General features: G+C 31.9%; 7 protein-coding genes and 1 non-coding gene across 10 annotated transcripts; 3 read left to right on the forward strand and 5 right to left on the reverse strand.

Annotated features, from left to right (window-relative positions):
* The first annotated feature begins 768 nt into the window (after positions 1-768).
* On the forward strand, positions 769-3,164 carry LOC118051164 (uncharacterized). 2 transcript variants are annotated; one of them, XR_012168627.1, is made up of 4 exons: positions 769-1,005; positions 1,099-1,175; positions 1,614-1,675; positions 2,698-3,164. XR_012168627.1 is itself a non-coding variant. In XM_073406157.1 (3 exons), exons 1-2 carry the CDS (start codon positions 916-918, stop codon positions 1,156-1,158), a joined length of 150 nt encoding a protein of 49 aa, XP_073262258.1. In that variant the 5' UTR covers positions 774-915; the 3' UTR covers positions 1,159-1,175; positions 2,698-3,164. The 2 variants fall into 2 exon arrangements, 1 of the variants encoding a protein (XP_073262258.1); XM_073406157.1 differs by lacking the exon at positions 1,614-1,675 and having other exon boundaries at positions 774-1,005.
* Positions 3,165-10,099: 6,935 nt separating this feature from the next.
* LOC118051162 (protein ENHANCED DISEASE RESISTANCE 2-like) lies at positions 10,100-11,293 on the forward strand. Its single transcript, XM_035061732.2, has one exon. It carries the CDS (start codon positions 10,117-10,119, stop codon positions 11,092-11,094), a length of 978 nt encoding a protein of 325 aa, XP_034917623.1. The 5' UTR covers positions 10,100-10,116; the 3' UTR covers positions 11,095-11,293.
* A 5,949-nt stretch (positions 11,294-17,242) lies between these two features.
* Positions 17,243-18,241, reverse strand: LOC118051294 (uncharacterized). Its single transcript, XM_035061921.2, has 4 exons — positions 18,057-18,241; positions 17,809-17,954; positions 17,568-17,636; positions 17,243-17,489 (listed from the first exon to the last, which is right to left on the reverse strand). Exons 1-4 carry the CDS (start codon positions 18,108-18,110, stop codon positions 17,414-17,416), a joined length of 345 nt encoding a protein of 114 aa, XP_034917812.2. The 5' UTR covers positions 18,111-18,241; the 3' UTR covers positions 17,243-17,413.
* Positions 18,242-20,069: 1,828 nt separating this feature from the next.
* On the reverse strand, positions 20,070-22,570 carry LOC118051161 (aspartyl protease AED1-like). The gene is made up of 3 exons (XM_035061731.2): positions 22,344-22,570; positions 21,783-22,211; positions 20,070-21,109 (listed from the first exon to the last, which is right to left on the reverse strand). The coding sequence occupies exons 1-3, from the start codon at positions 22,531-22,533 to the stop codon at positions 20,301-20,303; spliced, it is 1,428 nt and encodes a 475-aa protein (XP_034917622.1). The 5' UTR covers positions 22,534-22,570; the 3' UTR covers positions 20,070-20,300.
* Positions 22,571-29,285: 6,715 nt separating this feature from the next.
* LOC118051160 (aspartyl protease family protein At5g10770) lies at positions 29,286-31,292 on the reverse strand. The gene is made up of 3 exons (XM_035061730.2): positions 31,057-31,292; positions 30,428-30,844; positions 29,286-30,266 (listed from the first exon to the last, which is right to left on the reverse strand). The coding sequence occupies exons 1-3, from the start codon at positions 31,232-31,234 to the stop codon at positions 29,446-29,448; spliced, it is 1,416 nt and encodes a 471-aa protein (XP_034917621.1). The 5' UTR covers positions 31,235-31,292; the 3' UTR covers positions 29,286-29,445.
* A 6,289-nt stretch (positions 31,293-37,581) lies between these two features.
* Positions 37,582-40,942, reverse strand: LOC118051159 (aspartyl protease family protein At5g10770). Of its 2 annotated transcripts, none has more exons than XM_073406162.1 (3): positions 40,744-40,942; positions 39,311-39,733; positions 37,582-38,774 (listed from the first exon to the last, which is right to left on the reverse strand). In XM_073406162.1, exons 1-3 carry the CDS (start codon positions 40,907-40,909, stop codon positions 37,963-37,965), a joined length of 1,401 nt encoding a protein of 466 aa, XP_073262263.1. In that variant the 5' UTR covers positions 40,910-40,942; the 3' UTR covers positions 37,582-37,962. The 2 variants fall into 2 exon arrangements, with proteins under 2 accessions (XP_073262263.1, XP_034917620.1); XM_035061729.2 differs by having other exon boundaries at positions 37,584-38,777.
* Positions 40,943-52,203: 11,261 nt separating this feature from the next.
* On the forward strand, positions 52,204-52,310 carry LOC118051300 (small nucleolar RNA R71). The gene has a single exon (XR_004688012.1). It is a non-coding gene; the product is annotated as a small nucleolar RNA R71 (small nucleolar RNA).
* Positions 52,311-60,335: 8,025 nt separating this feature from the next.
* LOC118051158 (aspartyl protease family protein At5g10770) lies at positions 60,336-63,945 on the reverse strand. Its single transcript, XM_035061728.2, has 3 exons — positions 63,733-63,945; positions 62,326-62,748; positions 60,336-61,516 (listed from the first exon to the last, which is right to left on the reverse strand). Exons 1-3 carry the CDS (start codon positions 63,896-63,898, stop codon positions 60,696-60,698), a joined length of 1,410 nt encoding a protein of 469 aa, XP_034917619.2. The 5' UTR covers positions 63,899-63,945; the 3' UTR covers positions 60,336-60,695.
* Between the last annotated feature and the right edge of the window lie 7,386 nt (positions 63,946-71,331).

Raw genomic sequence — 71,331 nt, forward strand, 5'->3', positions numbered from 1 at the left:
GGAATCATTCGACCGTCATACAACCGCACCTCCTTTCTCCTTTAACTTATTTATTAATTAATTTTGAGGGTTATAATTTTAATTTTTTAATAAATGCATAAATTTTTATCTTATAATTTTTAAAACATTTAAATTTTTTTATATATGGACTTAAAAATATCAGAATTTATTTTATGATTTTATAATTAATGCATGAAGATCTAGTTCATTTTTAACTTTAAAAATCTATTTTTTAAAATTTGATTTAAGAAAATAAAAAATCTACTTCGAGTCAAGTATCTTATAAATTTGTCAAGTATAAAAAGTCTATAATATGATTCAAACCAATTGAATACACTATTTTAAAGACATGGTAAGTTGATTTGTGACCTAAGATATAAGTTAGGTTGACTTTCAATAAAAATAAAAGGAAAATTGACCTGGCATGATATACGTCCAAGTCAGCATGTGAAAAACTCAGTTAAAATTTATTGAAATTTTTTTCTAATTAATATTTTTTAAAATAATGTTATTTTTTTATGAAATAAAAAAAAATAATCTAAATTAATCCATTTGATTTGTAACCCAAGCCTTACCCAGGTCAACCTGAATTGGGTTTAAACAGTATGATCGAATACAAAAGCAAATGATAAATTTAGATATCGTGAATTGAAAACGAATGGAACAAAATCCAACTGGGTTATTGGGCCCCCCTCTCTTTTTCCAGGCCCTAATAATATCCGTTTCAATAACATCTGGGCTATTTACAAAACCAAATAGGGCCCAACCCAATCACTCCATCAACCAACAGAAACCCCGTCCTCATCCTCACAGTTCTCTTCTCCAAGCTTCCTCGATCAACCCCTTCAAAACCCAGCTGCTGCTGCCATCAAGATCTTCTTTTGTCTTCTTCAAACGCTCACTCTCCTTCAATAAATGGCGAAAGACACAATGCCACGCCCATGGTTTCTCGATTTAGTACCTCTCATGGTTGTTCTCCTCGCCGTAGCCCATGTTCTTGCTTTGGTAACTAACTAACACTCTCTCTGTCACTTAAATTTCTTTCTATGGTGGCTTGATCTCTGGTTATTTTTAATGGGGTGTGATTTTTTTTGTTAGGCTTATTGGATTTACAGATTAGCCACTGAGAAACAGCCCCAGAGAAATAAGAGACATTGAGGAGGTTTAAAAACAAGGTTAGTAACTTGTTGCTAATTATGAGATTGGAGGTTAGTTTACTCAGGGTTACTGGTTTTGTTAATTTCTTGGTTTTAGAATCCTTGAGACTCTTTTTGTTAGGTGATGGTTACCTGTTTAGGGCTAATTTCTTTACTTTATGCCTTAGATTATAAAAATGGATTCGGGTATCGTTATTGTCTTGTTCCTTGTTTGTTGTCTACTGGGATTTGGATTTGCAATGTGGAAATGATGTGTCGCTACGTGTGAAAGTGAACATGTGTTTGCTGGCCTGGGCCGATGTGTGATGTTAAATTCTGATTTGTATGGAGAAGCTGGATTTTTTTTGGTCAGTCTGAATTCACAATGGAAAACACATTTTTGTGCTTGTTTTATGGTGATGAATAACTAAAAATACATTCATTGTATGTTTAATGGTTTAAACTTTCGATTTGCAGAAATGTGGTGTGGGTTCTTGTTTATGACATGTATTTGAATATATGTTAGTTGTTGTCTAAAGGTATGTTCTTTTTTAAATTGGTTATTTTGGAAATGAATTCTTGTGCTTTTCTTTTTCTATTTGCTGTAAATTTTTTTAAAAAAGTTGTTATTGGAGGTTGATATTAGCAACCAACAATTATTTTTCCTATTAAAGAGATGCCAGATTGCTATGATGTTTGCAAATAATGGTAAAATAGCATACTCTTATTTAAAACAGTGATGAATTTTCGCTGTTTTAATTCAGAACTGAATGCAAGCCAAACTGGTAGGAAAGTTGAGTTTTGGTTTCCTGTAGCCACTTTTTATCAGGCAATCCACTGTGGGTAAGTTGGAGTTCGTATATATTTTCTAGAAGAATACACAACTACTAGGTGCTTAGGTTGGTTTTCAATTGGAATGTCAACCAATGAGGCATATGGATGTGTCAAATGTACCTCCAAATGTAAGTCTGATGGTGCTTATCAATGGATGCAGAATCAGTGGTGTTCGGCAAAATTGATGTTTCCAAATGTAAAATTTTTTTATGGCAAGAATGAGTGTTTAAGTTTGTGATGAGATAATTCGTTTGGATATCATATATGGGTAGACATGAGTGGAATGTGATATTTTTTACCCAAACATGGGACTCGCTGACTTGCAAACTTCCATCATTTAGAGTCCTAGCCATGGCTGTAGAAGATCATAGACAGAACATGCTTGTTTGGTTTGATTTACTTGTGTACTTTGGAGACAGGAGAGCTGTTTTCAAAAGTGGATGTGGGTAATGTACTGATTAACCTCATGATAATCAGTGGCCCTTGTTGCTGGACCCTCGTTTGCCAGTCAGTTCTGTGACTGCTACAAGGTCTTGTGAGGAAAACCATTACAGTAAAGGATTAATAAATTCTACTTTGAACCTGTGCAAAAGTCTTTTTGCTGGTCTTATAATTTTGGTGCTAGATATCACTAACTTCTTTCTTTGGAATGGAAATGAGTTTCTGGTTTTTGCCCCTCATATGCATCCATTTTAAAGGGGCTAACCATTTTTATATTTTTTTGCAGGTATTTGTTTTTAAAATGCAGGATACGATTTCTTCCAACATCAAATACAAGCTCGTGATGGGCTGCATTTGGCTACCACATAGACTTTGTGTTTTTGTATATCGAAAGGGCTACATAGTCCTTGACTTTAGGGTTGGTACTTCATATAACATTGTTGAGTGCCCAGATTTTGGTTTTGATGTTATAACCATCAGATTCCTTGATAACTGTTTGCGTGATGTTGAATCATGCATGCCCTATTGCTTACCTTTGTTTGAGTACATGGTCATCTTTATTGATACAGGTACTCAAGTCCTGCTGTTAACTGAACAAATAGTTAAATTTGAAGTCTTCAGCTGTTGTAAAGAGAGATTTCTGCATGTTCATTGCGTAGCAACCGTTATCTATTATTCCAGCATGAATTAAATGTGAATGTGTTTTCACAGTGATCATCTATTAATTGATTTATTATGAGATTTTTTATTGATTGTCTACGGTTTTTTTCCCCATCTCATTGTAAGTTCATTTGATTAGTTTTGAAAGTGATTGGAATTCAATCGGTTGGTGTAAGGTGCTCTATTATTGCTCAATTTAAACCTTAACAGCTATCAGAGTTCAGTCATCAAATCTATCATCTATCTTACCTTCCTTTTTTCGTTTTCTTTTTTGTTGCTCAAATCAATTTCGTTGTGGACAGGCATAGTTTATTAACATGTTGAATTGAGTTTGTTTTATGAATGGATTGAATTCCATTGATTTCTGTTAAATAGAATTCAATTCACAGTATTAGCTCATGTTTTGGACCTTATCAAAATGAATTCACACCATTTTGCGGGTTATGGATCATGGTTTGCTCTCATACCCCAATGAAGAAGACGACTCAAGGGTGGTCCACGATTTCAGCTGTAAAAACGGAGGCATTAGGCAGGCAACTAAGAAGTCCCATCTTTGCATTGTGTGCTGCTTTGATGTTCACAAAGCTAGGTATTAGGGAAATAAATCCATCGAGGCTGAAAAAGATCAACAATGGCTGCTTCCCAAGTCGAGTCTCCATGCCCTTTTTAGGTAGATTTCCTTCAACAATTAAGCACTGGACTGGCTTTATCAAGGCGGCCATCGGTTTTTTCAGTAAACAAGAACGCAATGGGGTGTGATTCTCTCTTTTCCTTGTACTCGCTGTCACGATAATTCGAAAAGGATTAGGTGCCTTGTCTTTTAAAACAGCACTGACAACCTGTTTATGCTTCCTCGGAGCTGGTTCACGTGGCAATAAGATTCATTACAGCATGTAGATCATCAGTTTTATAAATAATTCGATTAATTTGCTTAGTGAAAGGGAAGAAGAGATTACTTTTCTCATAAGCTTAGTGATGAGTGAGTCACCCGCAAGCGTAGGTGGCCTTATTTTTGCCACAAGATCAGTCGATTATAATCCTCAATGGGTGGCTAGGTTTAAACCTTAGTTGTTTTATTTTACTGAATGCAGGAGGACCATGCACTAAAGTAATGCTAGGAACCGAAAGTAAGATTCCTTCATTAAAATCAAGAAAGAAGGAAAAACTCAGCTTAAAGAAGAAGAAAAATTAAACTACAAAGAAATAGAGCCTCTTTAGTATAAATATATTTTTTATATTTTTAATGTGGGTGTTCGGATCAGCTTACGTGTATCTCGACTAATTCCACGGGTCCTGAAATTAACGACCATATAAGCCTTTAATAGTCCTAAGGTTTGTAAGATTCGAACTGATAATTTCTATAAAACAAACTTAAAACCTGATTAGTTGAGATATATCCCTCAAAATTCTTTTAGGTAGAAACTTAACCCTAAAGGCAGTTAGTAATATACTATAGCTTACTTCCTCTAGAGGCATGCTTGCCTTCCTCTATGAACATTTATAACACGCCCCAGATCATAATGAATTGAATCATCAATGTAATATTATTGGTAAGGTGCATGTCAACACTTGCTACCGAACCTTACAAAATCACGAGAAAACTTCACACAAAAATAGATTTTTTCTGGGTTATGTAAAAACTAGTCTCTTGTTGGAGCAGAGGATTTTCAATGCTTTAATAATGGTGCGAGGAGAAAATAATGTATAGAAAAAATAAAAAGAATCATGGCGAATATGAATTTGTAGTGTATATTTTGAATGGCCGTACGTGTGTAGTGCTGACTTTGTATACTCAAAGACGGGATTGTTTGTGTCCTGGCTGTGAATGATCTGGCTTTGTATGGCCTCGTTAGCATTTCCTTCTCCTCACCCAACCCTTCAATTTTCCTAGTGGATAATGAGACAAATCATCGGCGAAAATCTTGGTTATGCTCTCGTTTGTCAATGCTATGGCTATGCATAAGAAAAAATAATATATGTCATATTTTTAGTGAAAATTCTAAACGTGGATGGTGTCTGGGAGCAAAGATAATAATTTTTTTTAAAAATATTTTTTATTTAAAAATATATTAAAATAATGTTTTTTAAAATTTTATATATATATATATATATATATATATATATAATATTCCCTTAACCATCTTAGGGAAGAAGACAAGCATTAAAAGAAGATATAAAATGTGCAGGGATGGGTGCCCAAGACACCTACCTAACTACGTTGTTCTTTTTAAGATCGGCACATGGTGCCTTAAAGTCAAGCCATGTTAATTAATAATAATCTTTTGTTTCTCGAATTTTGTGATTCTATGCATGCTTTACACTCTGCTCTGCTGACCTGTATAATTTATGAATGTACTTTTACCTAAATAATGCAAAAAAAAAAAAAAAAAAAAAAAAAACCAATGCGTTTTTTCCAACACCAATTCGTTATTAAACATTTGATTTGAACGTTTGGAAATGTAGTAGTTATACTCGTATTTTTTAAAAAAATATTTTTATTAAAAATTAATTATTTTTTAATTTTAAAAAATTATTTTAATGTGCTAATCTTAAAATAATTTTTTAAAAAATAAATAAAAATATTATTTTTAATATATTTAAGTACAAAAAATATTTTTAAAAATAATGTAATTATATATCCAAACAGATATTTACTATTAAGTTTATGTTAAATATTACATAAACTAAACAAAAACATAGCCATCATGTCTTATGATGTAATATTTATTTTTTTAACAATTATGTATTTTGGGATCGATCAGAAAGGGAGAAAGAGGGTTCAGATCTTAACGTGGATTATAGAGATAGATTTCTTAAACTAAATAATGATTTTTGTCAATCGGGGTTTTGGGCAAGCAGTGAGCAGTAATTCCACGTGTTGGCACAAACTTCCATGGTGACTCTGTTTGGGTCAAAGATGAGTGACGCTAATAAGTTCTTCGTTAATGCCCTCTGACTCCATATTGTACCACGTGTCGCTATCTTGAACGCTAATATCGATGAAAGAGTGCTGGTACTTCATCAAAGTTAACGTCCCATTTTCAACGCGTCTCTCTCATTTCTTAAAACCTCTTAGCTTTTGTTGAATACACAATTGCCCTTATTTTCTTCTTCTTTTCAAGATTCGGGGGCTTACTTTTCGACTCAATCTGATTTAATGAGTTTATCTTAGATTCAGCTAATTCAAAACTAAAATCAGATTGAATTGAAGAAAAACTAGAGAATAAAAAATTTAATGTGATTCAGTTGATCTAATAAAATTTAATTATAATTTGTTCATTTTTATTTAATTTTTTTAACTAAAATGATGTCATTTTGATTTTTTTTTTTTTAAATTGACTCGTTTAAAACCCGGGACCTGAGCCTTTGACCGGATCAAGTCTAAAAACTATATCTTGCATTATCGAATCAATTGAGTTACTTATCAATTACATTTAATTAAATTAATGTTTTTTTTTAATGTAGATTAATTTTTGGATAATGAGTTTTCTAAATTTACATTCCAAGTTAGAAATGATATAATAATTATATTTGGAGGGTCTATTTGAAATTGTGATTGATATTATTTTTTAAAATATTTTTTATTTAAAAACATATTAAAATAATATATTTTTTATTTTTTTTCACACTAGCATATCACTACAACCCAAAAACATTAAAAAAAAAATTAAAAAAAAAAAATACAGTTGAATTGCCATACTAAACACTACCAAGACATTGTAGAAAAGAAGTTTATTTATATACAAAATATTCCAATCCAAAAATTAAAAAGAAATAAAGCAAACCTACTTGATTTGCATAGATATTTCGGACTTCTAAAAGCATATACGTGTTAAAAGGCTATTAATGTTTAATTAACTCATTCATTAAAAAAAAAATTAATCTTTTACAATCTTCTTACAATCTTCTGGTTGCTATTAGCGGTTTTTTTTTATATGTTTAACAATTTTAACATGAGAGGTTAAAATCATAAAAAAATATATTTTAAAAAACATTAACTTCACAAAATTTTAGTTGAAAATAAACTCCAACCACATTATTAATCTGGAAAAACATGATTAAAAAATGAATTTCACAAATTTTTAGTTAAAAGTAAACTCCAACCACATTATTAATCCGGAAAATTCTGATTAAAAAAATTAATTTTATATTTTTTTATTTAGCTGAAATCAATTCCTGAAATTTAAGTCAAAGATCATAATATAGGATTAACCTAATTACTAATTATCACTTAAGCCAACCCTCCAAGGACTATCGTTGCCTTCTTGAAGTTTAAGGCTAATTGAATAAAAAAAGGATATGATAATTAATTAAAAAGATAAAGGAACAGGAGTGGGACGCCAGGCTGTTCTTTGATATGCATTGATGCTGATTTATATCCCTTTCGGCACTGATTATCTTAAATATTCAAATTCTTTGAATTTTCCATTCCCATTTTTTGTTCTTAAAGCAAAACACAAAAGAAACTATCGTATGCACAAACGTGGGAAGATAATAATATTCATGTTTCCTAGTTTATTGAATTTATTTTCCAGGTAAAAATAAAATAATTGAAGGTGGTAATTAATCATATTCAAAACGTTAATAATATACTTTTCAACTTCAATCAACATTATAAATGTGAATCTAATATTATAGGTAACTCGAAACTAGAAATCAATTTAGAATCTAGCTTGAATCGAGTTTAAAAAAATAAATAAAAAAATTAACTGTTAAAACTTAAAAAACTCAAATCCTAATGAATTTACTCAAAAAAATTGAGATTTAAAATATGATTTAAATTAAAATCAAATAAGATATTGATCTAAACACATTTGATCTATTTCAAATCTAATTACATAAATAATTAATAAAAAATAATGTCATTTTAATAAAAACAATAGATTTACCCGAGTCAGACTAATTATAAGTGTTTTTTAAAAATAATATTTGCAAAAAAAATATATTATTTTTAAAAAGAAAATGTTTTTTTTTTTTAAAAAAAAAAAAGCATATCTTAATGAGTTGTGCTACTAGAAACAACACAATCCAATCTATTCCCAACTCAAAAGCTTTTTTTTAAAAAAAAAAAAAAAAGAAATATAACACGTTTTTTCTAAAATCTTTAATTTTTCATTAAAATTAATAATTTACCAAATAAATATTATCCCAAATTTCATTCCTATATATCCTTCCTAAATAAAATTATCTCCTCATACGTTAATAATGTACCAAATAAAAATATCTCTTTTATCTATTTTTAACATTAATATTTATCTATTTTTAACCGATTATTTACTAGAAAAACATAAACCCAAATCACATCCTTACCTTTTTCTAAACAAAATTATTTTCTTATACATTAATGATATACCAGATAAAGAAATTGATTTATCCATTTTATTCTCGATATTCATCTTTTTTTAATCAATTCTATATGAGGAAAATTTCAAAAAACTTTTAATTAACTGATTCAGTAACATGATTTATTCCTGGACTTTATTTATAATTATTAATTAACCTACTAAGTTAAAATATCTTATTAAATTTTTAATTAACTACAACTAACCTATTAAAGAATCCTATTGAATTTTAATTTAACTATAATTAACTATAATAATTAATAATTAACCTAATAGGTTAAATAACCCTATTAAAATTTTAAGAAATTATCATTGAAACTAAAATCAAGTCAATAAAATATATATTTCAATTTCTAGATGATAAGTACTATTTTAAATTTTAAATTAAACTTAAAAATAGAAAAAAAAAAAAAGTCTTAAAAAATTATTGATTGCACTATTTTTAACCACACAGCTCATTAAATATACTATTTTAGAAAAATACTCTTTAAATATACTATATATAAAAAAGCATCTTATGATCTTACCTTGCAATTCTGACGATGAAATTGAAAACACAGAAATAATTCATGGTTGTCAGTAGTCAGTGAATCATATGTCAGCAAATTGAATTACTTTTCGAAATCTGATGATAATGAGTGCTTTGTCGATATATGATTCATCAACAGAGATGCAGTGTTTCTGGCAAGGAGTCATTTAATTAATTAATTAGTTATTATTATTTTTTTTTTTTTGAGGGAGGGAATCTCGCTAGAACCCAAGTGTGATAAAACAATAGCACAATTAAAATGATCTGGCATGCAAGGACACATCACAAGTATGGGTTAATGATGCATTTGGTCCTTTAACTCTTACTTTTTTTTATTATGGTCCTTTCACTATTTCTTAACCTAACATCATCTCCTTACTTTGTCTTTTTTTAACATGTGGCCCATTTCATCATCAAGGTCCATTTCACTAAAAATAATGTTAAAATTACAATAATGAATTTAATTGAAGAAAAAATAAAAACTCTTCTAGGATGCTCTTCACGTGCATAAATTCTCTGATTAATGATCACATTTGAATTTTACTTTAGATTCCCCCCCAAAACATATTCAATTCCTCTCACACTATATAGGCTTGGAAAAAAAAAAAACTAGCTAGAGACTTTCTTCTTCTTCTTCTTCTAGATAGCTAATATTTAAAATTGAAAATAAACTTTATATTTCAAATAAATCAGTAAATACATATAAATACAATATAAAAGTACTAAACAAGCATAAACATGAGTATTACAATTATTTTTTTGAATCCAAAACCCATATTTTGTCTTGTAGGTAACAATGCTAAATATGTTTTTTTTTTTTTTTTTGTGATAATTTTCACTATTAGTTAAAAAAAGTTGTAGAATAACATACTTTTTATAAAATTATAGAAATAAATTTTCACCTGTGTTATTATTATTTTTTCTTTCTAATAAGCACAAATCCCCATTAGTTAGGTTAATGGGAGGATCATACAGTAAAAATAAATAGAGAGGAGACAAAATCATGACAAGAAAGTTTAGAGGATCAAAGTAACAGAAAATTACAACTAAAGTGACCAAATAATATATAACTTCAACAATAATGGCTCATCATGTAACTTTCCACATACCCAGTGTCATTTCTCAATCCCACCACCCACCATAATAGCCCCACTCATCCTTACACTTCACTCTCATGCCAAAAAAGAGTCCCAGCACAGAGAGAAGAATTCCTACGGAGAGAGATAGGGGGTGGGAGAGAGAGATAGCCTTGAAAAACATCATGCACCCAACCAAACAGAAACACCGGAGCTCCGGTACGGAATCAACAACCTCCAGATCATCATCAACGCCCGGATGGATCACCGAATCGATCAACGGTGGATCACTTCGCCACGTGGACTTACACACTGGTGTTAACGGATGGGCGTCACCGCCAGGTGATCTTTTCTCTCTCCGTTCACAAAATTACTTCATCAAAAAACAGAAATCCCCCTCCGGCGACTACCTACTCTTACCCGCGGGTATGGACTGGCTCAAATCGAGCACAAAACTCGACAACGTACTCGCTCGTCCAGATAATCGCGTGGCAAACGCCTTAAAAAAAGCACAATCCCAAAATAAGTCCCTCAAGTCCTTCATTTTTGCTATCAACCTTCAAGTCCCCGGTAAAGAACAACACAGCGCCGTTTTCTACTTCGCATCGGAAGATCCTCTACCGTCCGATTCCCTCCTATATAGATTCATCAACGGCGATGATGCATTTCGGAATCAACGGTTCAAGATCGTGAACCGGATTGAAAAGGGTCCATGGGTGGTGAAAAAAACGGTAGGAAATTACAGCGCGTGTTTATTAGGTAAAGCGTTAAATATTAATTACCATAGGGGTGGGAATTATTTCGAGATTGATGTTGATGTTGGCAGCTCGAAAATTGCTGCGGCAATTTTGCATCTCGCATTGCGGTACACGGCGAGTGTCACCATCGATATGGGGTTTGTCGTGGAGGCGCAGACGGAGGAGGAGTTGCCGGAGAGGTTGATTGGGGCAATTAGGGTTTGTCAGATGGAAATGTCGACGGCGCGTGTCGTTGATTCCCCGTCTACGGGTTTGGCGCGTGGGTCGGGTTTTGCTAAGGTGGAGCATCATTTGTCTGGCGATGAAGAGGAGGATTGAAGGGCTGGAGATAGCTGGTATTTCTTTTTTTATTATTTAGTTTCGGGATTTGGGTTTTTTTATCCCTTACAATGGGGATTGGTGGTTGTTGTAGATAATAATAATAATAAAAAATGGTTGAAAATAACAATGTTGGGATTTATATTTTAAAAAAATCCAAAATATAAATAACCAAAAACGATGTCGGTTTCTTCTCTCCTCCACGTGACTTTTTATGCTTAATTTCTTTCTATATTGAGAAATTCAATGCAGCAATAAAAAAAATGAATTGAAGCTGCCATGTGGTTATCAATTTATAATTTAGTCGATTCGTTCAGGATTTTGTATTTAATTAATTATATTTCTTTTGAAATTACATAAATGACATTGTTTTAAAATTAATCTAAAAAATCATGGGTTAATTTAGTTGGCCGTGTTACATATTACGATAAAACAATAGGCCAACCATGTGCAGCATGTGGCTGGCCACGATAAGCTTTAAAGGGTGTTTACAGTAATGGTCTATATTATTTTTTGAAAGTTTTTTTTAATATTAGAATATAAAAATAGTTAAAACCAACTGAATGGGAGGGTTATTTTGCAAGAGTACGTTGCCTTGGAGTAATGTGGTTGTCATGGTTAGGTGTGGCGTGGATTTATTAAGAGTAGTGTGGTTAGAGACTTAGAGTAGCTGTTGTGGTTATTTTTTATGATAAAATATATTAAAATAATATTTTTTATTTTTTTAAAAATTATTTTAAAAATTATTCTATTAAAAAAATTTAAAAAAAATTTTAAAAATTAATTTTAAATAAAAAATATTTAAATTTTTTAAAAAATACACGTCGGTCACATTTCCAAATACTCTCTTGGTGCCTTCGTGATGTCATGCTTTGAATATCTGTTGGGGACATTATGCACTGTGTAGATTTTTGTGGTAAGTGTCAATTTGTCCAGATGGGAAATGGGATCGTTGTCAACATTTTCGCCTCCTTTAGGGATTCCGATTTAAAATGATGATTAAATTTTTTTTTTTTTTAAATATTTATTATTATTTTTTAATATTTTCAAGTTGTTTTAATATAATATATATTTTTTAAAAATATATTATTTTAAATATATTTCTAAATAAAAAAAATCTTAAATAATAATAGTTATTAAACTCTTTAACATGCTAAGAAAAAAAAAATCTGAATGGATATAAGTTTCGGAATATTGTCTAATTCTAACATCTATTATTAATATTTGGTCATTCTATACCAATAGAGATCCTTGATTCAAGCCCAGTTCATGTCCTTGTGATGAAATGTTTTGTGTTGTTTTTTTTTTTTTCTCCTTTTGAGCTAAGTATGCACTTGATTATTAATGCCTGTTATTATTATCTATAAGAGACAAGTGGAAAAAAAATAACAAAGCTTAAGGGCTAATAATTCAATATATAATGAAAGTGAAAAAAAAATTTAAACAAAATCAAAATCGGACTAATATTCTAAACCAGTGGCCCGAATCATAAGACCGGGATTACTTTATAGAAAGGCATACATAAAAAAATCATGAAATAAAATTTCTAATCATAAAAAAATTAAAAAACAAAATAAATAACAATAGAACAATGAAGGTTAAATCTGATATAAAAACTGAATGAAAGAAAGTAATTAGAGATTAAATTGAAAAAAATAAATTAAAAAAGAATAAAAAATAACAATAAAAGAATAAAAACCAAAATTAAATAAAATAAAACAATAAGGGATGAAATTAAAAATAATAATCAATAAAGGGTAAAAATAAAAATAAAAAGAGCAATAAAAAAATGAGGATCATATTGGATACAAAATTAAATGAAATAAAATTCATATGAAAGAAATTGAAAAAAAAATAAACTTAAAAAAACATTAAAAATAAAATAAATAGTAACAAAAAAAAATAAGAGTTAAAATTGATAGAAATAGAAACTCGAGCCCAACTACACCTCTTTTGTGCACATGCAGTTGACCAACACGAAGAGGATGACACACAACGCAAAATGTCATCGTGTATTACTGATTTTGGTAACCAAAAGGTCCTTCACGCACCTTTCGAAGAGCACGGGATTCATCACACACTAACATGTGTGCTGCACGAGTTAACATTTATTTTATAATAATATTTAATATTTTAAAATTACTAAACAATCCCTAAATTAAAAAAATAACACAAAAACCATAATAAAATAACCTTGGAACCATGTTTGTATGTGTATTAAAGGCACTTATGTAACTTCATTGTTCTAAAAAAAAAAAAAAAAAAGAAAAAAACCTCCTTGCGCAAGTTTAATAGGTTTTTTTTGCATTTCTAAATCACCAGTAAAGATTTTCCTTGAACGGACAATTTTGCATTGTGACCAGAATAAGTAACATGTAATAAATCACCAGTAAAGATTTTCCATTCTTAGCTCAATTTCTTGTCGAGTTAAAAAAAATATTTCTTTATACCTTGTTATCCTTGAACGGACAAAAAGTTCAACTTTACTCGGCGAAGTCTTCCCATTCCTCTCTAGCTCAATTTCTTATTGATTTTAAAAATATTTCTTTTGCCTTTACACCTTGTTATCCATGAATGGACAAGGAGAGTCCATCTTTACATGCTTACCTAATTGTTTTTTTTTTTAAGCCCATGAGTGAATCAAGAATCTATATTTTATTCGGACTGTGTCACTAAGCTATAACTTGTCTCATGGTTAATTGGTTACAAAATTATCCGTATGTAATTGAAGTGAAATAAAGAATTTAGTAACGGGTACCTCAACTAGTTATATATTAAATTTTTTTTTGATAACCATGAATTTAAGTTCTCTCGTAGCCACTAGAGGTTTATATGATAGTTAACTTCATGATTTATAAAATTAGTCAAGATGCGCGCAAACTGATCCAGACATCCATATTAATGAAAAAAAAATGAATTTAGTTTTAGAGCACAAATATTATTTCTATGATACATGGAATTATTTGAAAATAAAAATCTTTTTAAAATCTAAGTATTTAGAGCTTCTAAATGGTTATCTAGTGGTTAAAAAAGTATACTTATTAATTCTTTTTTTTATTATTATTTAAATTCAAACCTTGAAGTAAGCTTTCTGAAAGATTTATTAAGAAAATACAGTTCTAAGATGGCCCGAAAAAATAATTTAATCTTCAATTGATTAGAAAATACTTCTACAAGTGGAGAATAAAATCTTTTTACTTTCCTATTTCTTTCTATATTCTTCTCTGCTTTTCCTACTGTCCTCAGATAGAGTTGGATCAGCCGCCCACCTTCACAAACCAATCAAGAACTTTGGGTTGGCAATTACAAAAAGAAAAGCTCAAAACGTTTATAATGAACACGAGTGCAGACATGATTTTGAGCATGGCTACCTCCATAGCCAAAGATCATGAAAAATAAAAAAGAAAGATCGTCTTTCTTCATTTGATTTGATTTGATTTGATTGTACAAACTCCTTTCAACTGCCATGAGTAATTGTTTGGCCGTTTTCTCTCATTGTGGGGGTTAAATAACCGAATAAAGTGACTATTTTCCTTTCCTTTTTTTAATATTAAAATTAAGATTATGATATGTTGAGTTGATTTGAATTTTATAGCTCTTTTATAGTTATATTTTTAAAATTATTTTTTTATTTTAATATAATCTAATTAACTTAAATGGAATGCTTTGGGAATTGGGACAGAATTGGATCCTTCAAGAAACAGGCAGGCTGGCATTGACAACACTTAATCTTGACAATTGAAAGCTTGAAGGGACAAAAAACATGACGCAGGCAAGTCTTTTTTAGCAATTATGACAAATGTTTTCATGACTGTCGAATTGTCCCCAACTTTTACGGGCAGCTTGTAGTAGGGGTGGATTGCATCATTTCTTTCTTTTTGCTTTTGGGCTAGGCTTACGTCTTCAACTTTGTTTTCTTGGCTACGAATCAAATTAATTTTTTTTTAAAGGTTAAAAAAAATATTTAGTTATTGTTAATATTATTTTTAATAATTTTTTTTTAATTATATGGGATTGATTTGAAATAAGTTGATTAATTTAAAAGGTTAAAATATAATCCAGATTAATCTGCTAAACTTGTAACCTAAGTTATTATAAAATCAAATAACTTAATAATAAACAAATTAAAATAAATTATAATATCTAATTTTCAATCAAATTAGTATTGAAAGATAAGATTAAAAAAGATATAAAAAATATTTGATATGTCAAACAAAGTTAACATGTTAAACTCATAACTAGAAGTCATTAGATGAGAATAATCTCATAAAAAAAACAAAGCCTAATTTTTAATAATCAATCCAATATTAAAGGTTGAAATTAAAAAAAAATCAATTGAAAAAAAATAAATTTTAATCAACTAAGTTAATTCGTTAAATTCGTATTTCCGGTCATGAAATAGAGATAATCTTATAAAAAAATAAATTAAAAAAAATTATGAAGCTTAATACTTAATAAATTACATATTAAATAATAAAATTAAAAAAATAATTAAAAAAGAAAACAAAACACTAATTCCTATTGTTTTATGAGTAACAGTACAATAAAAACCCATTCTCTTTTAATTTATTTTTCTTTTCCTTTATTTTTGTCAATGTTTTCTAATCCTTGGGCGCTTATTGTCTTCGGCTTGCTTTATCATGTATGTCGGCTGGAACCTCATTCGTAGTACCAAATGATACCATTGCATTTTTATTTTTATTTTTAAATTTGAATATTGTCTTAAGATTTTGAATTAGGTTGTACAGGATATCATCAAGCCACCCATGTTGACCGTATCAACTTGCAACTAACTAGGAGATATGCACAAATCCTCCTATAATTAAGCAATAAGCTTTTTTATCTTTTATCCTTGAGTGATACAACAAATTATTAGCTTTGAGTAATATATATATTTTTATTTATTTAATTAATATAAATATTCAGTTAACTTGAACATATCTCAATTAATTTCATGAATCTTAAAATTAATAATTATATAAATTTTCAGTGAATCTGATATTTATAGGATACGAATTAGTGATCTTTAAAGATCAAATTCAGGATTTAACCAATTAAGTTATACTCTTTAAGATTTATATATTTATAATTTTTTACATTAGTTAAGGATAAAAGATAAGTAGCTATTTTGAATTCTTGTTGCTGGATTATAAGACGATTTGTGCGTATCTGCTGATAATGAGTTAAAATAATGAACTTATTTTGAGTGAGATATAAAATAATAAAGAGTTAAATTGTTTTTATTTTCTAAAATAATCATTCGGTTATGATAACATTACACAGGAGAATTCTAATTCTTTTATAGCCTATTTCAGCCCTTTACTGTCCTTCATGTGAATTACATGGATCGATCGAAGTCATTACTAAAAAGTAACTAACAAATATTTTAAGCTTAAAACCACGACGAGGAAAGCCCTCCTCTGTTCAAGAACTTATTGCCATACAGATAAACACTCACTCTCTTCTTCACTCTTCTTATATGAATTTGCTTCATTTTTCCGAATAATTTTAGCTACAACTACGTACACAGTTTTTTATTGATGACTATTAATTTATTTAATTAGATGTTTGTATAATTTTTTTAATTTATGTTTTAAATATTTTTTATATAAAACATATACCAAAATAATATGTATATATACATATATATATTTTAAATACAACCGGTGGTGAAGTGAGAGTCACATATCTCGCTAGTATCATGTATCATACATCACATGATAGATTATTTTGTCGAGTTTGATGGAGCTTCCTTTAAGAGCCAAGTCCATGAGAGCTACTTATAGGCTTGATTTGGCTTTTATAAGCAAGAAAAATCAATGTTGTCGTCCTCAATCCTATTCCACACAGTAACGGAGACAAGTCACCTTGACTTGCATTTCTTAAGGTCAGTCTTCCATGCATAATGTCTGGCTGTGATCGTCCATATTAGCTTTATACCATATTGTCGTTTCTTTGTTTTGCTTCCTTTGTGTACATAAAAGAAAATAAAATTGTGACTGTGATTCTGGGAATTGTTTTCTTATGAACAACACAAAGATCATCACACGTTTCTAAACAAGTGTAAGCAGTTACTGTGTGCTTGATTCTAGCAAGTTTTTATTTATAGAGCAAGCATGAAGTAGGCTCTAGAAAGAACCCCAGTATCTTGGCAAACATATATATATTACGATAGCTAGGAGATTATGCGATCCAGTACAAGCCATTACAGAAAAATTAAAATAAATCAGCAAGCTAAAAGACTCTAGCAGCTGACATTATTCTCCCCTTCTACTCCACTCGGAAGATAGATCGATGACGTTAGTGTTTCGTCTTCACGTTAATCTGAGGCTTCACTGTGCACGTCCATACTTACTTTGAGCATAGTGATTCCATTGTCACAACCAAATGCAAATCTAACAGATAAAAAAAAAAAAAGTTAAATCAAGGAATTAACTTGGTGCCGTGAAAACATAATTAATGACAAAACTTACTGGCATGACCCTTGCTTGCCTCCAACAGCCCAAACTCTTTGAAGTCCATAATCCAATGTGAGTAGGGGTCTGTAATTTAATAAGAAACATTTAAAAGTTTTAGCAGAATTAAATGTGCAAGGAGTTACAATTCCATAGCGCTACATTACATTCTTCTTGTAAGTATGGCATCATGGAAACTTAAAGAACTACAGTTATGTTTACTTATAATCTGGGAACAACTGCTCGAACGGGAATTTACCGGTTTTCTGGACCCCATAGTCGGATTGTATTATCCTCAGAAGTAGTAATTATGCTGTGAAGCTGTGGATGAACACAACATGAAGTGACGTTTTGGGTATGATCTTCTAATGTTCCGACACATCTCTTTGTTTCATAGTCCCACTCCTGATTGCATTTTACAAGAAAGGCATGCGAGATATGAACCACAGATTAACAGATTCAATTTACAGCATGGTTGGAAAAAAAAGAGACTGCTGGTTGGCTAACCTTGACAGTAAAATCATCAGAGCCACTTATTAAACGTAGTTTGTCCTCCGTCATGAAGAAATCAAGACAATTTAAGCCTTTAGAATGGCCATTTAGCGTAGCAACAGGAGCTGGAGAACTAAGATTCCAAATCTGCAAAAACAACGTTTTAAGAAATCAGAAGAACTTTTAAAACAGAGATTAGCGTGAAAAATTAAGCCCACAAATACCTTCACGGTGGCATCGAGTGATATTACTTCAATAAATATAATTTCAATTCAAATTAATTTAAAAATAAATTAACTTGAAATTATATAATTTAAATTTTAAACACAAGTAAAATTATGAGAGTTGAGTTAAAGATAACCTGGATGACTAGTAAAAATATAGTTCGACTAAAAAAATTTAAGAATTTTTTTTTAAAATGTTAAGATGATAATATATTAGATGGACCTGGATCATGAGATCATAAAACGATCTAAGTCTATTTAGGTTAACTCGTAAAATTGGCTAAGGTTATGAGACTAAGACAATTTTATAGAAAACAAACTAAAATAAATGATAAAGTTTAATTTATAATCAACTAAATATTGAAGATGTTTAATTATGAAACTGAAAAAAAAATCAATTAAAAAATATATAAAAAACTCAAATTAACTGGATTAACCCGTCAAATCCGTGATATGTGTTATGAGATTGAGATAACCACATAAAAAAAAAATCACAAGAAATCATGAAGTCCAATCTCCAATAAATTAGGCGTTGAAGGATGAAATTAGAGCACTGATTTGTTTTCGAAAAAGGAAAAAAAAAACACTCTTGGGCCAAAACAAAACCGACACTTTTTGGCTGAAATTTGGCTGGCATTACTAGTACAAGCCGAGATTTTGATCAAGATGAAATTTATTCTGTTATGTTTTTTAAACTAAAACAAGATATATTAGTCATTTCGGCTGGAACAAAACAAAATTGACAACCTTCATTTTAATATATTCTTATTTAGAGGAATCATTAGTCATGTAACCGGTGCTCCGCATCGGGGAATAAGTTTTTTCAGCCAAAAACTGAAAATGACCATGTCCTTAATGTTTTTTTGAGAAAAAACCAAATAATAAATTAAAAAGGCCATGCACGTATCTAACTAAATAAATCGTTAACCTGTGCCTTGTTATAGGCCGTAATTTTGTTTTATTAGAAAAATGAGAGCACATGTTTTTTTTAAAGTCTTTTCTTTCAAAAAATCATAACCATAAATCGAGAAGCTCACCATTACTTGGGTTAATTGCTATGTGTTGGGTAGGCAAAAATTATCTCGAACGTAAAAAAAAATTTCATATGATGAAAGCATTTTAAAGAATTCAATGAAAATTTAAGACTCGGGTCATCAAGTTGATTGAGTTAAACAATTTCAAGTAACTTCTTAAAAATATAAGGAATAGATTTCTTCAATATAATCGAAAGATATATATAAAAAGATAACAAAACAAAAAGCATTTAGCAAATCTAGCAGCTAGGGTCAACAAATAAAACACATGACTTAAAACATGAAATTGAAATGACTCTATAATTAGAAAAGTGAAAACAATACCGGCAAAACAAAGATTTGAAAAAAAAAGTGTTTTAAAGAAAGATCAAAGCTAAAAAAATATTAATTAACTCGAGCTAGTCTTTTAGATCTATGACAATCAAACACATTACCATTAAAAGCAAACATGAAAAAACAAAGAAACAAGATTCTTAATAAAAAAAAATTAAGGGACGAAATTAAAAAAAAATACAAAAAAAATAACAATTAAAAAAAGTTATGACTAAATTCAACATAAAAATTAAATGTTTAGGGAAAATTTAATGAAAGTAAATGTTTAGGGATGTAATTTTAAAAAATTATTTAAGAAAATTATTTAAAAAATATCGATTAAAAAATTAGGATTAAATTTGAGATAAATATTAAAAAAAAATAAATGTTTAGGGATGTAATTAGCAAAAAACAAAGAGATTACGAAGAATCTAATGGCTAGCTATTAGACACTGGTGTGAAGAGATTTAGTTAAAACATTACTGGGAAATCATACCATGACGAGGCATGCCCGCCCTCTCTGATCAAGAGTTTATTTCCATACAAATACATGCAAACTTTCTCTGCTATACACCTATATATTCTCTAGTTTGTTTCTGCTCATCTTATGTTGATGGTTCTTATTATATGAAATTTTACAATGACCACCACGATGACGTACTCGGGATTCATTTTTCTTAATTTCTTAGCTAACAACCTTTAGGAGCAAATCCAACCATTCCCTTAGCAACATCATAGATCACCTCGTATGTCTTTTGCTGATAATTTCCAAAAATTGCAAAATCTGAATCACTCCCAGTGTCCGCAAATGCCAAGCACACCTCTTTCAAACCATTCACAGGGATCAGGATCCCCGAAACATCGATTTCCACTTCAACTCCACCTTCGAAGAAAATACTAATACCAGGTATCGTAGGAGTGCCATTGCCAATATTGCTGAAGTCATAGCATGGCTGGAAGCCGGATGTTCCATTTGTCAAAGTATAATTTGCCATCATTTCTCGAAAAGCTGAGGCAAGAGCCGAGTATGTCGGGGATGGAAGAAATGTGAAGGTTGTGCCGGAATCGATGAGTGTCCGAGAAATCGAACCATTTATTGGTAGTTTGCGGCCACCAACACTAATTCCAACAGTGTTTAGGCCGTACAACCGTTTGAATTTTGGAGAAATTGGAGTGAATTTTGCAGCCTGAGAGACTTCGACACCGAAACTGAGGTAACCAGTTGAGCTTGGAGATGCTGGTAAGCAATAAGAGAAGAGGTTTTTGTATTTGTTGGTAGTTTGTGATGGTAAGGCTATGGGGGAGCGGCCTAGTCCTAGCAAACCGGTTGTACCATTGAATGTGCCGTCATTCTGTTCTCCACAACCGAACAGGAAGTTTTCGAACACGTCTGAAGATGCAATGGTTAGTGTTTCTGTGGCAAGAAATCCGACGGTGTAGCCACTCCCGTATTGGATTCCATAAATGCATGTATTGGAATTGCAACCGTGGGCCGCTTCTGCATGAAAGGTAAACATACGCTTGAAATAGAGTACAATTTTTTTTTAATTTTTTTTCTTTGAGACTGAACAAGTATATCATTACTATTCCCCCCAAGAGAAATAAAATACATCCGTGGGCCAATGTTTTAGATCATTGGGTTGGTAAAATGGTTCTCAAAACTGTTGTTATACTCGGTCAATGTTTTAGATCATTGGGCCACGAGCTAGCCTGTCATGTCAATGGTTTAACGTAACGGGTCAGTAATGTTAATATATCTATTAATTGTCAAAATTATCAAAAGTGCATTCATAGCACACTAGTAATATATAGTGTATGTGAAGAGCGTGAAAGTCAGCAATTACTTGTGTTTTTCAACATTTTAACTTTGCAAACATGGCATATATAAAATCAAAACCAAATTGTATCACTGATGTCATGTTTTGGCAAAAGCTTTTTGTTGCTGAAAGAGAGACAAGGTTGAAATACGTTTTGACCTTCAAGTTCAATCAACTTCTTTAACAGTCTAATTTCAAACCCAGGCTAAGTTTGAAGTCAATTAACCCCTTAGGTTGACAACACTGGTTTTTAGGATTATTATTTGACCAGCAATAGAACACATCGATGTTCCCCATCCCGGTGTAAATTTAAATTCTTAAATCTAGAATATGTGAAAAGAATACGATAATTACCCTCAGCAATTAACTTGCAAAATTCCGAGGAACACGAAACGTTTTTGTATGAAGTTGATGTAGTTGGATCGAACTTCGGTTGATCTTGCGGAAAACAGCCCCCCAAGCATGGCTCGCATTGAGTCCATGTAAGGTCACTGCCAGTATCAAATAAGAGGGTGAAATCCTTTTTTGGTGTGCCAAGGCCCACGGTGACAACATATGCACCTCCAATCGGTACTATAGATGCCGGAATTGTAGTCTGCATCTCCTTAAAAACACCACTGCTTGGGTTCCTGGAAAGCCAAACTTGAAATGATTTCACTCGAAGTTGGTCCTGAAGGAGGAATTCGGCTGTTGAGGGAACGTTGATTGTTTCTGGAGCTCCGGTCACTGGAATGCATGGTCCATACCTGTTCACAACTTTTAGGGATGCAGCTCTGTTGAGAACTGAAACACATCACTAAAATTGATAAGAACACTCAAAAGTCTCGAAAATGTAAGGGTAAAATTATTAGTTAGACATAAATTCTATGTGTACTCAAACATAAAGGAAGATATTAGATAAAACAAGATTCTGACCTCTGGGGGATTGGCTGCAGACATTCGATGGCAGAAGAGAATTGACTTTTATGGTACGAAAGTATTTTTTTGTAGTCTCTTTTCCTTCAACGGTAAGCCCTTTCTTCAGAGAGCATAAAGGGCATAGGAGAACAAGAAAAACATAGAGGATAAAGGTAAGTGAGATGGGAGAAAGGGTAGTACTGGCCATGAGAAAGATGTCCCTCACCTAATTATGTTCTCACAAATACCACCACACTATTTTCTTTGCTTAGCCCCAATGGCCTTATATAGGCTAAAATGGACGATCACAGCCAGAGATTATGGAAGACCAGTTAATTAAATCGTTTGGGAATGGAAACAAATAAAAAATTAGCCTAGAAACATGAATACAATGTTTAAAATTTTATAAGGTATTTACATAGAGACAATAACTTAAAGATGCAATTAAGTCTACTAAACTTCTAAAACAATAAAAAGAAAAGACAAAAGAAAAGGAATAAGTTTGTTTTGTACATCTTTTTATATGTGTCGTAACAAGTTAATTTATATAGACTTGAGATATCATAATGAAATATTACGATTGTTAATAAAATAATTATATTTTAAATTAAATTAAATAATTATTATTTAGTTTTATCCTAACAATTACAAATATTAAAATAAATTATAAAAATTAAAAGAAATAAACTAAAATAATAATTTCACTAATATATTAAGTTTCAAGGGTCAGGTGTCAAGTATTATCCTTTGATATTATAAATATCTATTTAAATAGTATCATAAAGCTCACTAGAAAAGCTTGTTCATCATAAATTTCACTAAAATTTACTATATAATAAAAACCTACACCGACAAACTTTTAGAAAAAAAATATATTTTTTTTCTATATAAGATAAGAATATTTTTCTCATGGCGGGGAGAGAGAGCGCCTTATCTCCACGGGTGGCCTTATGTCACTGAGTAATGAAAGCAGCGGGATGAATGGACGACTTCAGAGCATCCCTGGAAGTGAGGCAAGCCAGGATCCTCTCCAGCTAGTCTTTCACTCCAAGGAATGCGGATAATATTAAAGAAAAAGAGGCACGTAAGTCCTGAGAAGCATTCTATTCGAATATAAACCTTTAAATCGGCCAAGATTGAAGAAAGAGTAGAGTAATTAAGCTAAACTCGGTTATAAATTCTTCTGTATTCACTTGCAAACTACACCAACAAGACCAACCTTAAGAAAAGCAAGTCAAGGTGAATTGTCTCGATCCCTTATTGTGGAATACGATTGAGGAAGACATTGTTGACTTTTCTTGCTTATAATTAATCCATCTTGTTAAAGCCAAAGCAAGACTATAATCTAACATGTGATATATGATATTTTTCTTCGCCCTGTGGAATTCTTCATTCACAATCATAAAATCACACGTTATCTCGTTCGGTTTGTCACTCAATATCTCTGCTCCACTAACTAGTTCTCACATATCCTTTTCGAGAGACTTAATCTTCGAGCTTTCATCGGAGGGATTGCATGGTCATAAAAAAACTTTTTTTCTAGCCAATCAACCGCTAATACATGCAAATATATCGATTTCCCCCCCTCAATATTAATTGTTGCGGAAAAAATATTGTGTGGAGACGAGGTCTGCCTTATCTTTCACTTGTGTTGATCGAATTAAGGTCCCTAGGTCGACATTTGTTTTATTATTGGAAGAAAAGTCGAATTATACATGAAAGATTTGAAATTTTGTTAGGCAAGACAAGGCATTTCTCAATCATCATTTGACCATACAAGTTTCATCAATTCCAGCTGCCATATTGCCTTGAGGGATACGGTGATCTGGGTTTGGATACCATCGAATGTGAAACTAAATTTTGAAGGAATTAATGGCATGGTAATGGCGTCGTAATTTCATAATATTAGAGCATAAATATTGCCTCCACGGAAACGATGGTTTGGATTTGCCTTGTTGGATAGATGAATTCGAATTGGGATCACACAATTTAATTTGATCCTACATTATGAAGGAATTAATGGCATGACAATGGCATTGTGATTTCATAATATTAAAACATAAATATTGTTATTGCATTTGACATTACATGCTCTATCAAATTTTCTGTATCTCGATCTCTTAATTTTAAATTGTATTTTAAATAAGTTCATAAAAGTTAAGTTCATAAAACAGACAAGAAAGACAAGAATAACTATAAAAGTCGATGTATAACCCTTAATGAAGATGAAATAACACTGGAGTACATTGCTCTCATAAATGTACTGTAAGCAAAACAAAAGAAGCTCAAACTATTTTGAAAAAAAAAACAAAAAAAAAGAAAGAAAAGAAAAAATAATTTAAGAATGAAATACCAAAGTTATAGAATATTTAATTCATTTGTAGCATGCAGAGGGAATTAGTAAATGATTAGCCCTAGTAAAAAAATATTATGCCCAAAATATTATGTAAAACAATTTAATTGCATATCCTTGAAGGAAGTTTCAATTATAATTGGAAACATTTTGATTTTTGTTCCATGATTTACAAGTCATGAAAATATGAAATAGTAAGGCAAAAATAGACTTTTAAAGTGCCTTGAATTTCCTTAGATTTCTTACATCGTTTTTTTCTTTGCGATTTCAAGTCGCGAATACTTGAAATATTAAAGGAAAAGTGAGCTTTTAAACACACTGAATTTTCTTGGATTTCTATCTTAGCTGTCTCTTAATTCACTGGTTATAAATTTAGTTTGAATCAAACACAAATTTTAAGAGATCTGCATTGGTTCTTCCTGGCACTCTATGGATATATCTAAAGGTTGGATCCATATTAGCCAAGCATTCTTTCTTTTAGAATTTGAGCCCCGATTTGTTCATCGTAGCAAAATTAGCCTAGGAAAACTGATAGAATTAGAAAACACCAACACCATAGATATTATAAGACAAACCAAACACAAAGCAGCTTATCTTAAGTAAGGCGTACTACGGGTGCTAAAACTTTTCTTTTACGCAACCAGCCTTTTGCCTTAGAATCTTTAAGGACCAGTTAGAGTTCCTAGTAACCATAATACTAGGTGGCGACTTCCTTTTTCATGAAACACAGACCCTGACATGATCCCCGCTTCGGGAAAGGTCTCCGCGGTGTTGTGCCCTCGCGAGGGTACGATACTTTCATTGATCATCTAGATTGTTTTTGGACCTACTAAGTCAACTAGATTACTTAGAGTTAACTCCTATGTTGATTAATTTTAAATTTGGTTAGACAGTAAGTCAGGTCGAATAGTTTCAAGGTTGACCCGCTAGGTCATGTTTAAAAACAAAGATAAATAGTCCCTTTTAAAAAAAAAAATTTCTATATTCCAATTATGTTTCTTTCAATTGAATCCTTTTTGTGTTTTTTTTTTTTTTTATGAATTCTATTATTTACTATTTGGTTGATTTTGAATTGTATTCATAATTTATTTCAGTTTCTTTTTTATGAGATTATCAAAGTATTAAACAAACATCTCAACATTTGGTTGATATCTATGTTACTATGGTTTACCATCAAGTTATTACCGAATCTATTAAAATTTTAAAATCTAAAATACTTATTTAAAACCTAGAAGAAATTTATAATGATCAAAAACATATTTCTCACTTTACCTTCTCCTTCCCTTCTTTCTCCAAACTCATGTTGGAGAAGCTCAATATTATTGCTATGTTTTAGGGTCCAACCACCACCGAGTGTTTTGAAGATTCAAAGCTTCAGTTCTTAAGACTTTTAAAAAAGTGTTCAAGCTATATTTTTCTGAGGGTCTATTCTTTATATGGAGATGAGGTGTGGTGGCCAAAATTATATTTAAAGGTTGTAGAAATGATTTGGATTGTGATGTTGTTTCAAAATCCAAGATATTTAAGAATATTGTTTTTTGGGTGGTTGGATAACGAGTTTAATAAACTGTTGTTAGTATTTGATCCATTCTCTACATCTAAGAAAGGTGACAATATACATATAAAATAGTTCATTTTGGGTGGATGTAAGGATCTTTAAATACTTAAGTTAATATATTTATAGAGAGATCACAATAAATCATTAAATCTCAAGAACTAGATTGTTTGTTTTTGTTTTGGTATGTATTAAATACCCTTTTAAAGTAAAAAGGTCTTCTTTGTAAATAATAAGAACCATATGTTAAGAATATAAAAATTATGAATATTTTACCTTGATGGTTCATGAGGTATATTTATACCACATGAAGCTTGTTATTTTGCTTGAATAAAAGGTTTAAATTGTAAAGAGTCATTTTATCATTGTAACATTAACGAGGGACATATATTCTTTATATATGTATTAATAAAAAATAAAATATTGCTTATATATATATTAATAAAAGATAAATATTTTTTATACATTTATTAATGAAATAAAAATATGATAGGCCATAAGAGATTATTGTACATATAGAGGTGTAGGTGGCCATAATTTTCATCCAAAAATATTTTTTGTTCAACTTAAATAAAAATAAGTTCAATTCCTAAATAATCATAATAATAAAACTAAACTAAATATTATATAAAAATTATGGGACCAAGTAAGATTTAAAGTAGAGAGGAGAGAAAAAGAAATAGGTTTATCACAATAATTGGAGTAGAAGAGAGAAATTAGAAAAGAAAAAAAAAAGAGAGATCTTGGAGATACCCGAGATTTCCAATTATAACACCCCTTATTTCTCCAAAATGAATAAGTCCCTTGCGTTATATGCAATGAGTTGAAAAATACCCAACTCCATAGAGAAAGGAAAGGATGCATGAAGTCCCCTAACATTTTGGATCAAAACTAAAAAACCTGGGTTTAGTAAAAAATACTAAGGAGTTTGGGTTGGGCCAGGCCACAAGCCTGGGCACAAACAATAACTAAGATTGGTGTTAGGCCTTGACGTCTAGTTCTGAAAACACGCTAGGCCAGTGGACCTAGCGCCTCCTTGGGCCCTATCCACGAGCCTAGGTCTAAAACTGTTTTTCAATCCCTTCTGAGCCTAAACCATCATAAAAATGAGCTCAAGCAAAAAAAAAAAAAAAAAATTGTTGAAAAATACTGATAAATCCTGATCATCACGTGTTTTGGTGTGATAGCATGGCAGGAAATTAGAGGAGATAGAGCAAGAGAATGTTCATCGATGGTAGGAAGGTTATTTAAGTATAGAGTTCACTTGAGTCTCTGTATCACAAAATTACATGATTAAGTCCTTGATTTTGGATTAAATCCTTCCCCTTCACTCCGTTATCTCAAACTCGAAAGTCAGGAAAAAGAAAAGAAAAGAAATTCATTTAAATTTGTTTGAAAAAGAATCATATATAGATAATTTGATGAGAGGAAACTTCCTTATGACGCTACTGTCAAAGCCACCAGACTTTTAAAATTATATTGGAAAATCCGAATAAAGCAATGCTTATTTTTTAAAAAAACAATAATTAAATTTTGGACATCTCAACATTCTGTTAACAAAATAAAGATGGAGGACTGAGTTGTTAACATATAGAAACCCACGAGAACTATTTAACAATTTCTCACACCTCATGGACTAATTAATTTATTTCAATAAACTACAAGGACTAACTTATAATTAATTCTTAATTTCAATGGGCTGAAATTGAATGCTATAGGATCCACTAAAAGCTGGCTGGGTGGCATTGAATAATGTAATAATGTGACCGTGCTAACAATCCTCACCGTCCAAAACTTGAGTTTTAATTATAGTTTTAAAACCCGGACCGGCTCGGCGGGTCGACTCGGGCATGGGACCGGTCCGGGTGAAGACCAAAACCCGCTTGGGAATTGGCCCGGCCAGACCCGGTCGACCCGGGACCCGGCAAGACCCGGTCCCAAACCCGTTGACTTTTTTTTTTTTTTTTGCTAAAACGACATCGTTTTGATTTTTTTTTAAAAAATAAAAAATAAAATTTGACCCGGCGACCCGGTCAAGACCCGGTGACCCGGTCAAAACCCAGAACCCGGGCCTTGGATCGAGCCGACCACCGGGCCGGGTCTTAAAACTATGGTTTTAACCCTTCAATATAATTGAGTGCACATGGCAAACAAAATGCAAGCAAATCCAAAGAGAATCCCTAAATTGCCAAAATAAAATAAAATAAATCACAATGTATAAGTGATAGCTTGGTGTTTGATAATGTGATGTAGGGTGTTTTTTTTAAAATATTTTTTTAATGAAAAATATATTAAAATAATTTTTTAACATTTAGAATATCAAAACTATTTAATTTTTTTTAAATATCAATTTAATATTTTTCTAAACAAAAAATAATTAAAAAAACAACTTATAACATAAAAACAAACCATCTCTTGTAATTAACCCAAATCCTTTCTATGACCAAAAGTTGATTATATGTATTAAGATTTTTTCAGATAAAAAATAATTTAAGAAGCAACTTATAACATAAAAACAAACCATCTCTAGTAATTGACCCAAATCCGTTTGAGAACTAAAAGTTGATTGTATGTATGAGGATTTTACTGATGGAATTTTGCCAAAAATGGTGCTTCAGAAATAGAGTTTGTTTGTTAATAACTTAATCATGTACAAGGATTCCTACTTTTTTCAGTTAATAGGGATGGGTCGATGTCAAGGTAATAATATCATTGGCCTCTCTTCCCACTTGTCATCTGTCAGCATCCTCGACTTTTCTTTACACTCAAAAACTTTATCCGAACCTTTCTAGCAAAGAACGTTCTCATCTAAACCTATCATTGGCTCAGACAATCACCCAATGAAGTGTTTTACATAGTTTCCGTGTCCATTAGCATACATTTTTTTTTTTTTAACATTACATTATCAAAATAATTTAAAATAAAAAATATAAAAATTAATTTTTTAAAAAAATATTTTAAAAAACGCAGCCTCTTAATCTCGAATAAATTCTATCTTAACAAACACACAAACAAAAGTTTTTTTTTTTTTCTGTAATGCTTTCTCTAAATATAATTAAGTATATATTTGTTGAGAATATATATATAAAAGCCCCAATGGATACAAGTTATATAAGATGCCTTCAATATTTTGGGAAAAAGAAAGGCCATACAATGCAAAGCACAAAGATAGTGAGTAATAGCTCTAGATTCACTTTTCTCAATAATTTGAGCTAACAACCTTTAGGAGCAAATCCAACCATTCCCTTAGCAACATCATAGACCACCTCGTATGTCTTCTGTTGAACATTTCCAAAAATTGCTAACTCTTTGTCATTACCATTATCTATGAATGCTAAACACACCTCTTCCAGACCATTCACAGAGATCAAGATCCCCGAATCATCAATATCCACTTCAACCCCACCTTCGAAGAAGATACTAATCTGAGGTATTGTAATATTGTCGTTGGCATGCTTACTGAGATCATAGCATGGATGGAAATCGGATGTTCCATTTGTCAAAGTATAGTTTGTCATCATTTCTTGAAAAGCCGAGCTGAGAGCAGAGTGTGCTGTGGATGGCAGAAATGTCAGTGTTGTGCCAGAGTCAATTATCGTTCCAGTGGTCCTAAAAACTGATGGATCTATTGCTAGTTTGCGACCTCCAACACTAATTCCAGAAACGTCTAGGCCGTACAATTCCGGAATTTTTGAGGTTATTGGAGTGAATTTTGCAGCTTGTGAGACTCCACCACCGAAGCTGAGGTGACCAGTGGAGCTTGAAGATGCTGGTAAGCAATAAGAGAAGAGGTTTTTGTATGTTGAGGAAGTTTGTGATGGTAAGGCTATAGGGGAGCGGCCTAGTCCTAGCAAACCGGCTGTACGAGAGAATGTGCCGCCATTCCTTTGACCACAACCGATCACAAAGTTTTCGAACACGTCCGAGGGCGTAATGGTTAGCGTTTCTGTGGCAAGAAATCCGACAGTGTAACCACTCCCGTATTTGACTCCATAAAGGCATGTATTTGAGGAAGTGCAATCCTGGGCGCTTTCTGCAGGGATGTTAAACACATGCTTGAAAATGAACCATATCCAAATAATGATTTAAAAATATATTGTCACCTCTAATTAAACCATATCTTTAACAATCACCTGGTTGCGGATTAATTTGATTGTTAAATCTAGAATTTGTTAAAGCAATAATACTGATTACCTTTAGCAATTGACTTGCACGGTTCCGAGGAACACGAAAGGTTTTTGTAAGAGGTTGATTTGGTAGGATCGAACTTCTCCTCATTCTGTGGAAAGCAACCCCCTAAACATGGCTCGCATTGGGTCCAAGTAAGGTCACTTCCAGTATCAAATAAGAGTGAGAAATCTTTTTTTGGTGTGCCAAGACCTACGGTGACAGCATATGCGCCTCCAAAGTGAGTGGTTGGAACTGTAGTCTTCATCTCATCAAAAGCACCAGTAGTGCTTGAGTTCATGGAAAGCTTCGCTCGAATTGATTTCACTCGGAGTTGGTCTTGACGGAGGATTTCGGCTGCCGAGGGAAATGTTTTCGGATCTCCAGTCACCGTGCATGGACCATACCTGCTTACCACTTTTAGGGACGAAGCTTTGTTGAGAACTGAAATACAGCATTGAAATTGATTAAGAAATGTAAAAATAAATAAATAAATAAACACTGATTTAAGTTTCAACTCTCAAATGTAGTACACCACTGGGACTAAATGGCAAGACAGACAGACACACACACACACAATTAGTTAAGAAATAAATCGTAATATGTAAAACACAATATTAAAAGACAATACAGAAAATCCTAAATCATGATATAACCTTTGTTAGAATGGTCGCAGACACTTGAAGGCAAAAGAGAATTGACATTAACATTGCGAAAGCAACTTTTTGTGGTCTCATTTGCGGCAACGGTTTGCCCTTTCTTCAGAGAGCATAAAGGGCAAAGAAGAAAAAGAAAAACATAGGGGAGAAAGGCAAGAGAGATGGGAGTAGCCATGAGAAACAAATACTTTACTTTGTTGTCACAGATTATGAACCCACATCGTTTTCTTGGCTAGCCTCACCGGCCTTATATAAGCTAAATAATACGGTTCAATCACAGCCGCGCGGGTTATGGAAGACGTACAGACCTTAAAAACCCAAGTCAAAGTAATTTGTCTCATCGAGGGAGACAATTCCAGCTAAGCAAAGTTTTTATTCTTCTTTATTAGCATGTTTTTGGTAGTGCATTAAAGCTTGTTTTTTAAAATATATATTTTTTAAAATTATATTAAATTAATATATTTTTTTATGATTTTAATATATCAATGTTAAAAAAAAATTATTTTTATAAATTTCAATAAAAAAATATTTTTAAAAAGTAATTTCCACCGTTACCTAACAAACATACTAATCAACTTTAGAAAAAGGCAAAAACAAGACGATATTCTTAATAGCTCTTATGGACTTGGTATTCCATTCCATCCAATTAGGAAGCTCCATCGAAATGAACAAAATAACTAGGATATTTTTCTTTTGCATTAAAATTAATTTGTGGGTCATTCATTAACTTACAAATTTAAGATAAGAATAAAGGAAGCATTGATTGCAACAAACCATATTTAAAGGGTTTTTTTTAGTTATTCAGAGGTTTCACTATTATATATTTATTATACCTTAAACCTTAATGATAGATATATGAATAATATAACACGTATCTGTATAGGAAATAATACAGGTATGATAGAAATATTATAGTTATATTTTTGTGTGTTGTAATTTCCATCATTATATATATATATATATATATATATATATATATATATATATATATATATATGTTGGCTAATCAATAGATTAAGCTTTCTAATTGTTCTTCATTATAAAAATATCTTTCCATGAACAGGATAGATAAAAATGTAAATATGCTTTGACTCATGAAATTAATTAGGGTTTTTTTTAATGATAAGTAAAGTTTGGGGTTGGCTTTTCTCATGCTAAACAATTCATTTGTAACCGGGTTTGAAGTAAATCATCCATGTTTAAATTGGTACATTCATAATAAATTCTTTTTTTCACATATATTTATTAAACTTGGACCGGCATGAGACTCGATGGCTGAACTACTTCGGGTTTGTTAAAAGACCAGTCGGTGCAACGGCAAAATCCGGTTGACTTAGGGGAACCCAAACAAGATTTTTTTTTTCAAATGTGATTTTTCTTCTATACCTTTTTTTTTCATATTTTTTTAGTTGGTTATGAATACTTTTTAAAGATTACTACATAAATATTAGAAAAATATTTTATTTTTTCAATGTGATATTTGAAACCCTTTAAAGTTTTTTAATATATGATTTTAATTCCTTTCATATATATACTTTATATTCACAAGAAAAAAGTTATATTTTTTCAATATGAGATAAAAAAATTTTTTTTTTGGTTTAAGTACTTCAACTTAAGAGGATAACATAATATATTTTCATTGTGGGATTTCAAACCTTTTAATATATAACTCTATGTTCTCAAGAAAAAAAAAAATTCAATGCGGGATTTGAAGCCTTTCTGTATATGTATTTTATGTTCATAAGAAAAAAATTATGTTTTTTCAATATGAAATTTGAAACCTTTTAGTATATATACTAGCTCTATATTTTCAAGAAAAAAATTATTTTTTTAATGTGGGATTTAAAGCTTTTTCGTAATTATATTCTATGTTTATATATATATATATATATATATATATTTTTAATTTAAAAAAAAAACAAAAAAAAAAAGGAAACTTCCTCTCCCATATCATTGTCTATTTTTCATATGATACAAAATAAGAGATGACCACTTGGCTAGCTGCTCCTCCTTTTTTCTCCACCTTTTGGAAATATTCTCACTTCATTCTCAACCACAAATTACACGTTACCGCGTTTAGTCTGTCGGCTTGGAGCTTTCAAACAACGAGGGATTGCATGTGCAGTGAGTGAGTGATTTGCATGTTCCCTATCCAATCAACGGCAAAACACGCCAATAAATGAAGTCTTTTTCCACAATATTAATTTTTACGGGGAAAAATTGACGGGGACAAGGTTTTTTTTTTATAAAAAAATTAAATTATTTTTAAAGTTTCATTTAACAATATTTTTTTATATAATATGATGAAAAATTCAAATCTTCTTATATTCACTCAAATTAATTAAAATAATTAAATAAAAAAATATTAATAATTTATAAGTTTGTACTAGAAAATAATATAAAATTATTCCTAGCAATAACCTCATATAACTTCTTAGAATTAAGATAGCTTTCACTTTAGTTCGTCAACTCAAATTTAAGATTCGATCGATTTCACGAAAGACTAAGACTTTCAAAGTCAAGAAAAGACATTTGTCAATTACCATTGATCATACAAGTTCTAGTAATTCTAGAAGCCCTATAATTCCTTGAAGGATACGAAAATATGGATTTTCCGTGAGAGATCAATAAACGGGATTCGGACACCATTGAATGCTAGGAAATACTGGTCTCTGTGTCCACACTTTGTCATGGGATCAAATTTTTTTTTTTTATACAAAAAATAATATTTAGGAATTGAAATGAGATAAAAAAAAAACATTAAAAATTAGTCCTAATGAACATTTAACAATGCTAATTATGCCTAGGTCAAGAAAGGACATCTCACCAAATCTGCAATCTAGATTATATGATTAAAATAACCTGTAAAAAAATAAAAAAATTATAATATTTTTTTAATATATAAATTTTTAAAACTTATGATTCGAGTTATTAGATTCAAAACACCAAAATCTAGAAAAATTATGATGTTCAATTTCCAGTAAATTAAATATTAAAGAATAAAAGTAAATTAAATATTGAATGATAAAATTATATATATGAAAAAATCAATCACACATTTTTTTAAAAAATAACAATTCAAAAAATAATAATTGTCGCACGTCAATTGCGCGGTGATTGGCCGACGATTTTTTCATTGTTTACTTGATTGGTTCTTTGAAAGTCGTCACCTAATATTTGATTGAGGGTTACTAGAAAATCCAAATTTATTGGTCATCGTTAGAATTGAGGGTTAGAGACTAGTTATGGCTAGAGAATTTTAGCACCCGTAGCACACCCTACACCTTACTTGAAATAAACTGCTATGCGGTTTGATATGATTTGAAATATTAATCAAATTATTAAGGCTTTAATAAATCAATTATTAAATCCCAAAATAAATATAGAAACATATTCTACATTTTCAAGAGAAATACAATATAATTTTATTTATCCTTAAGATATTTAACATATTCAAATTAAACACTTAATTCATTTATCTTTTTTATTTTTATAATTCAATAACATAAATAAAAATACAAACACACACACACATTTGTTTTTATTATAATTTTCTCATGCACCATCTTTTACATGTTACAAATAACAAGAATTAAAAATAAATCAAATAAAAGTATCTAAAAACACCTATCAACGTCTGAAAATTACAAAAGAAAGCCTCGGGAACAGTGATGGAAGGTTTCTGGGCATGAAACAGTGGCGGCGCGTTTTCTCCACGCATCATTACTGTTATTACTATTAATAATTAATAGCTATTATTACTGTTATTACAAAAGAAAATTATTATTATTACTGTTATCATTATTAATAATTAATAGCATCATTATTATTATTATTATTATTATTATTATTATTATTATTAAATCAAAGAATGATGATGATCAAAAAAGTAATCACACTATAGTGATAAATAAAAAAACATGAGGGGGACTAGAGTAAAACCTTCATGCCTCTTAGTATATTTGTTATCTTTTATAGAGTCATTAAGTGACTCAAATACACAGTAGAATTTTATTTAAAATTATAATACACACACATGTAATAATTAGGAGTTGAGAGTTTTACTGCTTGAAAAATCTATCATTGTTGGAAGGATAACCAAGAACTATTACTAGTATACGAGTCTTGGTTGAAACTTTCATGGTTTTTCATTCAAATATTATTGTTCCAAATTTTATGAATTCAAATTTTATATTAGTGATTTTATTTGATTGTGAAATGTGTAAGGTCCTTAATTACCACTAGGCAGCGTAATAGTTTATGTCATGTATTATAACATATATTTATAAATAATGAAAAGCTTCTCTATGCATCATGTTGCTTAAGTTCTAGCAGGGTTATCGACATCTATTGTTGTTCTTGGCAGATGATTTGGGAGAAGTTGTGGTTGATGTCAACTACTTGAATGTTGAAGACACAGTTCCTCAGTAACAGTTCCTCGTAATGCTGAAGTCCTGCTCAAGGCAGCCTCATCACAGCTTGCTGTCTTTTATAACACTGTCAGATACCATAAGGTGTTCTCACTCCCATCATTCTTCTTTCTCGAATAACATTCTCAGATCCTCTTGCTTTCCAGCCATCACTTGTAATTCTCTTTTATTCATCTTCTTTTCTGGGTTTAGACATCGATTTTTCTTGAATATTGTGATAAAAATAATAGAACGTAAGAGTTCTGGCATGGAAAATAATAACCTAAGAAGACTGTTTCGGAGACTTGTACTTTATACATGTCAACTACAAGTCTTTCACCGATCCGTTGATTGCGCAGTGATTCCATTCGGAAAGGATCCAATCCAAAAGTATATCAGCAGAAACCGGCGGTGGTTCGGTTTTCGTTTTTCATCTTAACATGCATATCATCACATATAAAAACAATTATTATACTTAAACTAAAGTGTACGTAGATGTCGTCATGTCGGTTCAGGATTATGTTTGGTCAATTTTTTTTCTCTCTTTTTTTTTTATTTTGGTCAATTTTTATTTTTTATTTTTTTAATTTCACCCCTCAATGAACTACAACATGCCCTTTGATTTTTCTATTGCTCTCATATGACTTCTTATTTCTTCAATTCTTCATTTTAAAGAGCCAAATCGACTCCTAATTATAATCTTCTTTAATAATTAAGCCCCTTAATTGATTTTCTAAATTGGATATTCATTTTAAAATCATCTTTGAAATTCAAATTTCTTTCAATTTTAGTCAAATTAAATTAAATTAAACCATTTTTCTTTCAATTTATTTTCAATTCAATCCTTAATTATGACCCAAAAATTCTCAAACTTTATTTTTGCTTGAGATACTCAACTATTGGTCTAATTTTAACTCGAGCTATGTATTGTTTTTTAGATTTTATATATTTTTTTAATGATTTTATGATTTATTTCTATCACAAAAAAACTAAATAAAAAATGACAAGAATAAAAAAAATGACTAAATTTACTAAAAACTTATATATATTTTTTCTAATTTTCAAAAATATAAACAAAAAAAAGGTTTAAAAATTAAGTTATTAAAGTAGATAGAAGGTACTTAGTTGTAAAAATATTTAAGAGTATATTCAAATAAAAATATATTATTTTTAAGGATCAATCATTTATCTTTAAGATTTTATAGGTTATTTCTTAATGCAAACAAAATAAATGTAATCAGCCTCTTAGAATTCCAACAACATCATCTTATTTAATTAAACTTCTAAAAAAGGTCCACCAACTTACGGAAATATTACTCAAAATACATTTACAATAACAAAATCTAAGCTCCAAATTAGAAGAACAATAAATGAAAAAATAGAGTTTTAAGACCAAAGGAAGATAATTTGAAAAATTAATTTCTGTATTTGAATCAAAGGTACACCAAATAACTTTATAAAAAATTATCTTGTTTAATTTATCATTGTATAGAATACCAAACACTAAATATGTTACTTTATTAGTGTATTTAGAAACTTTGAATCAATATATTAATCACGGGAGGCCCCTCAACTGATAAAAAGACATCATAATGATGTTCTCATATGAACAGGCTGCCTAAGTGTGTGTTTGTTTTATAGGTTGAGGTTGAGTTTGGGTGTGAGACCCACTAAAAAAACTATAAAAAACAAGAAAAAATAGCTTTTGTGGTTGAGTTTTGTGCATAATTAGATTGTACCCAACCACAACCTCAACCATAAAAGCTAAAACAAACATACCCAAATAACGAAGACTATCTGATCGGGCAGACCCTCGCTGATTATCTAGTGAAAACTCCTTCAAGTGGCTAACGAAGACTAGAAACATAGATTTGTCAAGATACAGGATATCATAGGACAAAACATGAAACGCTTGCTAATGTTTTTTTTTTTTTTCTATTTAAAATATCCCAGCAAGATTCTACGCTGTCTGATCGGGTTGTAGCTAGGTGGCCATGTTTCTGCTAGCAAAATGATAATGAGATTTGAGACAATATCCAACTTGATGTAATATAAAGCTAATATGAGCTATTATTCTTACCCACGATAGGATTTCACTTCTAAAATATCCTCTGGAATTGTAATAACCTCATTTCACCACAAGAAGGTTGTTATTGTTGATAAAGTAGTTATAAATTCCACATAATTTTTTAGCTTAAAGCACTCATACTAGCTTCAACCCTGTGAAGCATCTCCTACCGCTCCCTTTGGGCTAGAATATACACTTTTTTGTGCTTCTTGCATGTACAAAGCAAAGGAACAAAGAATTGAATCCCAGTCCCTTTGTAGAGAGCTTATTGCATATGTTGTATGTAAAGTTTCTTAAGTTACTACACACACCTTTTAATTATTTTTTCCTATATATTTCATTTCAGCTCGCATCCACATATAAGCTGATCTTACACTCCTTTATTTGTAATGGAGCTGCAATTGGTCATGGTTCTTGTTTGTCATTTCAGCTACAACCACCAGGGGCAAATCCAACCCTTCCTTTTGCACCATCATAGACCACTTGATAAGTCCTTTGCTGAACATTTCCAAAAACTGATATATCATCATTTCCTGCGAAAGCTAGGCAAACCCTCTTCAAACCGTTCACTGGATACAAAATCCCTGACACATCAATATCCATCTCGACTCCGCCTTTGAAGGTCACACCAACCTTGGGTATCCTTACCGTGTCATATTTACTAAAATCATAGCACGTATCGAAAATAGAATACCCACTTGTCGAAGGATAAGCTGTCATCAAATTTTGAAATGCTGAGCTGAGCTCGGAGTATGCTGTCGAAGGCAGTCTCGTGATGACCGTGCCAGAGTCAATAACGGTTCCAGCTGAAAAAGCCGATTCATCTATTGATAGCTTGCGCCCTCCAACACTTAGCCCGGTTATGTCCAGGCCGTAAAATGGCGTCGAGTCAAAGTCTGCAGACAAAGGAGTGAATTTCACAGACTTGGAGACTTCTCCACCAAGACTGAGGTAACCTTTGGAGCTGGAGGATGCCGGTAGGCAATAAGCGAAGAGCTTTTTGTATTCTTTAGCAGTTTGTGATGGTAAGGCTAACTTGGACCGACCAAGTCCCAGCAAACCGGCTGCTTGTCCAAATAGGCCATCGTTTTGTTGCCCGCACCCAAATAAGAAGTTCTCGAACACATTTGATGATGAAAGGGTTAATGTTTCTGCAGCAAAAAATCCGATTGAGTAGGAGCCGTCTCCATATTGCACTTTGTAACGGCATGTCGAAGAAGAACAACTTTGGCGCCTACCTTCTGCATAGTAGAAGGAGCATAGATTTAATCTGTATCTTATTGTTAACACCCTGCTATAAAATGAAAAATTAGGATTGAATCTCGTTCAAATGTACAAGGAGCATAGATTTAAAAGAAGAAAAGATTTTCGTTATGTAATCGAAGATGATAAAACACATCAATTAATTTATTGTTTATATGTTAGTCATATAATTAAGAAAATTTCTACGATATAAAATTGAGTTTCAGGGGAAATCTTTGAGAATTATACAAATATTTTGAGAAAAATGCATTATAAATACATTTTGTAGTCAAGCCTTCATTATTATTCGTAGTTAGTGGATAATTTTTTTTATTTTTTATTTTTATCTTGAATGGCAAATAAGGTAGGTTTTGACATTGGATATCACAACATTTATAAGAAATTCCGCCAGCATTTGGCGCATATATATGCGCTAAAGAATCCAATGCGACGAAAAACTTAGGAATCATTTGATATCATTGACGGTTTCATGCTTTACTATTGAGTTACTTTTCCTACGAGAATTTCTTACCTGACGCGACTAACTTGCACAACGCCGAGGAACACGAAATGTTCTTGTATGAAGTAGACTTGCTCGGATCTAACCTTGGCTCCTTCTGTTTGTAGCAAGAGTTCACGCATGGCTCACATTGAGTCCAAGTGATATCGCTGCCGGTGTCGAATATGAGGGTAAATTCTTGTTTCGGTGTGCCGAGACCCACAGTAACAACATAATCACCAGCACCGATAGATGCACCAGACTGGACCGGCAATGTAGCCTGCTTCTCCGGGAACATGCCACGGCTTGAGAGCCTAGCATGAATTGAATCCACTCGATATTGGTCTCGAAGGAGGATTTCCATGTTAGAAGGAGCTTCTGCTCCTTTCTCTTGATTCACTATACCAATGCATGGGCCATGCCTGTGCACCACCTCCAGGGATAAACTGTTTGAAACTGAAATGCATAAACCTCGAATTAGTGTGATTACCTGAGGTGGTCTTAATTAGGTGTTGAACCATCCATGAATTCATTTTATTGAAAAGAATTTCAAAGTTTTAGATATAGAACAGGGCGGGGCTGGGCAGAGCTAAGAAATTGAGATTGGAGAGAGTCCAAGAATATATTGACATGCTAAACTTCTATAAAATAAATATTAAATTTCAAAGATTATTTTAAACTTTAAGGGACTGTGACCCCCACTTGCACCCCTCATTCTGCCCCAGATTATTTGACTACAAAAAGAGAGAGTTTATACTAAAAAGTCTTACTAACAATAACAACATGTAATATAATGATTTATTTATCTGACAAGTAAATTATTTATAAAACATCATTCGTGACTCGCCATATCAGCTAGTAAGATATCATGCATGACTTTTGTATTTGTTTAGAGGGTTCTTATGAAATAAAATAAAAAGGATAAAGCTTTTGGAGTGATTTTTTTAAGAGGGATTGTACTTAAACAAACAAACGACAAGTAGACATGATTTTCAATTGTTCTTTTTATCTTTTTAAAGTAAGAATATGTTCGGTTATGCAATGTATAGTGCTTTTAAAAATATGTTTTCAATTGAAAATGTATTAAAATGATATTTTATTTTTATTTTTGACAACAGAATATTAAAATCATTAAAACATTTATAAAAATATAAATTTAATGTATTTTCAGATAAAAACACTATAAAAACAAGTTAAATTACATTATCAAATAAAATCTAAGCTGACAAATCAAAGTAGGAATTTAGATATTCATGTCGTATTATTCAAAGAATTATTTTGTATGTGTATCTGTTAAAAAATAATATTGATCATAATTTCATTTAATAAGTTAAACTATTAAATTAAAAACATCGAATCTAAATAAAGAATTGTGATTTAACCAACATAGGATATTCAACCAAGTTGAATATATGTATAATTAATAAACACGAATCAAGATAAGATTGCTCGAATGGTGATTAAACCTTTAGAAGAAGAGTGGTTGCAGGCAGTTGTTGGCAGAAGAGAATTGACTTTAACAACATGAAGATAGCTTTTCGTAGCCTCATTTTCTTCAACAGCATAGCCCTTTTCCAAAGAGAATAGAAGAAGAAAAACATTCAGAAGAGAGATGGAAATTGGGGTGGCCATTGGAAACAAAGTAGCTCTTCTCGGACTCGGACGTAGTTGTGTTGCACAGCTCATAGGCTCGTCGGGGCCGCCCTTATATACTATAAAAGCATTTAATATTTAAATAAAATGTAACGCAATAAATCAAGTCTCGGCCAATGATAACTTTTCTAGCTTAATTGGCCTTTGATTTGAAACCACTAATTAAAGCATTTAATATTTAAATACTATGATTAAACAAAAAGATTTCAGTACCAAAAAAGGAAGCTTCATTCATGTATATATGAAATTGCGGGTGCGAAGTTGACTGAATAATAAGAAGCGATCAGAGGTTATTTTAAAGTCTTGGCCAAGAATTGGCTAAGCTGAAAATTTTAATTTGAAAAGGTCAGGTGGTTGATTGAAAAAACATCCAAATTTTGAGGTTGCAATTATAATTTACCTAAGGATTTTGAACGAATTTTCTGGAAAATAACCTCCGACATATATAGGAATATATTTATATTCCTATATTTCAAAAAAAAAAAAAAAAAAACAGAAATGATTCTCATAAATTCTTAATTTGAAAGCATTCTTATAAGTGTTCACACTAATTTTAGCTAAATTAAATATGTATGCAAATAACCATTAGTTAATGAAATAATAAATAAAACTTTCTGTACATTATATAATTAATTAAATAAATTAAAAGAGTAAATTTTGAATTAAAGATAACTAATAAAATAAATGAAGGATGTGAATGAAAAAAAATTCAACATAATTCACTATTCATAATCTAAACATCGTTTCATGATTTACCAAGCGTAAATTTTGTGAAATCAAACAACAATTATTAAATTAAAAGCAAAATAATTTAATAAAAAATAGAATACAAATGGAAAAAAAAGAAAAGATGATTCACCGTTCATATAATCACTAAGTATATTCACCTCAAATCTTTTAATGTTTTTTTTTAATATATCACAAAAATCCTTCAAATGAATAATTAGAATGGAGTACTTTGTAAAAAGATGAGTTCAAGATGTCCATAATTTTGGGTAATGGCAATATTGTAAAAGAAAAATACATTTATAAAACCCAAGTGCGCCTCTAGCATCCCATTTCAGTGGATGAAGACGAGTACTTTTTATTAATTACTATAAGATCTCGCCTTCAGAGAAGTTTCTTCACTTTGTCCAATAACCTAAACAAAGATAAAAGAAAATAATTTCGAGCACTCTTAATGGGAAAATACTGTTCTTTTCACGTACGTTGTAAATCCACTATCCCCCACTAACTAATACTAGAATCTATATCTTAAATAGCTATTTTATAATTAATATTATTTATTTTTATATTTTTAAAATTATTTTTAGATTATTTTGATATGTTAATGTTGAAAATAATTTTTTAAAAAATAAAAAAAATAATATTTTAATACATTTTCATGTGAAAAACACTTTAAAAAACAACTATTATTACATTTTCAAACATCCCATAATAAAATCATCATAGCAGCACCAAGGAAATCAAAGATGAAGACTCTCCAAGTGATGAAAGCAAACAAAATTAAGATTATTAGCAAAGTGCTAATTGACCCAAGTCAATGATAAGGTAGATATCCACTTATTCTTGAGGTGGGAGACTTGAGTTCGATGGTAAAGGGAAAGCATGATTTTAGATGTTGAAATTTGAAGACATTCTATATATTTAATGAGGCACCCATGACTTCCATTGGAAATGTGAAGCACAAATCCACTAAACTTGAAACTCTTTAAACTCCAAGCACAATATGCACATGTATATGTTTTTGGCAAACCCAAGTTCTAAACCAAATATTTACTTTTAAAATTTGAAACAATAGCTACTTAATTTAAAATTAAAGCCGTTCTTATTAATAATATTCTCAAAATCTTAATCACTTAAATAGAAAATGTTTAGAGAGAGAGAGAGACATAGATTACACTCATAGCCAAATTATCCAAATACCATATAAATTAAGTTATTGTTTTTTTTTTTTTTCAAAATTTCAAAGAATCTAGCTAGTAGTTCTTAAAAGCGATATAAATATGGTATGGTTGATGATCTCCATGTAGCGCTGACTTAAGATGAATGAGGGCCTTGAGGGAAATTATAAATGGGATGTTTTAAAATATTTAAAAAATATTTTTTTATTATTTTTTATGTATAATTAATCTTCATTTTGTACTTGAAATCTTTTATTAAGGTAAGACAATTTTCATTTGATAAAGTAATAAATATACCTTATTTATTCTTGAAATCTTTTATTAAGTAAAATCTTTGAGCCATTATTTGAGTGACCCATAATGTAATTCAATATTGTCTCAAGTGACCATTAGTTTAATCTGACTTTGCTACAAAAAAAAATCATCATTGTGATTTATAAAAGAGCATAGCAGGTTATGATCTTGTTCATGAAAGCTTATTGTTTGATGGCTGTGAAACCATTCTTTCTAATTAACTTATATATATATATATATATATTAAATAAATTGAATGAGTAAAATAAATTTACTAAAATTTTATTAATTACTTGATATAAATAGCAAACGAAACTTAACAAATCTATGCTCTTGAATGACTAAAGAAAATGGAGTAGAAAACGCATGAAGGTAAAGAATAAAGAAGAGGCAATTTAATGGAATAACTTCACACATGTTTTCATTTACATTATGCATGTATAAATACATAATTGAGGAGCTTATTAAGCCTGAAGTTTTGCTATTCTGTAACTAACTGCAAGCTATACATAATTCAATTTAAACGTAAGGATTTGATTTCGGCGAGTGAGGATTTTGTGGAGGAACTGATGCTGTTGAAAGAGTGATTTCTGGGAGAGTGATTGCTTTCCTTATATGCCTCCGCAAGATGGAGGTACCATCAATAACTCCAGTCTTGGATCTTAAGACTTGAAAACGATTACGTGGAAGAGGTTTCGTAAGCAAGTCTGCAAGCTGATCTAAAGTGTGAACATGATTGACAGTAATGCGACCTTTTTGGACAAGATCACGAACAAAAAAAAGATTAATGTCGATGTGTTTCATTCGAGTGTGCTGCACTGGATTTAGGCTAAAATGAGTTGCATCAATGTTATCGCAAAAAACCTAAGGAGGATTTTTAAGATGTAAACCAAGTTCTGTGATTAAGGAGTGAAGCCAGACTGTTTCAGAGGTTGCAACTGCTAAGGCATGAAATTCAGCTTCTGTAGAAGAACGCGATACAACTCTTTGTTTGCGTGCAGACCAAGAAACAAGATTAGAACCTAGAAAAGTGATAAAAGTAGTGGTGGGGATCCTTGTATCAGTGTTAGCAGCCCAGTCCGCATTAACAAAGGTTTGTAGATTTAAGGGGTTGCTCTGTTGAATAAGAATCTCATGAAACATTGTATGCTTGAAATACCTGAGAATTCATTTTGCTGCAATCTAGTGGCATTCTATTGGTTTGTGTATGAACTAGGAAAGGCGATTTACTGCAAATGCAATGTCAGGTCTAGTCAGACCAAGATAATGCATAGCCCCAATAACTTTTTGATAATTTGTGCTGTCTGTAGGAGTTGAACCATCCGATAAAGTTAATGGAGTGATGGTGGACAGTAGAGTGTGAATGTCTTTGGCCATATCCATAGATGTTTTAGAGAGTAAATCTCGGATGTATTTGTGTTGTGAAAGGAAAAGGCCCTTGGCTGTAGGGATGACTTCAATGCCAAGAAAGAAATGGAGATGTCCCATGTCTTTGACAGAGAAGGTATGGCTGAGTTTGTTGATGATAACATCTACAAATATGAAGACGTTGCCTGTGATAATAATGTCATCAACATACACAAGATAATAGCAAAGAACACTGTTAGAGACATATATGAATAAAGATGTGTCCGTAGCTGAGTGAACAAAGCCAAATTGCAGTAGAGCATCCCGAAAAGCTTTATACCACTAGCAAGGTGCCTGTTTCAAGCCAGAAATACTTTTCTTTAGTTTACAAACATAGTCAGGCTTGGAAATATCTCTTAAGTCGAGAGGTTGATGCATGAACACTGTTTCTTCAAGATTGCCATGAAGAAAGGCATTATTTATGTCAAGCTGCCTAAGAGACCAACCATTCATGACAGCAATGGAGAGAATTAAATGAATTGTAGTTGGTTTGACAACTGGGCTGAATGTCTGGGAATAATCAAGGCCTGGTCTTTGGTGGAAGCCTTTGGCAGCCAGACGAGCTTTGTATCTGCTGATGGTTTCATCATGATTTCATTTTGTTCGAAAGACAAATTTGCAGCGTATAAGATTTTGATTGGCTGCAGGGGGGACAAGGTCCCAAGTAGCATGATTGAGTAATGTAGTAGTTTCTTCTGACATGACATTGCGCCAAAGTGGATTTTTAAGTGCTTGACTAACACATGTGGGCTCAGTGTAGTCAGGTAATGGATGTGTTGTGGTGTTGTGAAGCTGCTTGGGTACAAAGATGTTGTTCATAGATCGAGTGGTCATATTATGTCGTCTTTGAGAAACAACTAGAGCTGGAAGATTTACTTGAACGGTGGAGACTATAGTGTCCGAATTGGATGTAGGGAGAGAGAGCTCTTCTTGATGGACAGTAGAGACTGGTGTAAGGAGGGCTTGGTTGGTTGGGGGAACAAGTTGTAGTAGTGGAGCAGATACAGTAGGAGCAGCAAGTAAGGAAGACTTGGAGGTGGACTAGTTGATGATGTTCTGTAGGGGAAATGTGTTTTCATCAAACGTAACATGTCGTGAGATATACAATCTTTATGTAGGCAAGTGGAAGCAAAGACATGCACTTTGTGTATTGGAATAACCAAGAAACACACATGGAACAGACTTGGGTTGGAGTTTATGTGTCTGGTAGGGTTTCAGCCATGGAAAACATAAGCAACCAAATGTTTTGAGTTTGAGATAATTGGGAGCTGCTACGAATAAGGTTTGAAAGGGAGATTTATGATGAAGAATAGGAGAGGGCAATCGGTTGATTAGATAGGTTGCTATAGCAAAAGTATAGGATCAGAAATAGGAAGGGAGGTTGGCGTGACTGAGAAGTGTGGTGCCTGTTTCTATAATGTGTCTATGACGACGCTCTGAAACTCCATTTTGGTGAGGGTGTGTGGGGCTGTGGTGTAATGGATGATGTTGTGGAGTGTAAGAAATGGTTGTAGAGTGACAAATTCTCCACCATTATCGGAGTAAAGACTTTTGATATTAGCATTGAACCAATTGAGTATCATTTTATGAAATTAAGAAAAAATGATTTTAACATCTGATTTGTTTCGAAGGGGAAAGAACCAGACATATTTTGTGAAGTGATCAATAAAGATCACATAGTATTTATGACCTTAAATGCTAATTTGTGGTGATGGTCCCCAAACATCGGTATATATTAAATCAAAAGGGGCAAAGCTAGTGAGACCATGTTTATGAAAAGGCAGGCGATGAGATTTATTAATAGAACAAGAATCACAAAAATGAGATGTAGATGAATTGCTCAAAACAGGAAGAGAGAATGATGAGATCATTTTGTCAACAACTTTGGAGGAAGGATGGTCTAGGCGTTGATGCTAGCCAGTTATTGATGTGCATTCATGAACTAGTGCAATGAGAGTGGAGGCATGGGGATAAGGTAGAGGATAAACACCATTCTCACAGGGTCCTTGAAGAAGAGTCTCTCTAGTCTATTGATCCTTGACAAAAAAACAAGAAGGATGAAATTCAAGGAACACATTGTTATGTTTGGTAAAATGATGGATGACATTACCAAAAGATTGATGTCTTCTCCCAAGTGCAGGAGTGTCGAAGTAATAAATAACCCGGCAAGACCGGGGTCGAACCATAGAGAGGTTAATTGTATAAATTATAAATAACAAGACAACAACAACATCAACAATAATAATAATAATAATAATAATAATAATAATAATAATAATAATAATACTCAGTACGTGACGTTGTTATACCTGAGAATGATCTAAAAGATCGGGTCACAGGTTTCCAACCTATATACTGAGTTTATGAAAAGATAAAAAAAGATATATTATATAATATAAACAGAATGTAAATAATCATAGTAATAATAATAATAATAGTAATAATAGTACTAATAATAATACTAGTAGTAGTAGTAAGTAGTAGTAGTAGTATTAATAATAAAAGAAGAAGATGAAGAAATTAATGAGAACTTTGAGATGAAAGATTAATGTAAGGATTAAACAATGATAAAAACAAATGTCAAGGTTAGAGGATCCACCAATGGTATTTCAAACAAGTATGGTATAAACTCTTATTACTCAATTTGAAAACCACACACGGAGGAGGTTCCAATAGGATGATTTGTCATTAATAGCTCATTATAAATTATTAACATGATCATATTAATTATCTTAATTACATAACACCAAACTTTTAAATATTGTCAGGAATTCATGATGCTAACTTACGGTTGGGTTATGAGAGTGCCAAGCATTTGCTGTACCAAGTGTTATACAACACAAATCTAGATTAACCATTTAACAAGCAAGGTATTAAGAATTAGTAAGATAAAAAGATAAGACATGTTAATATTAAACATTAAGGTCCATGTTGAGTTTACACCATACTTATTCTTACACCATTAGTGTTACCTTTTCACCTTGACATAATAAACTTAGCTAAACATAATGAAGAAGAGAAACATAAATAAACAAAACAAGAACATAAAGAAAATACAAGTTAACTAAGTAAAGGAAAGGAAATGAAAAGCATAAACAAGATATTAATGAAAGCAAAACTTAAAAATTACAAAAAAAATATAAAGAGAGAAATAAAGAGCATGAACTTGATCTGAACAACCAAACCCCCAAATGAATGGCAAATGCCTCCTTTTATAGGCCAAAATTCAGAATTATTGATTTGATGACTAATTGTTGAGTGGGTGGCCAACTTTTGACTTTGTGAAAATCCTTATCTTCTTGTCTGAATAAAACAAAAATACTACCATCCGAACTGGATTCTCTGGTAAACATGAAAGTTGTAGGAAATTGACTCAGCTTTTCAGGAAAAAAAAATGGAGGTCATTTGGACTTCTAGAACTCCAGATATTGGCCAAACACTGAACAATGTTTTGGCTGTAGGATAGATTCAGACTTCTCTGTTGTTGCTATAATTTGGACTTGAAAACGGCCTTCTTAGATCTTGATGAAAACATGAAAGTTGTAGGCCTATGTCTTACTGAATCTTTGTAAAAATTTGAGATCATTTGGACTTCTAGAACTCGAGATATGACCCAATTACCGAACAATGTTCCAGTTTGGACTGCACCAACATCTCTTCTCTAAGTTTCACCCTCTCTTTATCTTCACAAATTTCAGTAGTTGAATTCATCAATCAATCCTTTGATTTATGTGATAGGCCTGCATTTAAGATGAACATTTACCATATATTAGGGCATTTTATAGTATTAGACTTGTTATTATAAAACATGCTTTAGTTAAGGAGTTATTGATACTTTAAGTGCAAAATGATGAAATAAAACCTTGATAAATATGCACTTTTAAGTACTAATCACACCCCCAACCAGCTTATTACTAGTCCCTAATAATCAAAGCGTTAAAATAGAAAAATAATTTGCAAATTCCATAAAGCAAGGTATTCATCATTCAACTTACTTTAATTTATCCAGATAAACAAACTCATTAAAATCATATATCTGCTCAATACCTCTTAAACAAGATATTACCAAACCTTTATTTTGTGCTCAAAATATCAACAAATAGTTATGGGGCTTTACTTGGAAGAAAAACAAATTTTTGTTCCAATGTTTAAGGCTAACTTCCTTAGGTTGGGATTATTATATTTTTTTTTCTTTTTCTTTTTTATTTATTTATTTATATACACATACAACTTGAAACACAATGCATCTTTAACCCATGTAACAAGTTTTAGGCTAATGACTCCCAGACCAGTTGGTCTTAGGGCATTAGGTGTTGAGACACCCCTACGAGCGTAGCAACTCGGGTTGCAGATACTGATACATAGATAGTGCAATGTTTGATTCCCTTAAGCTTTTCTCCTCAACCCATGTAACAAGCGTTGGGCCAATAGCTCCAAAGTCAGTTGACTTTAGGGTATTAAGTGTTAAAACGCCCCTTCGGGATTAATTGCTTAGGTTAGGGAGGCTACGAAACCAAACTTATCTACATTTCTGTTATCATTGTTTTTTTTTTTTTGCAAATTATGTACTGTCCCTTTCCCTTAGTTGTTACCTTTAAGAAAAGAACATAAATAATGTAATAATCCAGTGTGCAACCCACAATCATATGTTAAAGTGTGTGTGTGAAAATGAAGATTTAAAAATACTTGTTAAATGAGCATATGAGCAGAATCAAGTGCTACCAATACGAGAGTTTGTAAACCTGAATATTTCAAGAAGTATTCTGATAGACCCTGTTAAGAATGTTTACTAAGATGCGTCTCAAGAGTCACTTTAACAAAAGAACTCCTTTTACTCTACCATCCTAGTAACAACAGTTTTGCAAATAGTTTATGAAATAGAAAACACAGTTTTGTTTTTTTAATTATCAACTACTACCCTTTCCCCCCAACCAAAATGAGACATTGTCCTCAATGTCTTAAGGTAGAAAGATAGAGTATAGAAGACATCACCTGAAATAACGAACACTGACAAACCTGAAACACACTTAAACAAATATAAGAAACAACAAAACACAATAATAAAACCAAAAGACACAAAGTTTTTACAAACGAAGGCTCAAATCCAATTTAAGCTTTTTACGGCTTTCCGTAGTTGACCAATATATGTGACTCATGGAGGGATCAATTACAGGGATGAAAGATTGTAGTTGGTCAACCAATTGTTCAGCAGTAGCAGCAGAGATTATGATTTGTCGTGCCGAAGATGTTAGAAATTCTTGTTCCACAGCATGATCAAGAAAAGACAACAGTTTATTATAAAAACCATTAACATTTAACAGACCTATGGGTTTATGATGAATGTGCAGTTGAGCCTAAGATGAAATATGAAAGATCTCTTCCAATGTGCCCAGACCACCTGGTAAGGCAATGAAGGCGTCAGCATGGTTAAACATTGCATTCAATCTATCAGACATTGTGGGGATCTGTAATTCCTCTCCAATTGTTTTTCCAATAATGTCCCCTTGTGCTAAAGCTTTGGGGACAACCCCCAAAACTTGACTACCTCCTAAAAATGCAGCTTTTGACACTCCCCCAATTAACCCAAGGCTGCCTCCTCCATACACTAAATGAATCTTTCGCTCAGCTAGTACCTGACCAAGATGATTTGCTAATTCTAAAAACTCTTTTTCTTTCCCGGGACTGGATCCACAAAAAACACAAATATTTTTTATTTGATGACTTGAGGAACCTGCCATTTTTACGCACTTCTGTATTTGATGAATGTATGGGTTGAGTAGAAATGAGGGGAAGAAGAAGAAGGTTTTATAGATGAGAAAAAGAAAATGCAATCATATCACATATATGGAAGCCAGTTGGAGTCTCTCTCTCTTTCTCCTTTTTTTTTTAAAAAAAAAACATGTGGATGCACAGGTAGTTGTGATTGTGGCTCACATCTTTCCTTGGTTTTACGTCCAAGAACAGCTTAAACGCCTTCTATAGGTCGGGGATAGGCTTCCCATCCAGTTTTTTTAAAAACTAGCAAACAGGGTCTTTTTTTTATATAGTCAGATTCCCAAGACTATGATGAGCTTGTTCTTTATAAAAATGGGGTCATAAATCATGAATTGTCCGATGCACATCTCCACTATGATGAGACTTAAGAGTCAATAGAAGATTATCTAAAGACTCTTTATGTTTTGAAATAAATCCTACCTTTTGACAATTTTCACAGGTTTTGCAGAATGCATATGAGTCCTTGAACATGGTGGGCCAGTAAAATCCACTTTGTAAGATTTTTGCAGTTGTCTTTTTTGACGAGAAATGATCCCTACATGCTTCAGAGTGACAAAATTTAATGACACTACTTACCTCATTGTCAGGAATGCATCTTTGAAATATTTGATCAGGTCAATATTTGAATAAGTAAGGGTCATCCCAATAAAGTTTTGCACGTCGCTCAAAAACTTTCTTTTATCTTGGTTATCCAAATGAGCTAGCAAAAATCCTGAAGCAAGAAAATTGTTATTTTTAGCAAACCAAGGCATTGAACTAGGAGAAAGTAAAGATTCATCAGGAAAGTAATCATTGATTGGTGTGATGTCAGATGTCGAATCTATTGTCAACTTTGACAAATGATACGCGACAACATTTTCGGTGCTTTTTTCATCATCGATTGCTTCCTGTTTGGTCATGGCATGAGAAAATGGAAGTGCTGGTGGGAAATTAGTCTTTTCTTTGCAATGTTCAGATTCAACCCCTTCCTTACCCTCATAGATTGATTCATCATCTTTCTCACAAGGTTCAAGAGTGGGTTTTTCAATAACCTTACCACTGCGAGGAGTGATGTCTGATTTGACTTGATCCATGTGTTAACTTCTGGAACTACTTGTATTTACATTGTATTTCTCCTTTGGATTTTGTTGTGGTTGAGATGAAAACTTACCGTTCTCTTGAAAACTGAGAGCAGATGTTAACTTTGCAAGAGTATCTTTAAAACCTGTCATGCTTTGAGCAAGTTAAGTGTTGATTATCTCTTGCTTTTCAATGAATGAATGCAATGTTTCCTCAAGATTTCTTCTAGGAGGTGGAGCATAAGGAGGTGCATATCCATGAGAATTTTGGAAATTATGGTGTGCTTGAAACAATAACTGTGAAGTTTGTGCATAATTGTTATCACTCTTCCAACTAAAATTTGGGTGATTTCTCCAATCAGGATTGTATGTTTGCGAGTATGGGTTATGATTGGGCCTTTGGGAACTGTTTAAAGCATGAGCTTGTTTATGGAGGCATTCCTTGAAAGAAGGCAAAGTTGGACAATCATTGGTTGCATGTTTATTTGTTTCACAGATTTGACATACAATGTCTTGAACAAATTTTAATTGACCACTCCTTTTCAATTCTAGTGCCTCAACTTTTTTAGCTAAAGATGCAAACTTGGATTGGAGGTCATGATCTTCCCGAAGGTTATACATACCTCCATTAGATGTATGAGGTTGAGTTTTACCCGGTGCCTCATAAGTGCCTGTAATGTCCCAATTTTGAGCATTTTTAGCTAGCAAGTCTAGGTACTCCATTGCTTCATCAGGGTCTTTATCTTCAAAAGTTCCATTGCACATCAATTCCACCATTTACCTATCTTTATGTGTTAATCTTTTATAAAAATGTGAAACCAATCTCCATGTTTCAAAATCATGATGAGGGCAAGTATTAATCAAGTCTTGATACCTATCCCAACATTGGTAAAATGTTTCACCTGGTTTTCGACTGAAAGTGGTGATTTGTCTTTTGAAAGAGTTGGTTATGTGAGATGGAAAAAACTTCTTTAAAAATTGTTGTTGCATTTCATCCCAAGCACGAATGGATCCTGACCTAATATTTTGTAGCCATGTTTTAGCTTTATCTTTTAATGAAAAAGGAAAAAGCTTTAATCTAATGGTATTCATGCTACAATTTAAGTCATTATAGGTGTTACAAACTTCTTCAAATTCTCTCAAATGCAAGTATGGATTTTCTAGATCTAAGCCATGAAAAGAAGGTAAAAGTTGAATAATGTCTGGCTTAAAATTAAAATGAGATGCATCAGGTGGAAAAACTATGCATGAGGGTGCACTTGTTCTTATGGGATTCATGTGGTCTCTAAGTGTCCTAACACGGTTATTCTCATTATGAAGTGACTAGTTATCTTCTTCAGCCATATTTTCTGAAAATGATGAGGATACCCTACAAAGTCTACCACTTAATGTACGTGACCAAACACTCATGCACGTGTAGAAAGAGAATAAAAGGAAGAAGAAAACAAAAGAAAAAGAAACAAAACAAAAGAAACAAAGTTAGATACAAGAAAAGAGAAAAGAGAAAATAAAATAAATACTATAATTTGTACAAGAATTTACCTCCCCGGCAACGGTGCCAAAAACTTGACACGACCAAAAGATTGATGTCTTCTCCCAAGTGCAAGAGTGTCGAAGTAATAAATAACCCGGCAAGACCGAGGTCGAACCACAGAGAGGTTAATTGTATAAATTATAAATAACAGGACAACAACAACAACAATAACAACAACAACAACAACAATAATAATAATAATACTCAGTACGTGGCGTTGTTATACCTGAGCATGATTTAAAAGATCGGGTCATAGGTTTCCAGCCTATATACTGAGTTTATGAAAAAATAAAAAAAAGATATATTATATAATATAAATATAATGTAAATAATAATAGTAATAATAATAATAGTAATAATAGTACTAATAATAATAATACTAGTAGTAGTAGTAGTACTAATAATAAAAAGAAGAAGAGGAAGAAATTAATGAGAACTTTGAGATGAAAGATTAATGTAAGGATTAAACAATGATAAAAAACAAATGTCAAGGTTAGAGGATCCACCAATGGTATTTCAAACAAGTATGGTATATAAACTCTTATTACTCAATTTGAAAACCACACACGGAGGAGGTTCCAATCGGATGATTTGTCATTAATAGCTCATTATAAATTATTAACATGATCATATTAATTATCTTAATTACATAACACCAAACTTTTAAATATTGTCAGGAATTCATGATGCTAACTTACGGTTGGGTTATGAGAGTGCCAAGCATTTGTTGTACCAAGTGTTATACAACACAAATCTAGATTAACCATTTAACAAGCAAGGTATTAAGAATTAGTAAGATAAAAAGATAAGACATGTTAATATTAAACATTAACGTCCATGTTGAGTTTACACCATACTTATTCTTACACCATTAGTGTTACCTTTTCACATTGACATAATAAACTTAGCTAAACATAATGAAGAAGAGAAACATAAATAAACAAAACAAGAACATAAAGAAAATACAAGTTAACTAAGTAAAGGAAAGGAAATGAAAAGCATAAACATGATATTAATGAAAGAAAAACTTAAAAATTACAAAAAAAAAATATAAAGAGAGAAATAAAGAGCATGAACTTGATCTGAACAACCAAGCCCCTAAATGCATGGCAAATGCCTCCTTTTATAGGCCAAAATTCAGAATTATTGATTTGATGACTAATTGTTGAGTGGGTGGCCAACTTTTGACTTTGTGAAAATCCTTATCTTCTTGTCTGAATAAAACAAAAATACTACCCTCCGAACTGGATTCTTTGGTAAACATGAAAGTTGTAGGAAATTGACTCAGCTTTCCAGGAAAACAAATGGAGGTCATTTGGACTTCTAGAACTCCAGATATTGGCCAAACACTGAACAGTGTTTGGGCTGCAGGATAGATTCGGACTTCTCCGTTGTTGCTATAATTTGGACTTGAAAACGGCCTTCTTAGATCTTGATGAAAACATGAAAGTTGTAGGCCTATGTCTTACTGAATCTGTGTAAAAATTTGAGATCATTTGGACTTCTAGAACTCGAGATATGACCTAATTACCGAACAGTGTTCTAGTTTGGACTGCACCAACATCTCTTCTCTAAGTTTCACCCTCTCTTTATCTTCACAAATTTCAGTAGTTGAATTCATCAATCAATCCTTTGATTTATGTGATAGGCCTACATTTAAGATGAACATTTACCATATATTAGGGCATTTTATAGTATTAGACTTGTTATTATAAAACATGCTTTAGTTAAGGAGTTATTGATACTTTAAGTGCAAAATGATGATATAAAACCTTGATAAATATGCACTTTTAAGTACTAATCAATGGATCGAAATCAAATTTTGATTTATGGTGGGAACACAAAGAGTATCTTGAACTTGGAATGTCCGTTTAGGAAAGGGAAGAGAAAGAGAACCTGAATGAGTGATTTTCAAACCTGAACCTTCTCCAATAAGCACCTCATCTGTGCCATCATATTCGGAGTGTAAGTGCAGATTAGATACTTTAAAGGTGATGTTATGCGATGCAGCAGAATCAATGAGCCATCGCTGGTCTGGACTTTGGAAGGCAGTGGTGCAGTTGGCTGTAGCTTTCCTGGTGTGTAACTTAGGACACTGTTTAGCAACATGGCCAAATTGATCACAATATTGGCATTTGGGAGTATATTTTTGCTATTTGAAATAGTGAGGTTGAGGTTTGGAATCGTATTTTTATGTGGCTACATGAGAAGACCATGGTTGTTTTTGTGAAAAACTGTGATGCCTGCGCTGAGTGTCTATAACGACCAGGGACGGAGAAGTAATGTCCAGGCGTTTGAGGTAAGACTCATGACCAATGAGAAGATCATGAAGTTCTTCAAATGATAAGGCAGATTCACGTGTATGAATAAGGGCTACCATTTCTCTATATTCAGGCCCCAAGTCATTGAGAGCATAGAGAGTAATATCATTAGCAGAGAGAGGAGCATCAATGAGTGCAAGCTCATCGGCAATAGACTTGATAGAATAAAGAAATTCTGTGACGGTGCGTGTTCCATGCTGAATAAGAGTGAGATCTTTTTTGAGTTGCATGACTCGTATTCTAGAACGACTGGCATAGAGCTTGGTCAGTTTGTTCCAGGCTTGAAAAGATGTTTTGGAGGCTGCTATGAAGAGTATCATAGAATCAGATACCGAAGTGAGTATAGCATTCAAAATTAGTTTGTCCTGTCAAAACCAGTACGTGTAGGCAGCAGTAGGTGCTGCATCAAGATTCGTGGACAGGGGACATGTGAGTGTACCATCAATATAACCATATAGGTTATAGCCGAGAAGGAGGGACTCAAATTGTGCATGCCAAGAGGGATAGTTTGTTGGTGTGAGTTTGGTTGTAATTTGCTGTGTGGAATTAATAGCAACAGGGGAGGACGCTAAGGAAGCCATTGTAGAAGCTAAAGAAAAGAAGAAAAAAAAAAGATCAAGGTAGAACTCGTTTGAGAAAAGAGGGCTCTGATACCATAAAGAATAAAGAAGAGGCAGTTTAATGGAATAACTTCACACACCTTTTCATTTACATTATGCATGTATAAATACAGAATTGAGGAGCTTATTAAGCCTGAAGTTTTGCTATTTTGTAACTAAATGCGGAGAAGGTCCCCAAATATCACTGAAAACCAGCTCAAGAGGAGCACAAGTTTTATGACCAGTAAGGGCTAACGACAGACGCGATGCTTTTCCTAAAGGACAAGATGAACAGTTAAAATTAAAAACTATGGAAGTACATGCAACTTTATTATTTGATACTAGAGACCCTAAAATACAAGAGCTAGGATGCCCAAGGCAACGATGCCAAACATCAGCAGTGGAAGACACAGACGTTGATAGGAAAGCTTGAGGTATGGACGTTGCAGAAGACTCGAATAAGACATACAGACCATCACTACTTTGACCGCAAAAATAAGCACTTCCTTGGTTATTAGATCCTTAACATAAAACACATATGAATGAAATTCAAAAAATACATTATTCTAAATGCAAAATTTCTGAACAGACAATAATGGTTTTTTAATATATGGTACATGCAGAACATTTGATAGGATAAAAGTGCGTTTGGGAGTGTAGATTTTAGATTAAGCAATGTGTGATATAACAAGTCCCTTACCATTACCGACATGTAATTGATCATTGCCAAGATAGGGCTCTTAACTCGTCATACTAGCGAGGTTCGGTGTCACATGCTGATTAGCACCTGTATTAGTAAACCAACCTACAGAGAAGAGCTGAGGATTCTGAAATACCAAGTTAGCAGTAGCCTGCAAATGCTGTGAGGTAAATTGAGAACAATATTTTGCTGATTGCCTGAAACAATAACACAATTGATATTTAACATTTCAAAAAATTTGGTTAGAGTTAGAAACTCCACGGCAATGGTGCTGCCAACCAATCCTAGATTCACAAGACATCTGCTGCCAACCAGTCCTAGATTCATAGGAAATCTGCTACCAACCAGATCCAGAGGTGTCATGGTTACCACCACGGTAGCCTCTTCATCCAACTCGGTGTCGCCCACGCCCACGGTAGGAATGGCCAACAGGAACACCAAAACCACCATGCTAAACTGAGAATGTTGAAGTTGTGGAATGTGAAGGTGTGAATAGCAAAGGTGCTGTCATAGGAGAGCCAAGAATGGATTGAAGGGAGCTCTTATTCAGGTATTCATGAGTGAGCAGGTAACTGTGAAGATCAGAGTATGATAAGGGTTCTGCCCGTGTAGACAAACTGGTCACTAAGTCTTTGAAATCACTGCACAAGCCCCGGAATACATAAAGATTAAAATCCTCTAAGGAGAGAGGCCGACCAACAGCAGCCAACTCATTAAAGAGGACCTTAGCTCGCTGCAGATAAGTGCTAATTGAATCATCTCCCTGACGCAAATCCTGAAAGGAACCATGTAACTGCATAATTCTCGAATGTGACGTTGAAGCAAAGGATTTTTCAAGTGTCTGTCGTATGCTATGAGATGTGTCACAGTCAACCACAAGATGTAGAATTTTAGTAGATAAAGAAGAGAGGAGTGCACTCATAATTAATTGGTCTTGCTACTTCCATGAGAGAAAGAATGGGTTTATACCAAGAGTTACTGTATCGGTGGCAGTAACATAGAGTGTAGGACAAGGATAGGATCCATCCACAAAAGCATACACACCATTACCCAACAAATATGGTTTTGTTTGCATTTTCCAGTATAAATAGTTATTGGTGGTTAGTTTCAAGGAGATAACCTGATGAGTATTTGAGATAAGGATTACGGCAACATCATGAATATATGTGTTAGGAACAATTGATGTTACAGATGGGAGTCCAAGCAGTACCGAAACAATTGGTGTAGAGGAAGGTATTTCTACCATTGTTAGAGGAAAGCTGCATCCAAGAGAAGGAATAGGTGCAAATGCAAAAAATCCAGGTGGAGGAGCCATTGAAAAACCTAATGTAGGTTGTATATGTGAAGAATTAGCAGGGAGAATAGGAAGTGCTACAGCTGGCATGTTTGCTGTAAGAAGAGAGGAAGATTGGGTTGCGGTAGAATCCATGAGAAGAAAAGGATGACGCCGATGGAAGCTCTTTTGAATATAATGCTTTGATACCAAGTTAAAGTTAAAGGAGGAGTATTGGTAAATACAAGATAAATATATATACATAATAACATTCCATGATATGCTGTCTTGCTGATTATATGGCTTTAGATGAATGAGTCATTGATTGGAGCACGAGGGAACATCAGAGGTTCTGGGTAGATTTTCTCTATTGTTGTCGTTTTGATCCATAAAAAAACGACTTGCAATGTTCTTATTTTATTTTTTGAAAGAAAATACAACTGAGGCCAGTATGAGCTGTTTTAAAATTAAGGGAATGGGCTGTTTTTTGTCTTTAATTCGGGCTCGATTATCTTGCTCAACCCACCTACTTTCAAGACAAGCCTTTGTATTGGCCTAAGTTTGGCTGTGCAAATGGGCTGGCATGGGTATTTGGATCGGGTTGCATTGACAAAAACAGTCTTATGTGATTTAAATTTTTTGTTTTCTTTTAGATTTTTGAAAAAAAAAAAAAAACCATTTTACAATTAATCTCATGTCTTTTGTACCATTTTGTTTTATTTAATATTTGAGATTGTGAGTTTATAAGTAAGATGTTTTTCAGTATTATATAAACTAGTTTTTAAAAAATAAAAATAAAAACAATAACAAAATTTCTTAAAAAAAAAAAAACCATTTATGTTTTAAATTATATATTGCCAACTTTCTCCCAAAAAAAATCATGTTTTCATTTTTAATGCAAAAAAAAAAAAATCAAAAAATACAAAAGAATATCAAAGCGTGTTCATCCTCAATTTAAACAAAGCACACTGTTTCACATAATGTGAGATTGGTGTCATTTTTCTTTCTCAATTGGGATTAGATTTTTTCTAATTTAATCTGCCAATTTCAGCCTAGACCCTCCACTTCGACATCTTTTGCTCTTTGGTACCCAGACTCCTAATTTTTATATTTTGGTCAATTTTTTTTTTTTTTAATTTCACCCTGAATGAACTACAACATGCCCTTTGGTTTTTCTGTTGCTCTCATATGACTTCTTATTTCTTCAATTCTTCATTTTAAGGCCAAATCGACTCCTAATTATAATTTTCTTTAATAATTAAGCCCTTAATTGATTTTCTAAATTGGATATTCATTTCAAAATCCTCTTTGAACTTTTAATTTTTTTCAATCTTAGTCAAATTAAATTAAATTAAACCATTTTTCTTCAATTTATTTTCAATTCAATCCTTAATTATGACCAAAAAATTCTCAAACTTTATTTTTGTTTAAGATACTCAACTATTGGTCTGATTTTAACTCGAGCTATGTATTTTTTTTAGATTTTATATTCTTTTTAATGATTTTCATGATTTATTTCTATCACACAAAAATTAAATAAAAATTACAAGAATAACAAAATGACTAAATTTACTAAAAACATATATATTTTTTTTTCTAACTTTCAAAATATATACAAAAAATAGTTAAAAATTGAGTTATTACAATAGATAGAAGGTACTTAGTTGCAGAAAAATTTATGATCATATTCAGATAAAAATATATTATTGTTAAGGATCAATCATTTATCTTTAAGATTTTATAGCTTATTTCTTAATGCAAATAAAATGAATGCAACCAATCTCTTAGAATTCCAACATCACCACCTTATTTAATTACATTTTTAAAAAAAGTCTGTCAACTCAAGGAAATATTACTTAAAAACATTTACAATAACAAAATCTAAGCTCAAGATTAGAAGAAAAATAAATGGAAAAAATAGAGTTTAAAACCAAGGAAGATAATTTAAAAAATTAATTTCTATATTGTTCAAAGGTACACCAAACAATTTTATAAAAAATTGTTTTGTTTAATTTATCATTTCCCAGCATACCAAACACTAAATATGTTACTTTATTAGTGTATCTAGAAACTTCGAATCAATATATTAATCACGAAAATGGGGTTGGGAGGCCCCTCAACTAATAAAAAGACATCATAATGATGTTCTCATATGAACAGGCTGGCTAAATTGTGGGCAAACCATCGCTGATTATCTAGTGAAAACTCCTTCAAGTGGCTAACTAAGACTAGAAACAAAGGTTTGTGAAGATATAGGGTATCATAGGACAAAACGTGAAACACTTGCTAATGTTTTTTCCCCATTTAAAGTATCCAGCAAGATTCTACCATGTCTGATAGGGTTGTAGGTGGCCATGTTTCTGCTAGCAAAATGATAATGAGATTTGAGATAATATCCTACATGGTGATAATATATAATCAATATGGGATATCCAACTTGATGTAATATAAAGCTAATATGATAGGTTTTTCTTGATAAGCAATCTCTAATTCATTCCATTTTACTTCTAAGATATCCTCTGGAATTGTAATAACCTCATTTCACAACAAGAAGGTCGTTATTGTTGATAAAGAAGCTATAAATTCCACAGAATTTTTTAGCTTAAAGCACTCGTACTAGCTTCAACCCTATGAAGCATCTCCTACCGCTCCCTTTCGGCTAGAATACTTTTTTTGTGCTTCTTGCATGTACAAAGCAAAGGAACAAAGAATTGAATCCCAGTCCCTTTGTAGAGAGCTTATTGCATATGTTGTATGTAAAGTTTCTTAAGTTACTACACACACCTTTTTATTATTTTTTTCCTATATATTTCATTTCAGCTCGCATCCACATATAAGCTGATCTTACACTCATTTATTTGTAATGGAGCTACAATTGGTCATGGTTCTTGTTTGTCATTTCAGCTACAACCACCAGGGGCAAATCCAACCCTTCCTTTTGCACCATCATAGACCACTTGATAAGTCCTTTGCTGAACATTTCCAAAAATTGATGTATCGCTATCATCATCATTTCCTGCGAAAGCTAGGCAAACCCTCTTCAAACCGTTCACTGGATACAAAATCCCTGACACATCAATATCCATCTCGACTCCGCCTTTGAAGGTCACACCAACCTTGGGTATCCTTACCGTGTCATATTTACTAAAATCATAGCACGTATCGAAAATAGAATACCCACTTGTCGAAGGATAATCTGTCATCAAATTTTGAAATGCTGAGCTGAGCTCGGAGTATGCTGTCGGAGACAGTCTCGTGATGACCGTGCCAGAGTCAATAACGGTTCCAGCTGAAAAAGCCGATTCCTCTAGTGATAGCTTGCGCCCTCCAACACTTAGCCCGGTTATGTCCAGGCCGTAAAATGGCGTCGAGTCAAAGTCTGCAGACAAAGGAGTGAATTTCACAGACTTGGAGACTTGTCCACCAAGACTGAGGTAACCTTCGGAGCTGGAGGATGCCGGTAGGCAATAAGAGAAGAGCTTTTTGTATTTTTTAGCAGTTTGTGATGGTAAGGCTAACTTGGTCCGACCAAGTCCCAGCAAACCGGCTGCTCGTCCAAATAGGCCATTGTTTTGTTGCCCGCACCCAAATAAGAAGTTCTTGAACACATTTGATGATGAAAGGGTTAATGTTTCTGCAGCAAAAAATCCGATTGAGTAGGAGCCGTCTCCATATTGCACTTGGTAACGGCATGTCGAAGAAGAACAATTTTGGCTAGCTTCTGCATAGATTTAATTTTTATCTTATTGTTAACACCCTGCTATAAAATGAAAAATTAGGATTGAATCTCGTTCAAATGTACAAGGAGCATAGATCTAAAAGAAGAAACGTTTTTCGTTATGTAATCGAAGATGATAAAACACATCAATTAATTTATTGTTTATATGTTAGTCATATAATTAAGAAAACTTCTACGATATAAAATTGAGTTTCAGGGGAAATCTTTGAGAATTATACAAATATTTTGAGAAAAATGCATTATAAATACATTTTGTAGTCAAGCCTTCATTATTATTCGTAGTTAGTGGAATTTTTTTTATTTTTTTATCTTGAATGGCAAATAAGGTAGGTTTTGACATTGGATATCACAACATTTATAAGAAATCAGCCAGCATTTAGCGCATATATATATATGCGCTAAAGAATCCAATGCGACGAAAAACTTAGGAATCATCTGATATCATTGACGGTTTCTGTTTTATATTTCTATTTACAAATTTGTGAAACAGAAACAGAAAACTTGTTTGCTTTGATTTTTTTTTTTTTTTTAAAAAAAAAAAGCAAAACCAACAAAAATTTACACAAATTTCTAAAACCATTTTACTTGATTTTGGAAAATTTTGACAATTGATTAATGATTTTTTTTATGTTTAAAAGACACAGTTTTCTATTTATGTTTTTTAAAAATAAAACATAAAAAACTCAATACCAAATGACCCCTTAATTATTACAACTTGTTACTATTGTATAGTTTTATGCTTTACTATTGTACTATGCATTAGAGTTACTTTTCCTACTAGAATTTCTTACCTGACGCGACTAAGTTGCACAACGCCGAGGAACACGAAATGTTCTTGTATGAAGTAGACTTGCTCGGATTTAACCTTGGCTCCTTCTGTTTGTAGCAAGTCTTCGTGCATGGCTCACATTGAGTCCAAGTGATATCGCTGCCGGTGTCGAATATGAGGGTAAATTCTTTTTCCGGTGTGCCGAGACCCACAGTAACAACATAATCACCAGCACCGATAGATGCACCAGACTGGACCGGCAATGTAGCCTGCTTCTCCGGGAACATGCCACGACTTGAGAGCCTAGCACGAATTGAATCCACTCGATATTGGTCTCGAAGGAGGATTTCCATGTTAGATGGAGCATCTGCTCCTTTCTCTTGATTCACTATACCAATGCATGGGCCACGCCTGTGCACCACCTCCAGGGATAAACTGTTTGAAACTGAAATGCATAAACCTCGAATTAGTGTGATTACATTAGGTGTTGAACCATCCATGAATTCATTTTATTGAAAAGAATTTCAAAGTTTTAGATATAAAATAGGACTGGAGAGAGTCCAAGAATATATTGACTTGCTAAACTACTATAAAATAAATATTAAATTTCAAAGATCATTTTAAACTTTAAGGGACTGTGACCCCCACTTGCACCCCTCATTCTGCCCCAGATTATTTGACTACAAAAAGAGAGAGTTTATACTAAAAAGTCTTACTAACAATAATAACATGTAATATAATGATTTATTTATGTGACAAGTAAATTTATTTATAAAACATCATTCGTGACTCGCCATATCAGCTAGTAAGATATCATGCATGACTTTTGTATTTGTTTAGAGGGTTATTATAAATGAAAAAAAAAAAAAAAAAAAGGATCAAGCTTTTGGAGTGATTTTTTTAGAGGGATTGTACTTAAACAAACAAACGACAAGTAGACACATGATTTTCAATTGTTCTTTTTATCTTTTTAAACTAAGAGTATATTCGGTTATGCAATGTAGCTTTTAAAAATACATTTTTTCAATTAAAAATGATATTTTATTTTTATTTTTGACAACATAACATTAAAATCATTAAAACATTTATAAAAATATCAATTTAATATATTTTCAGATAAAAACACTTATAAAAAACAAGTTAAACTACATTATCAAATGAAATCTAAGCTGACAAATCAAAGCAGAAATTTAGATATTCATATTGTATTCATTCAAAGAATTATTTTGCATATATGTATCTGTTAGAGAATAATATAAATTATAATTTTATTTAATAGGTTAAGCTATTGAATTAAGATAATTTTTAATAGCATCAAATCTAAATAAAAAAATCGTGATTAAATCAACATAGGATATTCAACCAAGTTGAATATCTGTATAATTAATAAACATGAATCAAGATAAGATTGCTCGAATGGTGAATAAACCTTTAGAAGAGTGGTTGCAGGCAGTTGTTGGCAGAAGAGAGTTGACTTTAACAACATGAAGATAGCTTTTCGTAGCCTCATTTTCTTCAACAGCATAGCCCTTTTCCAAAGAGAATAGAAGAAGAAAAACATTCAGAAGAGAGATGGAACAAATTGGGGTGGCCATTGGAAACAAAGTAGCTCTTCTCGGACGTAGTTGTGTTGCACAACTCATAGGCCCGTCGGGGCCGGCCTTATATACTATAAAAGCATTTAATATTTAAATAAAATGGAACGCAATAAATTAATCAAGTCTCGGCCATTGATAACTTTTCTAGCTTAATTGCCCTTTGATTTGAAACCACTAATTAAAGCATTTAATATTTAAATACTCCTTTATTTTCTGGTGTTGTCCATGATAAAACAAAAAGATTTCAGTACCAAAAAAGGAAGCTTCATTCATGTATTTATGAAATTGCGGGTGCGAAATTGACTGAATAATAAGAAGCGATCAGAGGTTATTTTCAAGTCTTGGCCAAGAATTGGGTAATTAAGCTGTAATTTCTAATTTGAAAAGTCAGGTGGTTGATTGAAAAAACATCCAAATTTTGAGGTTGCAATTATAATTTACCTAAGGATTTTGAACGAATTTTCTGGAAAATAACCTCCGACATATATAGGAATATATTTATATTCCTATATTTCAAAAAAAAAATAGAAATGATACTCACAAATTCTTAATTTGAAAGCATTAAGAATAAAACTTTATGTACATTATATAATTAATTAAATAAATTAAAAGAGTCAATTTTGAATTAAAAAATAACTAATAAAATAAATGAAGGACGTGAATGAAAAAAAGTTTAAGATAATTCACTATTCATAATCTAAATATCATTTCATGATTTACCAAGCATAACTTTATGAAATCAAACAACAATTATTAAATTAAAAGCAAAATAATTTAATAAAAAAAAATACAAATGAAAAGCAAAAAAAAAAAGATGATTCACCGTTCATATAATCACTAGTATATTCACCTCAAATCTTTTAATGTTTTTATAATATGTCACAAAAATCCATCAAATGAATAATTAGAATGGAGTACTTTGTAAAAAGATGAGTTCAAGATGTCCATAATTTTGGGTAATGGCAATATTGTAAAATAAAAATACATTTATAAAACCCAAGTGCGCCACTAGCATCCCATCTCAGTGGATGGAGACGAGTACTTTTTATTAATTACTATAAGATCTCCGGCCTTCGGAGAAGTTTCTTCATTATGTCCATTAACCTAAACAAAGATAAAAGAAATTAATTTCGAGCACTCTTAATGGGAAAATACTGTTCTTTTCACTTACGTTGTAAAGCCACTATCTCCCACTAACTAATACTAGAATCTATATCTTATATACCTATCTTATAATTAATATCATTTACTTTTATATTTTAAAAGTATTTTTAAATTATTTTGATATACTGATATTCAAAATAATTTTTTAAAAATAAAAAAAATAATATTTTAATACATTTCCTTGTAAAAAAAACACTTTAAAAAATAATTATTATTACACTCTCAAACATCCCATAATAATCCCATAATAGAATAATCATAGCAGCACCAAAGAAATCAAAGATGAAGACTCTCCAAGTGATGAAAGCAAACAAAATTAAGATTATTAGCAAATTAAGTGCCAATTGATCCAAGTCAATGATAAGGCAAATATCCACTTATTCTTGAGGTGGGAGACTTGAGTTCGATTGTAAAGGGAAAGCATGATTTTAGATGTTGAAATTTGAAGACATTCTATATATTTAATGAGGCACCCATGACTTCCATTGGAAATGTGAAGCACAAATCCTTAAACTCTAAGCACAATATGAACATGTATATGTTTTCGGCAAAACCAAGTTCTAAACCAAACATTTACTTTTAAAATTTGAAACAATAGCTACTTAATTTAAAATAAAAGCCGTTTTTATTGATAATATTCTCAAAATCTTAATCACTTAAATAGAAAATGTTTAGAGAGAGAGAGATTACACTGATAAACAAATTATCCAAATTCCATATAAATTAAGTTATTGTTTTTTTCTTTTCTTTTTTTAAAATTTCAAAGAATCTAGCTAGTAGTTCTTAAAAGCGATATAGATATATATGTCATGGTTGATGATCTCCATGTAGTGCTGACTTAAGATAAATGAGGGCCTTGAGGGAAATTATAAATGGGATGTTTTAAAATATTTAAAAAATATTATTTTTTATGTATAATTAATCTTCATTTTGTACTTGAAATCTTTTATTAAGGGAAGACAATTTTCATTTGATAAAGTAATAGATATACCTTATTTATTCTTGAAATCTTTTATTAAGTAAAATTTTTGAGCCATTATTCGAGTGACCCATAATTTAATTCGATATTAACTCAAGTGGCCTTTAGTTTAATCTGACTTTGTCTAAAAAAAATCATTATTGTGATTTATGAAAGAGCATAGCAATTTATGATCTTGGTCATGAAAGCTTATTGTTTGATGACTATGAAACCATTCTTTCTAATTTATTTATATATATATATATATATATATTATTTAAGAGTGTGTTTGTTTTTAGGTAATTTTTGTAATTGTTATTTAAAAAAAAAATTTAAAACAAGTGTGATTAGCTAAAATCAATAATTAGATTTAAATACATATTTTGTAAAAATTATAAGTAAAGTTTAGGATAGAAAAAAAAAATATAACATATTTGATAAAAGAGCTCAACTACTTGTGTGCAAAACATATTCTCTTCAATCTATTTTTATTACAATCAAAATTAAAGCAGAATTAATTTTGGTGATTATTAAAATAAATTCCCATCACTTTACCTTAGTCACCGTCCATAAAAATAAAAATAAAAATAAGTAAAAAACTGATATATATATATATATATACACACACACTTTGCCTAAAAACAATGTTTCTTTGCCTTTGAAAACAACCTACTTAGGAAGAGAAAGATTATTGTCTAGACCATTTATTTATATACCGACAAAAAAATAATTTTTTGTGAGTCTAATAATTATTCTACAATAAACCCAATTTAGGCTTATAGTCCTGGGATTCTAGACCTGGGTCCGTGTTAAGTAAATGCACGTGACTTGAGCCTATAACCCACTTAGACTAGGTCTTATAATATATATATAATTTCAACTTTTCAACTTCTAATTATATAAATTATAAGAAAATCTTCTAACCTTTTAAGTTATTAGATTTATATTATATGTCAATAAAGGATATTTTATAATTAAATTTTTATTTACTTCTAATTTATCTCAAACAAGTTAATATTCTATATTAAAGTATTTTATTTCAAGAATAATTTTTATAAAAAAAAATGCATAGTTTCAGACCTGGTCCGGTTCAAGACCCAAGTTCCGAGTTTTGACCGGATTGCCCAGGTCAATTTTTTTTTAAAAAATCAAAACAACATTGTTTTAATAAAAAAAACAAAAATTAACAGGTTTTTAACTGGGTCAACCGGGTCATACTAGATTTTTCTTTCCTCTATTTTTTTTTTTAATTTAACTTGATTTCAGTTTTGGATTGGTTGGGTTCTAGGTCAATTCGTTAAATTAGGCCAATTTTAAAATTATAAAAAAATTAGTAGATGTGTGAAAAATAACTAAATTTTTTTTTTAGAAAAAAAAAAGCGAAAAAAGAGTTAAAAAGAGTGGAAGTTCCTTTATAGGAGGGCCATGTCCTGTAGTCACAGTATAAAGTAATCATGGCGTCCAGTTTCTTCCATAGTGCGTAGACCCAGTATTGTTTCCATTCCAACCCTAATTTGCTTGGGATGGCAGAGGCAACTTTCAGCCTCACATCCCTACCAATGGATAGATTGAATGGCCCTGATCAGTCCCTCGACCTGGAATATTGTTTTTTCATGGAGGAGGAAAACGATCTGTGGGTCACTTGGAGGAATCATTAATTTGCTATTGGCGCACTTAGATTTGGTATGCCAAAAGATAAGATTGCGTTCTTGTATTGGACGAAAAACTTTTTGCTATTGTCGAAATTGTGGAGATGAGTGTCATTTATGAAACCAATTAGGTTTCTAGTAATTAGAATGTTGATTTTTAATTTATATTTTAGTAATATAAGATAAGAATTTTTTAATTGTTTATATTTGCTAGGTAGATATTTTTTTTTTAAAAAATAGACAATTACCGCAACGCTGCAATTTCAATATTTGAATAATACCATATTCAAGCAATCTTTCGCCTTTGATTCTGATTGAATTCCAATGATTATTGCTATTAGTGGAAGTGCAGAGGATGTGTAGGTTCTATATATTATGTGGTGTTGCAAAACACGTAAAATGAGTACATGAAGTTGCATATTTCAGTATGATTTTTAGTTGCTAAGTTAGTAAGAAAAATAATAGTTAAACATTATTATTTGAAATTTGAGATAACTTATTGATTTAATATAGTCTATATACCTCTATACATGTATTTCATATAATCATGAATAGTAAGATAAAATGTTCATTATTATTCATAATTAATTTTTCTAATTTTGAATATATTAGTGATAAAAAAAACCCTACAAGTTTGCTTCCAATAAATTTATTAGTCATGGCTTGTTTTTTGTGCTAGTTTGCCTCTCTTGATTTGCAATATGTTCACATACATTTTAGATTGCTGTTTTATTAAATTCATAATTAATTTTTCTAATTTTGAATTTATTAATGATAAAAAAAACCCTACAAGTTTGCTTTAAATGAATTTATTATTCATGGCTTGTTTTTTGAGCTAGTTTGCCTCTCTTGATTTACAACATGTTCACATACATTTTAGATTGCTGTTTTATTAACTTTCTAAATTTCAATATTTCTTTGATTTATAAGAAAAGGAATGGTAAAAGTTAACTATGGATGGATTACTTGTTAATCATAACCTAAACAAGTTTATTATTTTCAGTTTTTGTTTTCATTATTACAAATAGTCCTAAATCCATATTTATTTGGTATCCTTTGTCGCACGTCCAAAAAATCCGCACGACGATTCGACTTTGGCGATTTTTCGTTTTGTTTGCTTGATTGGTTCTTTAGGAGTCGCCACCTAGTATTTATTGAGGATTACTAGGAAACCCGGATTTACTGGTCGTGGTCAGAGATTCGAGGGTACGAGACTGGTTGTGGCTAGAGAAGGTATCAGCACCCCTAGCGCACTCTACCTGAGGTAAGCTGCTTTGCGGTTTGATGTGATTTGAAAATTAAAATATTAATCAAATTCTTAAGGCTTTAATAAATCAGTTATTAAATCCAGAAGATATATAGAAACATGTTCTTACATTTTCATGGAAAATACAACTTGATTTTATTTGTCCTTGAGATATTTAATCATATTTAAATTAACAATTAATTCTTTTTGTCTTTTTTTTATTATTTTTATAATTCAATAACATAAATAAAAATACAAACACACACTTTACGGATCACTTTTTACTATGTTTTCTCATTCATCATCTTTTACATGTAAAAAAAAAAAAAAAAAAAAACTCATAATAAATCAAATATAATTCAGAAAATACAAAATAAAGCCCAAAAATCTACAAGAATTGCAGGGATGGCCTTCTGCAATGGCTGGAAGGTTTTCCGGGCCTTTGAACAGTGGCGGCGCGCGCGCCATTGTCGCTAGTGGCGCGTGAGCCCACGCGCCGCCGCTATTGCTGGAACGTGGGCCATTGAATCTGAAGCCTCACAGTCTCCTCTTTACTCTTGTGTCGGCGGTGACCTCCACCGCTTCTCAAGAAAAGAGATCTGGCTGCCTTAAGGTCCGGCCTTCTCTCCCCTTCAAATCTTCTCCGCCGGTGGAGATTTATTGTCACCTGAAACAACAACAAGAAACAACGCAACAGCAGTTGGTTTTAATTATTTTTACAGGTCTGTTCTTGTTCATTCTCCTTCCTCCCGGTTCGTTTCCCCATGTTGGTGGCAGATCCGGCCGTTGGTTCACGGTCCAGATCTGCTACGTGGGTTGAACCGATGAAGAAGAGTGGGGGGTTGCCGGGTCTTCACGAGCTGGTAGCTGGTCCAGGAGAATGGGTTGTCGAGGCCGAGTGAGGAGAAAGCTGGGTCTCCTAGCTTGTGGGTTGCTGACGGTTTGAGACGGAGACACCGCTGCTGGGAGGAGATGAAGACGGTGAAGATGGGGGAACTGGAGAGGGGAGCTCCTGAGATTTCGTGGCTGTTGTGGCCAGGGGAGCTGGCGGCTGGAGGAAAGAATGGTGGGGGGCCGGTTTGGTTTTTTTTTTTGCAAAGGGAGGAGCTGGCGGCTGGAGGAAAGAATGGTGGGGGGCCGGTTTGGTTTTTTTTTTTTTTTGCAAAGGGAGGGGCTGGCGACCAGCCTTAACAAGGAAGGTGGTGGCTTCTTTTTTCAAGGCTGAGGGCCGCTGGAGTGACCGAGAGAGGCAGGGGCGGCTTGCGGCTGTCTTAGATTTTTACTTTTGCAGGGGGAGGGGGCCTGTATTTTTGTGTTCGGCGGCTCCTCTCTTCTGGTTTTCCTTTGGATTCCCCCCCTTGCCGGAGTGAACTGCTCTTTTTTTGGTTTTTCAAGGGTGGCGGCTGTAAAGAGAAAGGGTTTTAGGTTTTTTTATTTTTTGTCCCCCCAAAATTCTCTTTTCTTTCTCCGTGTAAAAATTTTCTCCCCCCAATTGTGTTCACTGTAGCTTAGTATTTATAGGGAAAGTTTTACTAGGTTTTTCAAACTGGTCCCTCTACTTTTCTTTTTCTTTTTGTTCCCTTTTTTTTTTTTTGTAAATTTTGATTTTCTCTCTTTTTTTTGTGTTTTCGAAAGCGAGCACTATCACCGTCAACTCAACAAAGAAAATCAGTGATCATAAAATTTACGCGTTAAAAGTTGAACGCGTTCCAAAATTCCTTTAAAAATTTAAATTCTTTTGAGATGACATTGAAAATGCTAAAAACGATGCAAATACATCAAAAGTATATTTTTTGGGTTTTTCTTTGTTTTTTTTTGCTATTTTTTATTTTTCTGAAAATTTATCAAAAATATGGGTCAAAAATTGAGTAGCAACATCCTTGATTAAATTTTCAAATAACTTTAACGATATATTTCTTGTTTATTCCAACCATACAAGAAATTGTCTCTTTAGTTACTCATCATGAAGTTAGTAAACGATATAACAATGAAGAGCATGAGAAATTGGTGTATGAACTTTGTGGCGCCTCCATGAATGGTGGCCAGGGACTCCCCCAAGATTGAGGAAAAAAATATCTTGAAAATCAGGAGTTTTTATCATTATTTGTTTATTTATTATTTTTGTAGAAGACATGGTTTTTTGATTTTTTTTGGTATTTAGGTCCAATGACCTATTTGATTTTAGCCAAGTCTTAATTGACTTAATATTCTTGTTATTAAGTCAAAATATGCATGTTTTTTTTTATGAAGATGCTAAAATAAATACTTTTTTTAAGTGCTAAAATGTGAAAAATGTTTTTTTAAATAAAAAAACTAAAAAGACAAACATTTTTTTATTGTACAATGATAGAAAAAATTATTTTAAAAAAAATACTTGGCAGTAAAACCCACAAAATATTTATTCACATAAATT

This window comes from Populus alba, chromosome 18, assembly GCF_005239225.2.
Source record: "Populus alba chromosome 18, ASM523922v2, whole genome shotgun sequence".
NCBI lineage: Eukaryota > Viridiplantae > Streptophyta > Magnoliopsida > Malpighiales > Salicaceae > Populus > Populus alba.

Bases quoted from the DNA above. Each gene is read 5' to 3' on its own strand.
- LOC118051161 (XM_035061731.2), bottom strand. From the start codon at position 22,533: ATGGCCAGTACTACCCTTTCTCCCATCTCACTTACCTTTATCCTCTAT. The intron at 22,212-22,343 runs GTCAGAATCTTG...GATGTGTTTCAG, and splicing joins CTGCAGCCAATCCCCCAGAG to TTCTCAACAGAGCTGCATCC. The intron at 21,110-21,782 runs GTAATTATCGTA...CCTTTCATGCAG, and splicing joins TTGCAAGTTAATTGCTGAGG to AAGCGGCCCACGGTTGCAAT.
- LOC118051159 (XM_035061729.2), bottom strand. From the start codon at position 40,909: ATGGCCACCCCAATTTCCATCTCTCTTCTGAATGTTTTTCTTCTTCTA. The intron at 39,734-40,743 runs GTTTAATCACCA...TATGCATTTCAG, and splicing joins CAACCACTCTTCTTCTAAAG to TTTCAAACAGTTTATCCCTG. The intron at 38,778-39,310 runs GTAAGAAATTCT...TCTACTATGCAG, and splicing joins GTGCAAGTTAGTCGCGTCAG to AAGGTAGGCGCCAAAGTTGT.
- LOC118051164 (XM_073406157.1), top strand. From the start codon at position 916: ATGGCGAAAGACACAATGCCACGCCCATGGTTTCTCGATTTAGTACCT. The intron at 1,006-1,098 runs GTAACTAACTAA...TTTTTTTGTTAG, and splicing joins TAGCCCATGTTCTTGCTTTG to GCTTATTGGATTTACAGATT.
- LOC118051162 (XM_035061732.2), top strand. From the start codon at position 10,117: ATGCCAAAAAAGAGTCCCAGCACAGAGAGAAGAATTCCTACGGAGAGA.
- LOC118051158 (XM_035061728.2), bottom strand. From the start codon at position 63,898: ATGGCCACCCCAATTTGTTCCATCTCTCTTCTGAATGTTTTTCTTCTT. The intron at 62,749-63,732 runs GTTTATTCACCA...TATGCATTTCAG, and splicing joins CTGCAACCACTCTTCTAAAG to TTTCAAACAGTTTATCCCTG. The intron at 61,517-62,325 runs GTAAGAAATTCT...AAATCTATGCAG, and splicing joins GTGCAACTTAGTCGCGTCAG to AAGCTAGCCAAAATTGTTCT.
- LOC118051294 (XM_035061921.2), bottom strand. From the start codon at position 18,110: ATGACGGAGGACAAACTACGTTTAATAAGTGGCTCTGATGATTTTACT. The intron at 17,955-18,056 runs GTTAGCCAACCA...AAATGCAATCAG, and splicing joins CTGATGATTTTACTGTCAAG to GAGTGGGACTATGAAACAAA. The intron at 17,637-17,808 runs GTAAATTCCCGT...ATTAAATTACAG, and splicing joins CTATGGGGTCCAGAAAACCG to ACCCCTACTCACATTGGATT.
- LOC118051160 (XM_035061730.2), bottom strand. From the start codon at position 31,234: ATGGCTACTCCCATCTCTCTTGCCTTTCTCCCCTATGTTTTTCTTTTT. The intron at 30,845-31,056 runs GTTATATCATGA...GCTGTATTTCAG, and splicing joins CTGCGACCATTCTAACAAAG to TTCTCAACAAAGCTTCGTCC. The intron at 30,267-30,427 runs GTAATCAGTATT...ACATCCCTGCAG, and splicing joins GTGCAAGTCAATTGCTAAAG to AAAGCGCCCAGGATTGCACT.